General features: G+C 36.4%; 1 protein-coding gene across 3 annotated transcripts; it reads right to left on the minus strand.

Annotated features, from left to right (window-relative positions):
• Nucleotides 1-3,712: 3,712 nt before the first annotated feature.
• On the minus strand, nt 3,713-55,016 carry slc1a9 (solute carrier family 1 member 9). 3 transcript variants are annotated; one of them, XM_030141884.1, is made up of 11 exons: nt 54,855-55,016; nt 33,467-33,619; nt 30,805-30,957; nt 26,605-26,858; nt 22,123-22,228; nt 20,853-20,979; nt 16,001-16,234; nt 15,064-15,258; nt 8,653-8,787; nt 5,587-6,025; nt 3,713-4,202 (listed from the first exon to the last, which is right to left on the minus strand). In XM_030141884.1, exons 2-11 carry the CDS (start codon nt 33,612-33,614, stop codon nt 3,975-3,977), a joined length of 2,019 nt encoding a protein of 672 aa, XP_029997744.1. In that variant the 5' UTR covers nt 33,615-33,619; nt 54,855-55,016; the 3' UTR covers nt 3,713-3,974. The 3 variants fall into 3 exon arrangements, with proteins under 3 accessions (XP_029997744.1, XP_029997745.1, XP_029997746.1); XM_030141885.1 differs by lacking the exon at nt 54,855-55,016 and adding an exon at nt 37,777-37,910; XM_030141886.1 differs by lacking the exon at nt 54,855-55,016 and having other exon boundaries at nt 3,975-4,157; nt 33,467-33,614.
• Between the last annotated feature and the right edge of the window lie 15,622 nt (nt 55,017-70,638).

The following is a 70,638-nucleotide window of genomic DNA, read 5'->3' on the forward strand; positions in this document are numbered from 1 at the left end:
AAGTGAAAATTATCTTGGTAAGATTTCTTGAAATCAGATTTTCCAGATCTATTGTCTAAAAATCAGTTCTTATATCTCACTGAAAAGTTACTCTTTAGGTGATTCTGTCTTATTTTAAGTGTGATGAGATATTTGGACTAAAAATGAGAAAAATACACTTGGTAAGATTTAGATTTTTTCCAGTGTACAGTCAGTCCAGCTTGGATTTAAAAGGCTGACAATTAATACTGAACAAACAAGAACTGAAACTATGAATTATGAAAGAGCTGCAGCATCTGAAACTGACCACAGTGAACATCTGACACAGAAACAGAACCACAGTTCAGTTTCAGCTTCAGAGTTTGTCATGTTTTTTATGGATTGGGATTGTCTCTGTCAACTCACCACATATTTTCTATCAGTGATTTTTTTTTATTTTTTTTTAAATTTATTTAGTTATTTTTATTAATTACTAGAAATTTCAGGCGACCCCATCTGAATTCCAGGCGACTCCACACGGGGTCCCGACCCCAAGGTTGAAAAACACTGACTTAAGATTTCAAAGGGGGGGGATGCAGTTGATGAACTAGAATTACAAATAGAAGGCAGTTCAGTGGGAGAGAGGATCTTGAAGATGCTGCTTACATAAATTAAGAACTGAAATATAACTATTAAATTTTAACAAACAACTAACTTTCTGAGACACCTGTAACTCATCATTTCTGACACCAAACCACAACGAGAAAATACAAACCAAGGTAAACTGCGTTAATGACAATATTAACAATGCGACTGTCAAGGAACAAATAGGTAATGTGCAAGTAGAGCATTAAGGAAGAATGTAAGAGATGAAAAAGAAGGGAACGTCTTATAAAAAAAATAAAATACATTCAGTTCATTCATTCATACAGTTGGTTTTCATGAGGTTCTGTCATGTTTTAATTTTTTACATTTGAAAAATAAAAGAAAAACTAGGGAATGAAAGAAAAGACTAACAACTTAAAGTTGTCCGTTAAAAGACTCATATTTTTTCCATCACCAAAGACAAATCTGAGGAAGTTCACTCATACAGGAGCAATTTACATTCAGATATACAGTGATAAATCAGGACAATGATCAACTAAGGAGATGGGTTATTGTGTAAACTAGGAAAACTCTCAATCTGAGCTCCTTCACAAAGCAGAACACAATTTGTGACCTGGGTTTAAAGGTTCAGTGAGTAAGATACTAAGGGAATTTAATTACATAAATAAATGAAAGTTTAGAATTTTATTCAAATAAGAATTGTTGTTAAACGTAGAGGGAATGAGTCACCTCAAACTCAGTGACCAGTTTGCAACACCATGTTTCTAAAGTACACAACATATTTGTGCACTCATTATTAAAGTAGGTACAGAACATATTTCTTCTACTTCTTCTCTCATGGTGGCAGAATGGTGCATTATTACTGCCACCTACTATGTACCAGAATTAAAATCACTAAACTAAAAAGCTCTAAAATAGATAAACCTAACACTGGCTCTAATAGGAATCTTTTGCGTATTTTACATCAGGGCTCTCAAACTCATTTTCTTTCACGTTCCACATTCAGCCTAATTTGATTTCAAGTGGGCTGGACCAGTAATAATAATAGCATAATAACCTATGAATTATGACAACGCCAAATTTGTGTCTTTGTTGTAGTGCAAAAAAACCCCATTAAATTATGAAAACACTTACTTTTATAAACTATCCAAAAAAAAGGTGAATAACCTGAAAAAATGAAATTTAAATCAAAATACTTTTAAAAAAAATACGTACAATTTTTAACAATATTATCCCTGAACTTCTCATTTGTCCATGTGCGTTATGGATCAGATCTACAAAGACACTAAACACTGAGGAACAGGAAGAAAAGAGTTCAAACTGGACTGAATTTTCTTTAGACATTTCAGGTTGTTCATATTTGTTCAGGTTATTCACATTTTATTGTTACAGTATAGTTTGTAAATGTAAATATTTCCATAATTTAATGTTATTTTTTGCACTAAAACAAAGAAAAAAAATTGAAATTTGTATTATTTATAGGCATAATGGAATATTATTTTTGTCACATCAAACCCAGTAGTAAATCTGCAGTCATTCTTTTTTGTCGGTTCTTCTGCTGTTATTATTGGACTGTAGATCAGATTGGCCTGAACTAAAATGAGTTCCACAGCACTTTGCAAATTCATCCCAAGGACCGGATTGGAACCTTTGGCAGGACGCATTTGGCCCCCGGGACGCATGTTTGACACCCCTGATCTACATTTTTAGAGGCTGCGGTAATAGAGGGTTGGCTGCAGGCTACAACTTCAATCAATCAATAAAATTTTATTTATATAGTGTCAAATCATAACAAAAATTACCTTGTGGCACTTTACATTTTGTTAGCCTCATAGCTTAATTTCCTAACTCATTCACAAATGGACAGAAGTATTGGGAAACATTGAATTCAGGTGTTTCTTTTCTAACGTGGGCTACAAAACAGTGATAATAATAATAAATGTCATAATATAGATTTATACAGTGATAAATATCAAATTGATTATGAATATTGAAGTTTATATCTCAAATCAGCATGAACAGGACATCTTACAGCTGTAGACATGATGAGTCCCAATACTTTTGTCCATATAGTTCATAAACATCAATATTTTCTTGAAGTTTAGCCTGTTAAACCCTGACCATATTTTCAGGGGAAAAACGCCTAAACAGACAAACCCAAAGTAAATGAAGAATTCCTTCACAGTAATAAGGTTCATATGGATGTTCTTGGTGTCTGTGGACATTTACAGACCTCACAGAATCTATTCCCATTGTCTAAAATATTGTATCTATTACTATACCTGAGTAAACTGGAACAAACTAAAAGAGAAATTAGAATTTTTTATCCTCGCCTGTTTTTTTTCCGGCTGGATTGATGGATCGATTGGATGATATGCATAAATTAATTGTTCGTGTTGGAGATTTTTAATAGTGTATATTTCACCCCGCAAAGATTAAAAATCATGTTTGAACATTAAAGTTTGCACTAAAATATACTTTTGATGTACTTTTATTAACATTAGGGTCTAAACTTTGAGCAAAAGTTGAAAAAAAACATCCATTGTCCTGATTTATTATATTTTTACAGTAGATGAATATTAATATAATTTTTTAGGCCCGAGATTTTTCTTCCTAAGCAAGATGCGACGAAAGTAGATGGTTAAATGTAGTAGAAAATTATTTAGTCAGCATGAAAAATATTTGAGAAATTTAGAGGTAGAACATTTAAAATCATAGTCATGGATAAAAAAAAAAAAAAAAATCAGTGTTGAGATAAATTCAGTAAAAACCATCCCTGAGACATTTTGGAATCAAAGATAACAATTTAAATCAAACTAACCAATGTAATGATATTTATCCCAATATAAAACTGTATTATATCAGTACTGTTTGGTATCCCAGACCCCTGTTAAAAAAGAAACCCTTGAATTCAACATGTCCCAATACTTTTGTCCATATGTGTATGAGTTAGGCAATTATATTACGAGGCTAACGATTTAGAGCTGTTTTAGACCAGACTGTTTATAAACCAATTCACAGACACCAACAGAATCCTCCAGGAACCAACACTTGGTGACAGTGGTGAGGAAGAACTGCCTTTTACCGGCACAAACCTCCACACTTTGTGCTACAACATCTCACATGCTGAACCTTTAAGGGCTTGGACTGGAATGTTACAGGCGTTGCCATTGCGACATTTTAATAACTATGAATATTACGCTCATAGAACGCTTCACATATCCAACAGCGCTGTCGATCGAGAGCAGCAAATTCAATATACGTAAAATAAGCAGCAATGCAACCAGCCAGAAATCCACTGTGGACCTCCACTGGAGTCTTGCTAAGCAGTGGAGTGGTACACTAGAGTGGGGGAAGCGCTCATAAAACAGAAACAAAACGACTGGGGAAACTTTTGTGTCAGATTTCAATCACGGCAGGTCACCGGGTCCGATGGCATGCCGCCGATCGTAAGCGGTGTCGTCACTCTCCTCTCCATCGCTTACTTCGCCTAAAACCCTCTCTCTGTCCTCCTCCTCCTCTGTTTCACTCTCTCGCCTCAGACGCTCTCGTTCCCTGTCCCTCTCTCTGTAGGAACGAGGCAGTGTGGGAATCTGAGGAGGAAACGACACAAATATTACATCAGGATGACAAGTATCCTGATATAATAAATAAAAACATTTGCATTTGGACAAAAGGATCAGGTTTTTGTGAGAATGCATGTTTTTATATAGAACGAGTCACGAGTACCTGTCTTACATGTTCAATGTACAGGGGTTGGACAAAATAATGGAAACACCTTAAAAAATCAACAAAATATAATTTCATATGGTGTAGGTCCGCCTTTTGCGGCAATTACAGCCTCAATTCTCCGAGGTATTGATTCAAACAACGTGTGAATTGTTTCCCAAGGAATTTTCAGCCATTCTTCAGTTAGAATACCCTCCAACTCTTTTAGAGACGATGGCGGTGGAAATCGACGTCTTACTTGAATCTCTAAAACTGACCATAAATGCTCAATAATGTTGAGGTCTGGGGACTGTGCCGGCCATACGAGATGCTCAACTTCATTAGAATGTTCCTCATGCCATTCTTTAACAATTCTAGCTGTATGGATTGGGGCATTATCATCTTGAGGTGAAGGTGTTTCCATTATTTTGTCCAACCCCTGTATGACTTGTTGTAACATCAAAGCAATCACCTAGACTGCAAAACAAACCTACCTACAGGTACAAATAAAGGAACCTGGAACCTTCAACCTTATAGAAGAAGTCATGATAATTTTATAATAGTGAGCAAATATTACTGATGGATTATGGGTAAACTAAACAGAGGAGTCTGACATGTCACTGTTTCTAAAAGAACATTTTTCTGGACTTTAACCCTTCCATGCATAGTGGTCACTCCAGTGGACAGTTCTTCTCCAGCTGTTCTATTGTATATTTATGGATTTTGTTGTTTTAGTTCCATATCAGTTAACACAGTGGACGCCTATGCATCATCCCAAACACTGTAATTCATACCATTACTGTAAATTTGCTGTTCTAGATAAACCTGATCTGCACGAACATGTTTGATTGTAAAAAAGAAAAAAAAAAAAAAAAGCAAATTGTTATTAAACTGTAATTAACAGTTTTTTTTTTTTTTTTTTTGCATATAATTTCCATGCAGGTATTGTTGAAATGTGAGAAAACATCAAATTAGCAGCATTAAAAATGTTTTTATCTCATACTTTTCACACAGTATATCAGTAGATACATGTTTCTTTGCTTCTAAAATTAAATGCATGATTTTGTAACTCCATGTAAAATTGGTTCATAAAAAAAAAAAAATTCAATGACATTGGGTTTTTTTCATGCCTAAAGAGGAATAAAAATAGTTAGGAAAAAAAATCTTGATTAAGGTTCTCATAATTCATGCATGAAAGGGTTAAAAAAAAAAAAAAGAAGGAGCCAAAAATTGAGAGTGCACCCACTTCTCCAGGGAACACTACACCATGGTTTAATATTGTCATTATTAAAACAACAGGCCTTTGGGACCCACCTGGTTATCGTGGCTGGGCAGGGCGCAGTAGCCCGGCTCCGTCCTGCGTAGGAGATGTGGTGAATGAGTACGGAAAGGTCGAGGAGAATGGGAACAGACGGAGCGAGGGGAGGGAGAACGGATGGAGCGTGGGGACGGAGATCGGACGGAACGAGACGGGGAGTAAGTGATGGAGTGGGGCTGGGACGGAACGTGGCTGTGGTGGTTTAGTTTGGGAGGCCGAGGGGAACGGGGGGGCAGCTCGGGTGGTTTCAGGGGGTCCATCAGGTCCATTTCTGTGAGGATCGGTGGAGGAGGAATGAAATCCAGCTCCTCTTCTGGTGGGTGCAGTTCCATTTCCGCCGCATCGAGTTCAGCGAGCTCCGCCTTTGACAAGTGATCCACGATGCCGGCACCGAATGAGTCGCCCACCACATTGATGGACGTGCGCATTCTGTCACTGAGTGGACAAACGGTATCAGTGTCAGCTACTGAAATAACAGAGCTGCATGACAGGAGTACTTCTAACAAACCATTCTCGCAAGTGTTGTCCTGAAAAGGCTGAAGGAGAAACTTTGAAGCTCATGGTACGACCGGAGAAACTGACATTTTAGACGAACATTTTAGCAGGATACTGAAGGACAAGATGGTAGAGAATGCTGTTGGACTTAATGTCAGAACATACTGCAGTGTCTTACATATCATTAGCTTCATAGCATAATTACAAGGGATGGGAATCGTTAAGAATTTAACGATTCCGATTCCATTATCGATATTGCTTATTAATCCGATTCCTTATCGATTGTCATTGGGTGAGGGAATAAAAGAGTACAAACAGGTGTGTTTACATAAACTGTCTTTTATATTTCCACCTGCACAGAAAATAGAACATATACAGTATGAACAAATAAGAACAGATGACGCTGGGCCCGTTTCGGGGGGGGGGGTTTGGCTACAGTGAAAGTGAAACTACAGACTCTTTACTATTTCCTCTATTGCCACATTTCTACTGCGTGGAACCGGTTCGACTCGGCTCGGCTCGTCTCCCGTTGTTGTGCATCTCATTTCCTTTCCCTTCTTCCCTTCGGAAACTTCTATTTGAGGAGTTACGACGTTTTTTTGCCCGCACCGGAACTGGAACCGGCCTGGCGTTCACTCTGCTGCTACAGTCACAAGCGCCGCTAAGTAGAGAATCAAATACGTGACATTCCTGTAAATGATTCACATGCTGTGGACAAATGTTTGAGCAGATTGGAGGGATTCCAGCCTTTAGAAGACATGGAAGCTCTGACAGTGTTCAACTGGACCTGGTGTGGTCTGTTTAGACCTGGTGTGGTCTGTTTGGACCTGGTGTGGTCTGTTTAGACCTGGTGTGGTCTGTTTAGACCTGGTGTGGTCTGTTTGGACCTGGTGTGGTCTGTTTAGACCTGGTGTGGTCTGTTTAGACCTGGTGTGGTCTGTTTGGACCTGGTGTGGTCTGTTTGGACCTGGTGTGGTCTGTTTAGACCTGGTGTGGTCTGTTTGGACCTGGTGTGGTCTGTTTAGACCTGGTGTGGTCTGTTTGGACCTGGTGTGGTCTGTTTGGACCTGGTGTGGTCTGTTTGGACCTGGTGTGGTCTGTTTGGACCTGGTGTGGTCTGTTTAGACCGTTTCTGCCTCAACGCCATGTTGGCCACGTTCTGACCAAAACAATGCAGCATATGTGTGACATCATCGCGCATGCACAACGAAGGCGGAATCGATAAGCAGAATCGTTAAGCAGAATCGTTAAGCAGGCAGGCAAATGATTCCAAGGAGTCGAGCTACTGGGAACTGGTTCTCAAAAAGAACCGGTTCTTGATTCCCATCCCTAATAATTACCTTAGTCATAATTTTGGCTGAATTGTGATATCTATATAAAATGAATCAGCAGTGTCAGGAGAGTAAAGTTACGCATATATTTGGCCAAAATATTACTTGCAATTACGCTATGAGGCTAATGATATACTTTACACTAAAAAATGGACTGATTTGACACATTTTTGGAATCTTTTTTCAGCTACATGAACCCTGACACCTCAAATATGTTGTCACAGAGATTTTCCTGAATGTTTTTGGAACATACTATTGTAATTAGGGATGTAACGATTACCGGTATAACGATAAATCCGCAGGAAAATTACAGTTTAAATTCTAATTATCATGAAAACCATGTTTGATTGCTGCACTTTTAGGGGAGAAAACACCTATGTAAAGATCTGTTTTTATGTCAAATATTTGAGTATAGTTTTAATTTATTACAATTTTAATTTTCTATACCTAATATTTGGAACCAATATTCACTTTTAAAGTCTTTGAAAAGGTTCGTTAAGCATCTGTGTGTTATTTATGCAATAAATTATATACATTTTTCAAATCGGGTTTTATATATTTTTTTGTGTTTTTTGTCCTTTTATGTTTTTATAGTAGGTTAAAGTGAAAAAATAACAGACAGATGATATAGATGAAGTTGTGCTGAAAAACAGATCCCAAACATGGGTATAGTAAACATTTGTTTCTATAGTATATAAAGGCAAAATCTAAAGGACTGAAAAACAGACAGAATAGACTCAGACCACTAAGAGAAAGTGCATTGTGCCTATTATTTTATTTGTTTTATTTTTTTGTTGCTTTTTTTTTTTTTTCAAAATACAACTTGGTTAAATTATTTCAGTGTGTGTATGAGTCCTTTTTGAAAAATACCGTGATAATAATGGTAACCGTGACAATTTTGGTCACAATAACTGTGATATGGAATTTTCATATCGTTACATCCCTAATTGTAATATCTGGTGTTATTTGTATGTATCTGAGGTGGGGCCTGTTTTTTTTTTTTTTTTTTTTTTTTCAGGTAGTCTATTCTGTAAAGCTACTTAAGTCTTAGAAACGAGTTCCCACTATAAACTGTGACAGTAACTATGCTTTAACATTTAGTTCTCTGCTTGTTCTTTTTGTACGTATTCTTTTTGCACTGTCTTGTTTGTTTTTCTGTCATATATTTCATTATCGATTAAATGTGTCGTTAAGAGAAGAAAAAGCTGCTGAGCACTCCTCAGACACCTGACTCACAGCAGCCAGTCGACAGCGATGAGCAGACTGATGTCCTGGGTGGGTAGGCCGACAGCTGTCAGGATCAGCAGCATGGTCACCAGTCCAGCACTGGGAATACTGGCAGCGCCCACACTGGCCAAGGTGGCGGTCATACTGGGAAGAAGAAGAAGCCGTGCAAACAATGATTCTCAACGCTTCTCATTTAAGACATGATGAGATAAGATATACTTTATTTTCCACGGGGTGGGGGGGTGGGGGATGTTCGTTGTAGGCAATAGTGCACGGGGGCTGCAACGCCAAACTGAGAACACAGTACAAACAAGTGCAGACACATAATAATAACTTACACATGGCATACTGAAACACAGGACAGGATACAGCAGCAGTAGATAAATAAATAAAACTATCACACAATCCTAAATCCATCCCAAAATATGGAACAACATCACAAGAATTAAAGCCAGTGATTAAAAATATTAACAACTAGAAAAGCACTTGGAGAGCGCAGACCTCTGCCAAGGCAGGTCAGACCCCCCCCCCACCCATCACCACCAAAATTTAATTATTTGTTCCTTGTGCCAGTATCAACGTTTCCTGAAATTTTCATCCAAATCTGTCCATAACTTTTTGAGTTATCTTGCACACGGACAGACAGACAGACAGACAGACAGACAGACCAATGCCGGCAAAAACATAACCTCCTTGGTGGAGGTAATAAAGGATGAGACCACCACATCAATAAATATAAAATGTGGTAAATAAATAAATAAATAGTAACCAGCCATTTTCGCAGTTACAAAGTAAGTGGTCGAGATTTATTAAGAAGCTTCAGTTTGTCAAATAACTGCCTCTAAAACAGGGGAAAACATAAAACACTAGAAGCACTCAGAGAGCGCAGACCTCTGCCAAGGCAGATCAGTGCCCCCCCACCCACCCCCCATCACCACCAAAATGTAATCATTTGTTTCTTGTGCCAGTATCAATATTTCCTGAAATTTTCATCCAAATCTGTCCATAACTTTTTGAGTTATCTTGCACACGGACGGACGGACGGACGGACGGACGGACGGACGGACGGACGGACGGACAGACAGACAGACAGACAGACAGACAGACAGACAGACAGACAGACAGACAAACAGACAGACAGACAGACAGACAGACAGACAGACAGACAGACCGACCGACAGACCGACCGACAGACAGACAGACAGACAGACGCTGACAAAAACAGAACCTCCTTGGTGGAGGTCAAAATTAAAATATGAAGATTGGCTTAAAAGTTCATTTGATAAGAACAAATACACGTATGTAGAAAAACTGAGAACAGTGATCTCATGTACGTATCATAGTGTTTCTAGTGAATGCTAATTTGCAATATTTGTCCCTAGAGAACTTTTTAAAGAGTCAAATGACTTAAATATGACGTAATGCATTGAAACTGATTACAACAGGACACCAACAATACTCATTTACAGTACAGTAAAATAAGACGTTTCTGTTGCTCAATAAACCACAACTTAGTGACTCTCTTGAAAGTTTGAAGCAGATTTCACTTGTGAATTCCAGAGTTTGGCTCCTTTCTCAGAGTGATGTCAGAGTAAAATATGTTTTACAGAATTGAACTTTGCAGATTCCACATGAAGCTGCTCTGGTGGATCTGCTGGAGCTTCACAGTTTATTTATGTTGACTATGGAGGATGAATGCCAGATGCAAGTAACCTAGCGTGTGTTTAATTCAGTCCAGTGGATAACGGATTTTACCCTTTGTTTGGAGGGACAGTTGTTTTCCAGGCGAGGAGAAGACTTTAAATAGCTGATTGATATCTGCTGCTGCTTGCTAAAATAAAAGAAAAAGGCATTTGGCATGTGAAGGACCTGCAGAAGAAAGGTTTGGCTTCGAAGGAAATTTATGTTGATATGGTTTCCACATTAGGGCGAGCTGCTCCTGCTTTAAAAACATTTATCTAAGAAGAAATATCAAAGTGATGATGAAAATTTATACTGTGTATGGAAGACATTTCAGCAAAGCAGCACTGGTAGACGAAATGTGTGGACCACAAATGAGCCATTTATGGATTTACATAAGTACATCACTGTCAACATATGAAACTCAGAGACAAAATACAGGCGGATTAAGTAATCATGACTAAAAAAGAACGGAATGCAAATAAAAGGGTCTTCCAAATACACTCTAAGAAATAAAATGTTGGAATTTGTTGGATTTAATTAAAAATGTTATGCAACTTGTTCCATGAAATATGGTTATTTAAATATAAAAGAATGCTGTAGTTAATCACAAAAATAACTTGCTAATAAATCCAAAGTAATTGTGTCAGTAAATCTAAAATAAGGTGTTGCTTTAATGCTACAACTGAAGAATTATATTTTCTAATCAACAGTATTGGTTTGGATTTACACACATTTAGTTGTAAAAATAGTGATGGGAAGTCCGATTCTTTTAACTAGCTCGATTCTTTTGGTTCGTTCTTCTTTTGCGAATCGATTCCGAAACGATGCAGAATGTTTTTTTAAATTAATGAATCGATTTGGAATCGATTCGCAAAAGAAGAACGAACCGAAAGAATCGAGTTAGTTAAAAGAATCAGACTTCCCATCGCTAAATTTACAACTAAATGTGTGTAAATCCAAACCAATACTGTTGATTAGAAAATGTAATTCTTCAGTTGTAGCATTTTTAGATTTACTGACACAATTACTTTGGCTTTATTAGGAGGTTTTTTTTGCAATTAACTGCAACAATTTTTTACATTTAAATAACCATATTTTGTGGAACAAGATGCATAACATTTTTAATTAAATCCAACAAATTCCAGTGTTTTATTTCTTAGAGTGTATTAAAATAGGTGTCTTATGCTTATGCTTTGCCCCAATTTGTGAATAAGAAATTAAAATTAAAAAGTTTATTTTAAATTTGATTTTTTGATTTTTTATTTTTTTCAAAGGGACAATGCATATTAATAAACACAATATGTGTCAGTACACAAGATTATAGCCAAGGCTAATAATCTCAGGGATGTTTTGAGAATCTCTTAAATTTGCAACATAGAGCACTTATTATTAAACTTTTGTGACTAAAACAAATTCCAAATCTATGAAACTGAGACAAAACACAGGTAGATTGAGTAATCGTGACTAAAAAGAATGGATTTAAATAAAAGGCTCTTACAAATATTAAAATAAGTGTCTTATGCTTTGCCCCAATTTGTGAACAAGAAATTAAAATTAATAAGTTTATTTGAAATTTAATTTTTTTTTTTTTTTTTCAAAGGGACAATGCATAATAATAATAAACATAATATGTACCAATACACAAGATTATAGCCAAGGCTAATAATCTCAGGGATATTTTAAGAATCTCTTAAATTTGCAACATAAAGCACTTATTATTCAATTCTGGTAGCTAAAACAAGTACCAAATCTATGAAACTCTGAGACAAAACACAGGTGGACTGAGTAATTGTGACTAAAAAGAACAGATGTAAATAAAAGGGTCTTACAAATTTTAAAATAAGTGTCTTATGCTTATGTTTTGCCCCAATTTGTGAATAAGAAATTAAAATTAATATGTTTATTTGAAGTTTGAATGTTTTTTTTCAAAGGGACAATGCATATTAATATGTGCCAAGATTATAGCCCAGGCTAATAATCTCAGGGATGTTTCAAGAATCTCTTAAATTTTCAACATAGAGCACTTATTATTAAATTCTGGTAGCTAAAACAAATGCCGAATGACCATCATAAGTGGTAGCTGTTGCCGTCATTCATCACTAGTGTGTCTGAGCCATGAAATGTATATGATAGGCTTTGGTGGAGAAACACCAACTGCAACCTTCTGCATGCAGTACTTGTTCAGCTGCACCGTTTCCAAAGCATGAAAGCACACATTTATAGAAGCTGCTATTCTGTGTAAAGGCAGTGCATGAAGAATTACAGTTGAAGAAACATGTGGCAAAAACCTGGTATTACTGTATGAGAAAGGAAGAGTCATTTCAGAAAACAACTCTGACTTCTTGAATGTTTTTTGACCTACATCATTGATGCATGGAGGAATGCTGCATGTCATGACACGTCTGCAATTAAAACAATGATCAGTTCATTGTGGTCCCACATGTGACCGCAGGCCGGTCTGGACACTGGTTAGCTCCATCTGAGCTCTGACGTTCCATTTACATCTCAATCGTTTCTGACAAAGTGCAGCGCTAATTATCACATCGCTGTAACGCAGACATAATGAGGGACATTCATCAGATTTATACGCTACACATGGTTCTCATTTCTGCAAAAATGTCCCCGCAGATCATACAATAGTCATACAGCACTTTTAACATTAGATTTTGGAATTTGGTGGTAAACAGCTGCTGATGAAAGACATACAATAAACAACTTCAAAGTGAGGAGCATCATTTGTAACCCGCGGCCGCAAGAAGCAGAGTCTGATCCAACAAAACTGGTTCCAATCAGACTTAAATGTTTTGCTGAAACCACAGACATGGGAAGCAAATCTCATTACTTTCTTTGCTCATTTCAAACAGGCTGCATGTTACCATTCATCTGTGGGTATTATAGTACACTACCTAATGCTCATTGAAATCACATGAAAATTCAGAGCAAATGAGCGATAAAAGAATAATCTATAATTTGCAGCAAACTGTTCGAATCCATTTGCAGTTCAAAGGCACGACTTGAAGCGTGGACGCCACAGACTTAGAGATCCAGATGTAAAACAAAGCTGTGGTCTCCATGTTACCATTCTGTTCACTGAAACGCTGCAACACTGAATGTAGGAGCTCCAACGAGAGAAATTCTGTAACAGTCCTGTAGGAAGACATTTCAGAGGGGATGGGGCGGGTTGAACTGGATGATTGACAGACAAGCTGCTGATCCTGCCTGCTCTTTCAGTTTGCTGTTGCATCTGTAGTAAACAAATCGAACAGGATATTTTCTCTAATGGAAAGACAAATAACTGCGCTTAAGGCCTTAGTTCAGGGCTGTCAAACTCATTTCAGATCAGTTCCACATTCAGCTAAATTTGATCTGCAGTGGGCCGAACCTGTAAAAGAATAAAAAAATAATATAGAAATAATGTCAACTCCAAACTTTTCTCTATGTTTTAGAGTGAAAAAAAGTAAAAATTACATTATGTAAAGGTTTACATCTACAAACTATCCTTTCAAACGTGAATAACATGAAGAAACTGAAAAAATCAGTGTACATGTACATTATATAGAACTTACAGATCACAGTGGATCTACAAACACACAAAACATTTAGTAACAGGTGGAATATTGTTAAAATTGTACTTACTTCTTTTAAGACATTTCAGGTTGTCCACATTTTTTTTGGCGAAATAATACTTTGTTTTAGTGTAAATACATGAAAATATTTACATTTACAAAGAAAAAAATTTGGAGTTATAAGTATTTATAGGTTATTGGGTAGTATTTTACTGATCTGACCCACTTGAGATTGAATTGGTTTGAAGGTGGAACCTGAACCTGAACCTGACTGTTCACATCTTAGTGGAATTTTTGCATTCCACAAATTCATCCCAAGGGCCGGATTGGACCCTTTGGCGGGCCAGATTTGGCCCCTGGGCCACATGTTAGACACCATGTTTGTGCCTCAGTTGATAAGGAAGATCACATTAGGGTTTTTAGTTGTAGGTCTGTCCAGTTGTTTCCAGAGGCATGTTGGTTTGTGCAGCTGGTAACACCTCGGGAAATCGGAAATTAACTGAGAGGTTCCAGACCAAGTCTATTTTAATAATTGGTGCGGTGGTGCCAGGCTTCATCTATGCACCAAACAGGCACTTTTTGAGGTAAGGCTTCGGTACAAACTTAAGCACAACCCATTAGTTGTACTTGTCCCAAGTGGACCAGGCTCTCTGGCACAAACTTTAGCTTGAAGCCACATGACACGATAGCCAACTCATTGTTGTTGATGCCCTATTATTAGCTAATACTCACCCTGGCCACAAAAGTCTCCACATGGATTCAACTAAGTGAATACTTCAGATCCTTCCACTGGATAATTACTGCAGTGATTAATATGTTTCAGCTGCAACAAGTTCTTTAATCCTAACTGATGCAGTGAGTGTCTTCTCATTTCAGTTTGCGAGAAAGCATAAATATTAGATGAAGCCACCATTCATCAGAGTCCATCAGGTTGTGAAAGAACAGTTCAGAGAACATGAGACATCATTTTCACATGTGGTATTCATTGTGACATTGCACAAACCTTGTGTGGCATAAATAACCTTAGACATCAGTAAAATTAAACCATAAACCCCAACTCAGCTTCAACCAACACCTCCTGACAGAAACTCAAACTGTATAATTCCAGTAAAAAGGATTGTCGGTAAGCTGTATGATTTTATAACCTTTATGTGATGTTTCTAAGTCTTACCTGACAGTTACAATCTGTCCACCATCCAGTGTGATGTCATTCATCTGGGCGATAAAGATGGCTGCCACGGCTTCATACAGTGCAGTACCATCCATGTTGATGGTGGCTCCTATAGGCAGCACAAAACGAGTCACACGCTTATCAATCTTCAGATTTTCCTCCAGGCAGCGGAAGGTGACGGGCAACGTCCCTGCACTGAACCACGTCAGAGAGGGAAAGGTGTGGACGTACAAAGAACAGGCAGAGACAGCAGCGTTTGATGGGAGAACATAAAACAGGTAGACAGGTGGTGAAAGGCAAAAGTGCAGAGGTGAGGAAGGAGGTAAAGGGGGGAGAGAGAGAAAAAAAACAGAAATCTGAGTGGGGTGTCTACTCCTAACAGCTGGTGCCGGCCACTGTTGCAATCCAACATGTGAATTAAAGGAATTTGATTCCTGGCCCTGCTAAGCTTGGGTCATAATATAATTAGAGTAAATGTTGATAGGATTACCCATATTCACTAAAGCCGCAGTAATGTGCCAAAATGACAGTTGGTTTCAGCGGCAGTGCAGAATCCTGGCAGGCCGAGCCAAGCCGGGCCAGGCAGGATACAACGGGGCCAGTTTGGCTGGTGACAACTAATCCCATGGCTTAGACATTTACAACACAGGATCTGTCTGACATGGACTTTGTCTATGATAGCCTGTGCTCACACATTTGGCTCTGCTGTCCTGATTTATCAGTTCTGTTGCATAAAAACTGAATTTTGCCGTTAGCCTTTTCAGATTTAACCCAAATAGCTGAAAGCGAGTCGCAGGCTACGCCGATCAATCATAGTCACCACAGCAGCTGCTCAAGGAAAAGATGTTGTAAAGAGACATGTGACACACATGTGTTAACACATGCCCCCACAGAGAATGTCCATACACGCAAACACACTTCCTGTGGGCTGTCCTACCTGCTAGCAGTGCCCAACGCCGTGATCCAGGCCTGAAAGATCCCAGAGTAGAAAGCAAACGGGCTTTTTCTGGTGATAGCAAAGAATATGGCCGGTAGAATGAGGCCTCCGTGGATCACCAAACCCACTATCACTGTCACCATGTACATGCCCAGCTGACGGGCCACCACCTCCAAGTCTCCGATCGCTGCAATCTTCCCTGCAATCAGGGATGCAATGCCAATGGGAGAGTACCTGAGGACCAAGGAAGACAAACATTACAAGCACAATAACTGAGGGTCTATTTATCACCATTAGGGCTGTGTATTGGCAAGAATCTGGAGATACAATACAAATCACAATACTAGGATCGAAATACGATATACCGCGATATATCCCAATAATGTTAACAAGGTGATATTTTTTGTTTTGTTTCTGTTTTTAAATGATAATTTCCTGGAAAAACTTATAGTGCAGCATTTGGATAAATAAAGTTTTAACATGCGGCTTTACCAGTACAAAAAACAAAACAAAACACACAAATAAATAAATAAATAAATGTTTTACAGACATTACAGTTTAAGATCCTGCTTAAATGTTCGTATTCTATTGTGAAACGAATACATAGTGTTCAGTCCCTGAATCATCCAACATCAAAACATTATTTTTGTGCATTCCCAATAAAAAAAAAACCAAACATTTACCTCTTTCAGACAGTAAAAAGTGCTTTTAGGATGCTTGAATTATCCATTATTTAACAAAACAGCGTTATCAGTTTAAAAAAACTACATGTATGACCTGCAATATGGTAAATGGTAAATGGACTGAACTTATATGGCGCATTTTCAACACATTAATGGTGCCCAAAGTGCTTTACAATTCCTCACATTCACCCATTCACACACACATTCATACACCAATATCAATATCACAATACTGCTTTTGTAGTATACAAACAACAGAACAAAATACTCATGTGAATCTAGAAATAAAAGAGCTTGAAAAACAAAAATGAACCCTCACCATGTCTGCATTTGAATAAATACCTAAAAATACTGATACAGTACTTTTGAACCCTTTCATGCACAGTGGTCACTCCAGTGGTCAGTTCTTCTGCAGCTGTTCTCTTGTATATTCATGAGTTTTGTTGTTTTAGTTCCAGATCAGCCAACACAGTGGACTCTTACGCATCATCTCAAACTCTGCAGTTCATACAATTACTGGAACTTTGCTGTTCTTGATAAACCTGATCTGCACTAACATGTCTGAGTGTAAATCAATTGCTAATTGTTATTAGACTATCATTAACAGTTTTCTGAAACAAAAAGCTTTTTTTTTTTTTTTTGCATATCCTCCTGAGACCCAGCAATGCATTTTGTCCTCTGTAGGGGACAAGAGTTTGACGGTTTAACTTAAATGCAGTCCATTGCAAAGGACATTCCATTAAAAAAAATCAACAAATAAATAAAAATTATTTTAAACATGTATCCGAAAAAACTGTTGCATTATGCAGTTTCCAAACAAGATCATTTTTTTGTGTAAAAAAGCTAAAACTGTCAATTTCCTGGGTCTCAGGAGGATATTATCTTCATGAAATGAGTAATAACTAGTATTACAGTATGATTGAATGTGAGAAAACATCAGATTAGTGGCATTAAAAATGTTTTTATTTCATAGCTTTCACACAGTATATCACTTTTAAATACATGTTTCTTTGCTTCAAAAATTAAACATATGATGTCCAGCTGAGTGGACATTTTTGTAACTCCATGAAAAATAGGTTCATAAAAAAAAAAATTTCAATTGCGTTGCTTTTTTCATGCCTAAAGGGGAAAAACAAAACACTCAAGAAAAAAATATTGTCTAAGGCTCTCATAATTCATGCATGAAAGGGTTAATATCAATACAGTATCGTGAAGTGAAGTGAAATATTGTAATATATTGCGATACTGATATTTTCTTACACTCCTGATTACCATTATATTAAATCTATCTGTATCTATTAAAGGGTCTATTTTTGATATTGTATATTCTGACTGAAACCTGACAACCTAATGCTGACTTTCCTTGCTCTTCTTTTGTCCAGAACATCGTGTTTTCCTCTCTGCTGCTGCTAACTATGTTGCAACATCCTCATAATTCCCTAACTGTATATTTTAACATTTAATAATTATTTATATTTGAATAAATATTTACCCAAGACAGTTCATTTCATCATGTCAGGAAAACAACACATCATTCACAGAGGACCGATTCCTAGATGTGAGGACATGACACATTCTTGAGCTTGTGTTTCTAGTGCAGTTGTTTCATTTCATGAATACAGAGCGCTGTGTGATGGAGGAATTAAAGCAGCCTTTAAGCCCTTTTCAGTCCTAGTCAAAGCAGGACTCATCACAACCTGCTCTCTCAAGTCAGTTGGGGTTAAAGATGGCATTCAGTGACAGTTGTTTGGCGCAGTATGCCTTGTATAGGATTTGATGGATGTGTTCTCTGTATGATACGTGTTTTTGTATACACAGGGCTCTATGTTTGGCTCCTTCCATAGGCTCATGAGTAATCTGTTTATACTGTGTGAGTGATACGAACAAGGACACAATTCCTTTGGTGTCCAGCTGCACATGTAGATGGCCTAGGAGAGCTACAACACAAGCATCCTGCTGTTTTTCTTCCAGCCCCCCCCCCCCCCCCTTCCTTCCTCTGCTTCCCATCCCTGCTCTGAGTGCCACTACACCAGTGGTTCCAACCTTTTTTCATCTGCTGCACGTCTGCTCTGTGTTCCAAAAGTCACAACTAAACATGGAGAATCAGCGTTCAGTTTCTATGCTCCGTATATCTGGAACAAACTACCAGAAAATATCAGGTCTGCTGAGAGTCTGAGTTCTTTTAAGTCAAGGTTAAAGACTCACCTGTTCACTGCTGCCTTTGACTTAAAAGGCTTTGGACTTTTTAAATTTTATATTCTCTTTTGAAACTCTGCACTGCAACTCTTACTTCAATATGTGTGTGCTTTTATTTTTTTTTTTGGATTCTATGTGTTGTTTTCTTACTTGCTGTTTTTAATCACCTTTTACATGTTTCTTTTATAATGTTTTAAATGTGTTTCTTTTTATTTCTATATGTTGTGTGAAGCACCTTGAATTGCCTTGTTGCTGAAATGTGCTATATAAATAAACTTGCCTTGCCTTTTTTGGTTCGTGACCCCATTTTAACATCACAAATTTCTGGCGACCCCAGACATTCAAAACAGAGACATTTTTTTGCTAAAATTAATTTCTTTTTGATCATGTAATAGTTTGCTATACTATGATGCAAATAAATGTTAACTTTAGAGGACATTTAGTCTATATAATGTATATTATTATAGACGGAGGCAGTAAATCCAGGTGTAGATTACTGCACAAAGTGAGAATTGTATTTTCCTTGGACAGGATATGTACAGTCAGTTCAGCTTGTACTTACAAGGTTGCAATGAATTACCAAACAATTAAAGAATTTTGAATCAATAAGTACATACTGGCCCGATGAACACTGGAAAGATAAACAGAACCACAGTGCTTCAGTTTCAGCTTCAGAGTTTGTCATGTCTTATACAGGGTGGGGAAGCAAAATGTACAATATTTTGAGGCAGGGATTGAAAGACAGTGTATGACCAATTAGTTTATTGAAAGTCATGAGAATTTATTTGCCACAAGAAAATGTCCATAATAGAAAATGTTTTTATTCTATGTGTCCTCCTTCTTTCTCAATAACTGCCTTCACACGCTTCCTGAAACTTGCACAAGTGTTCCTCAAATATTGGGGTGACAACTTCTCCCATTCTTCTTTAATAGTATCTTCCAGACTTTCTGGTAATAGTTTTGCTCATAGTCATTCTCTTCTTTCCATTATAAACAGTCTTTATGGACACTCCAACTATTTTTGAAATCTCCTTTGGTGTGACGAGTGCATTCAGCAAATCACACACTCTTTGACGTTTGCTTTCCTGATTACTCATATGGGCAAAAGTTTCTGAAAAGGTATGGATAATAGTGTTAGGTATGATTATGACATCAGTATATGTTTGGGTTCAAAACAACTGACGTAGTGCCTGCTGAGAAAAAACAACTAAATGTTCATTGTACATTTGGCTTCCCCACCTTGTATGTATTGTGATTGTCTCCGTCAACTCAACATATATTTTATTAGGAAGTTTTTTTTTGTATTTTTATCAATTATTAGAAATTTCAGGCGACCCCATTTGAATTCCAGGCGACCCCATGTGAGGTCCCGACCCCAAGGTTGAAAAACGCTGCACTACACTCTTTTTCGGAGCGCCTACTCGGGGTCCTGCGAAGCCTCAAAGTGAGCACCGCACTCTGAAGACATGCTCTTACACGCATCTTTCCACGTCCCACTATCCCTTCCTCCCCTCCTCCCTCCCGCATCTGCTTTCCGCACTGCTGCCAAGTGACTCCTCTATCGTCGGTGGATCCATTACATTTTGGAGACCGTCCACCCCGGCTCCCCTGGGAACCTACAACATTGTTCCGGGCCCCGGCTCCTGCTACTCCCCGGCATACCACAGACTCCAGCTTGTCCCAGGGAATCCCTTTTGCTCACTTTCCATCTGTCCATGTCCTTCACTAACACACTAACTACTTCTTCTTCTTCATCTCTCTTCATTTCAGTGTTTGCCGTCCGTTTCTGTTTCTCCCTCTCACAATTTGCCTCATGCGCACACACCTCGCCTTATCCATCACTGTCATTGGCCGCCGTGTGTGGTATCTCCAGAATGTCAAAGCAACGTGGCCGTTGGCCCACATGAGCAAAAACAGACACATGGTGCACAGATAGACACAAAAAACACCGACAGTGAAAACAAGACACTGACCACATGATCATGGAAACCATCGTCATGATAATTTCATTGAGAATGTTGAAGAAATCACACATGATCTTCCCTCGCTCACCCATCCGGCCCATACAGATTCCAAAGGTGATGAAGAAGCCGATCAAGCCTTGAGAACAAAAAAAAAAACAAAAAAACACAAAATGCAAAACAGATTTCAACATGCAAAGCAGAGCACGGTAAATTAAATAAAATGGCAAAATGGGATGATATGAGAAGAAAAAGCTTAAAAATAAAAATGTTTTGGATGTTTTTTTAAATAGAAATTGCAAGTAAAGTCAGCTTTGGTTTAATTTTCCCCTAATTTTAACCCTTAAAGACCTAGAAATGCTTCTCTGGTGACTTCCACGTGTTTTTTTTCTCAAGCTCTAACCTTTTTTTTAAAGTGATTTATCACAATCTTTTAGGTTATCCTCTGCATTTTCAGTGAAAATTAGGTATTTTCCTATATTTAATTTACTGATCATGTAGAAGTTCATAGAAGTTCAGGATATATTTAAAGGATATTATATCACAGCAAAGAAAACTGAAGCAACAGTAGCTTTTTCAACCAAATATAATTAACTGAATATTAAAAAACAAAGTGTCTACTGTCATTTATCAAACGACATGGGTTTTACTGGTGAATCGATGTTGCCAAGTCAATGTTGTGTCTTTCAACATTTGCTACTGTCTTATCTGATGCTGCTGAAAAGCTGAGAAACTGTATTTTACGTGAATTATTTCAATGTATTGATATGATTAGTTTATGAAAATTTTTATATCAGTAGATGCTTTTGGTCACTAGCAACTTTTTTAAGTCTTTAATAAGATATGTCTTTATTTTATTTGTCCCACAAGGTGAAATTTGAGGGTTTGTATTTATTTATTTAGTTACAGGACAGTGTGTATAGGCATTAGTTACAAAGAACAAGATGCATGCATCAGATTTAGCAGAGAAGCTAATTTCCATCTGTTGTCCTGGACAAACGACTAACATAACAAACATCACTTAGATTACAAAGTCATAATATACTGGAAGAAAACCGTTAAACATGACAGATAGGTCAATGGTTCATAGTGCACAGTCATTCTGCACACGGGAACCTTCAACAAACAATGCTTCTGTAAATAATATTTGATATCTTTCTAACTTCTTGTAACTGAATCTAAAATTAGCCAAAATAACCAGAAATCAAAAACCCAAATGAAAGACTAAATAAAAATAAAACCAAATGAAAATTTCAAAACTATATCTTTGTTATCAACTCACCAAGGACATTCATGCCCCATTTATATTCCAGTTTCTTCTTGTTGACTAAAATGGGCTCTGTTTGGTTTGATGCTGCAACTGGCACCTTTTTTAGCACCGTCTGAACCTGGAGGGAGGACAGAATGACACTCAGATTGATCTGTGGTTCAAACAGATGCTGGAATTCATATTGTGGTTGTGAATCAACAAAAGCTTGGCAGTGGCACAGTGAACACAGCGCTGTATGTGGAGAAAAAGCAAAACAGGGAGATTTTCATAAAGAAACAACAAAGGCACGAGAAGAGAGACGGAGAGGGTGAAAGGCGAAGGACGAAATCTGTTCTGCGAAAGCAATTATGTCTTTTATGACTACAGTGAATCCCTGATGAGTGCAAAACAAAAGAAGCAGCAAGAGCAGAGATGCAGACAGATAAAAGCAAGATGTGGAGAAGGATGGAGAGAAAAGGGCGCCGAGCAGAAATAAAAGCAGAGAATACTCCAGGGAGAAAGACGAGAAAACACAGGTCACTGTAAGCTCAGCGGCGTGGCATGTTCACGAGCAGATGCCCGACTGTGGTGCACAAGGATGCAGCAGGACAGATGTAAAGAGATTAACAGTAACAGAAGGGCTCACCCTCACAACACAGTCAACTTCTTCTAATCATGCAGACACACACAGGACTGGAAGAAGAGGAGGCGGGGCAGGATTTGGACACAAGAAGGCAACTGTTGCATCGTGATTGAGACTTGGATTATGGTTCAGAAATGATCCGATTGGACAAACAGTGGCTGTTTCCTGACTCTACTGTAACTCAGCACACAGATGGAAACTCCAGGGTTACAATAGAGCATGGATATGTCTTTACTTCTACATTATTTTATTAATCTTTGATTTAATTTTGGAGTGACCCCCTAAAACTCTTTTTATGACTTAACTTTCTACCAAGTATTGATCTGGTTCAGTGGAGGAGGAAGAAGTCAGATGTTTTACTTGAGTACAAGTTTTACTGTGAAAAAATTCACAGTCTGGCAAACATAAACCTCTGAGCAAGTTTTGAAAGGATGTATGCATGTAAATCACATCACAATAGTCCAACACAGACAATAAACTGCAGCAACAGATCTCTTTTTAGTCTCAAATGAAAGACAGGATCTGATTCTGAAATAAAAACCTAGTTTCAGTTGAATCTGGGACATGAATGAGAGAAAGAGTTATTCAGTAAAATAAGCAGATATCTGTAATGAGATAAAGATTCAATCTAAGAGCTGTGTAAAGTGGTGTTCAGAGAATTTTATTTGCATTTGAAAGCAAATGTCATGCATTTAAAACCAGTTTTAATTCAACCTAATTTTGGTTAAAACTGCGAGAGCATCACTTTGGGCATGAATGCTGAGCTATATATTACTGTATCATCAGCATAATAATTATCGCAATTACAACTAGAAAAGCACTCGGAGAGCGCAGACCTCTGCCAAGGTAGATCACCCCCCCCTCCCCCAAATGTAATCATTTGTTTCTTGTGCCAGTATTAACATTTCCTGAAAATTGAATCCAAATCCGTCCATAACCTTTTGAATTATCTTGCTAACAGACAGACGAAACAACAAAAAAATCTGCCCCCCTCCCGGATCACAACCAGTATTTAATAATTTGTTCCTTGTACCAGTGTCAACATTTCCTGAAAATTTTCACAAAAATCCATCCATACCTTTTTTTATCTTGCTAACAGACAAACAAACAAACAAACAGACAGACAGACAAACCCTGATGAAAACATAACCTCCGCCATTACACTTGCTGGGGGTAATAAATATTTATCGGATCTTATCTTATCTTTTCTTAAAAGTCACATCAGAAAGTAAACCAGTAACTGGTAAATAGTTAATTAAGTCGCTTGTAATAAGTGTAGTGGTGAAAAGACTGATATTTGTATTACTTAAGTTACATAAAATGGAAACACGGAAGAAAAGCGTGACCGAATCTGCACTGGAGCACAGTCATTGAAGAACTGTTCTTTTTTATATTCTACCGCTGATTCTGTTCATGTAATGTATGGTATTTAACATGGCAGAGGGAATATATGCAAAACACATAGGCTATCTAAAATGAAAAATGAATGAAAAAGCAGCTAACCGAAAAAAAAAAAAAAAAAACACAACTGGCTTTACCTGCAAATAAGACAACACTGATAACATTCATTCACTCCTGTTACATGACAGTGGATTTCACTCTTTCAACAGTTGATCGTGTTTGTATAAAAAGAGTCTCCTCGAAACAGCATATAATTTATACACATACATATACGTCTGTGCTTCCTGTTGCACTTCACTTTGTAACTAACAGTGGTTCACACACTCATTACTGTACAGTTTAGATAAACCTGTAGGATGATCCTCTTTAAATCAGAGGAGAAAACTGTATGTTGCTTTAGGCAGTGTTAGGTGAACTACCTACTTACATCTCCAGCCTCTTTTCATATCATACTAGCAGCTACAGCACTAGATCTACTGAACCCTCCAAAGATGAAGTCAGAACTTGGTAAAACTGCTTTTTCTTTTCATGCTCCATGGATGGAATGAAGAGTTAAACACCATCCTATTTGAAACACTTTAAATACTTGCAAGCAATTCTGAAAGAATCTTGTTGATGCTTAACATGATCTATTGTAGATGGTGTGAGTCACAGACATCCATTTTCCTTTGTTTTTTCTTTACTATTCTTTACTTTTTATCTTTTCTAAATTGCTTTTATGTTTTTATTGTGTTTAATGTGTTTTAATATGAAACTGTTAGTTGCAACTATTTTAACCAGAACTCACTGGAAGAAGAGATCTTGTGTTTCAATGGGACCTTCCTGAAGAAATATGGGATGAATAAATACACAAAATGACAGTTGAATAATTTCCTATCTTTAGGAGCTTTGTTTAAAGCCCTATTATGTTCCACATAGCTACACTCTAAGGATCAGCCTTGGCCTTTTGAGCCTTGGAGTCAATTCCTGCCTTCACTCAGTCCTGCTGACACATGTAAAGACCATTGTAAATGGAATACGGAGGATGTTCAGTATCTCTAGAGAATCCCCAGTCCATAAAAACCTCCTTCATTCTGTCCGCCTGCTCACTAATACTTTGGACAGACATGCTTATGACCTGATCTTTGGCCTTTGGTTAACCGTAAAGGGGAGTTCCCAACATTTTATGAAGTGTCATAGCTCCAAATCTAGACAAAAGGGTTCAGAATCATCATTTAGCATTTCTCATAACAAATGAGAATGTTTCCCGGTTAAACAGATGACAACAGGTGGTTTACCATCTCCTTGAAGTAAATTGATGCAGGCTTTAGATGAATAGCAACATCACCTGGCCATTTTCATGTTCATATTTTAACCTTTACATGCATAAATGGGTCAAAATGACCCGTGAAGTTGTTTTCTTGCAACAGCTTTGTAAAGTTGTTAGCATTTCATATTCCAGGTATTCCTCAAAGAACATGTTACTGACATCATGCAATTTAAATTATAGTTTTTGTATTATTACCCCAAGCTTCCACAGGTGGGTCAAAATGAGTCGCAGTGGAATTTCATCTGAACCTTTGGTTCATCCTCCAGCAAAACCACTAAACCACTCACTCATTAAATGGATGTTGACATTGTCCTATTGCTGTTATATACCATATAGCCAATTATATCCTACAGAGGGATGTAACGATATGAACATTTCACATCATAGTTATTGTGACCAAAATTATCACAGTTATCATTATTATCGCGGTATTATTGAAATTGTGCTCAAAATGTTCAAAAAGTACTAATTCACACACTGAAATAATTTAACCAAGTTGTATTTTGGAAAAAAACCCAAAAAACAAATAAATCAAATAATAAACACAATGTCCCTTCTGTTGCAGAAACATTCAAATATTAACCCTTAGTGGTCTGAGTCTAGTTTGTCTGTTTTTCAGTCCTTTTGATTTTGCCTTTATATACTATAGAAACAAATGTTTACCATACCCATGTTTGGAATCTGTTTTTTCAGCACAACTTCATCTATATCATCTGTCTATTATTTTTTCACTTTAACCTACTATAAAAACATAAAAGGACAGAAAACACAAAAAATATATAAAATCCGATTTGAAAAATTTATATAATTTATTGCATAAATAACACACAGATGCTTAATGGACCTTTTCAAAGACTTTAAAAGTGAATATTGGTTCCAAATAGTAGGTATAAATGGATAAAATGTTAAAAAAAAAATGAAAAATTTAAAAAACTTCAAACATGAAATCATTCTTTTGTGGACCCAACCCCAATACAAATGATTATTTTTAATATGACAAAATGGCAAAAGTGGCATAAAAACACACTGATTTTAACACAGGCCATTTTTGACCCATTTATGGAAGAGTGGAGGGTCCAGACACTTGTGCATTGAAGGGTTGAGAATCCTGCTTTACAGACAGCAAACAGTGTCAGAGTAATATTCCAGATGCTGACGGTACCTGTTGGAAGCAGGCCTGCACCAGATTCTCAGGGAACAGGTTTCTGATCAGGTCCAGGAATGCGTCTAAGCTGCTGACTTCCTGGTTCTTGGTGGCTGTGGTTGTCGTGCTTCCCCTGAGTTTGGGGTTCCCTGGGTGGATCCCCAGCACCAGGATGACCCCGAGGATGGCAGCGATGACAGTGGTGGACATGTAGTAGACCATGGCTCTGCTCCCCATCCTGCCACTGGAGCGAGCATCTAAACCAGCCAGCCCTGGAAAACACACACAACGATCAGTGTCTGCCCAGACAGCAAAACCACTATGGCTTAAATCTGGCCCAAAACTGGCATGCCATTTTGGCAAAGTTCTGGGTGGATGTATAAATGGCCCAAAATAGGCAAGCCAAAATCAAACCAGAAGGAAGCCAAAATTCACCCAAAAGTAATTGCGGACTTCCAAAGTATAGCCATAATTGTCCCAGAAAAGCCCCAAATCCCCATAATCCAGCCAAAAAGTAGCCAAAACTGCCCCAAAGGGAGGCCAAAAGGAGGACAAAATTCACCCCAAATTTGTGTTGATCATGCCCCTTTAGCCCTATCAAAAAATTATATTAATATTCATCTACTATAAAAATATAATAAATCAGGACAATGGATGTTTTTTTCAACTATTGCTCAAAGTTTAGACCCTGATGTTAATAAAAGTACATCAAAAGTGTATTTTAGTGCAAACTTTAATGTTCAAACATGATTTTTAATCTTTGTGGGGTGAAATATACACTATTAAAAATTTCTGACACAAACAATTAATTTATACATATCATCGTCAATCCAGCCGAAAAAAAACAGGCGAGGATAAAAAATTCTAATTTCTCTTTTAGTTTGTTCCAGTTTACTCAGGCAGAGTAATAGATACAATATTTTAGACAATGGGAATAGATTCTGTGAGCTCTGTAAATGTCCACAGACACCAAGAACATCCATATGAACCTTATGATTGTGAAAGAATTCTTCATGTACTTTGGGTATGTCTGTTTAGGCGGTTTTCCCCTGAAAGTATGGTCAGGGTTCAACAGGTTAAAATGAAGTGGGTTTTCTTCTGGATAGAAATTCCCACACTTTGCGCAGTGTTTTGGCTTCACAGAAATATGCCAAAACACAACCAAAACACATCCATATATGGAATAAGATGTTGCTGCTCTTTAGTCAGTCTTCTGTCTTGCCATAACCATGCCATACCATCCCTATACTTGATCCCACTCTTTGCCCAGTCTTTTGGTTCACCACACATATGCCAGAACTCAGACATATACTGCTGGTGCCTCCAGATCTATTATGGAGAACCGTAGTCATACCACAGTTAAACCTAAAGGTTTTCATAACGCCAAAAAACCCCCAAAAGTTCCAAATGTATGCCATAATACTGCCAGAATATTTACTATCTAGGTGCAGTTAATGACAGTCAGACAGACAAACGAGGCCTTTTAATTTTAGTTTTTTTCTTTTTCCACCAGTGCTATAAACCTTGAAGCCACACAGTATTATTTCCTAAAAGGACAAAAACAGTTACTACTATTGTTTGGTTTACTTTACAGTGCATATTTTTCTGCCAAACCCCATCAGCCCCATAGTCATTTATTCCTTCATTGTGTTTCTACTGAATGTGTAGGCGGCCTAATGTTTGTTTGTTTGTTTGTCGTCATGTTAAACAATTCTTTTGCTACAGAACTTAAAATTAATTTGTATGTTCAGATTGATGTAAGTTCTTGTGGCCTTGTCGATTGTGTGTTTGATTTTTGTTAACTGTAATCTTTGAAATAAAGGTAAAAAAAAAATTCAGTTTCAGCTCAAAGTGACTTCATATATAGGAGACATTCTTTCTGTCAGATTTTTTCGTCTTACTGTACTCATGTCCCTTAAATCAGGGGTGTCAAACTCATTTTAGTTCACAGGCCAGATTCAGTTAAATTTGATCTGCAGTGTGCCGAACCAGTAAAATAATAACACAATAATATATAAATAATGTCAACTCCAAACTTTTCTCAGTGTTTTAGAGTGAAAAAAGTTAATTTACATTATTAAAACGTTTACATCTACAAACTGTCCTTTCAAAAGATGTGAATAACATGAACAAACTGAAAAAAATCAGTGTAATTTTAACAGTATTCTGCCTCAGTTTATCATTTCCACATGTACATTATAACTTACACATCACAGTGGATCTACAAAGACACAAAACATTGAATAACAAGTGGAATTTTGTTAAAATTGTACTTACTTCTCTTAAGACATTTCAGGTTGTTCACATTTTTTGCAAAATTATACTTTGTTTCACTGTAAATACATGAAAATAAAGAGAAACATTTGAAGTTGTCATTATTTCTATGTTATTATGAAAGTATTTGACTGAATCCTGCCCACTTGAGATTAAATTGTTCTGATGTGGAACCTGAACTAAAAGGATTGTTCATATTTTAGTGTAATTTTTGCATTTCACAAAGTCATCCCAAGGGCCAGACTGGACCCTTTGGCGGGCCGGATTTGGGCCCCGGGCCGGATGTTTGACACCTGTGCCTTAAATTGAGCAGATGTCATGACATGACAATCGTCAGCTTCAACTGCTATTGCTAACTGCTAAAGTTAGCTAACTGCTAACTGGAAAAATTATTTTCTCGCTAAAATGATCACTTTCATCGGCCATTGTCGACATGTTGGTGCTGTAATGAGTAATGAATGTGGCTAAATCAAGCACTTTAACAATGTTTAGTACATGACGGTAACATGGTAAGAGTTTATTTTTGTTTTTCTATATGGGTATTATTGTTATGCAATGGACAGAGTTTACTTTTTATTTATTTTTTTTATATGGGCATTACCCAGATAGCAAATATTTTGGCAGTATTATAGCATACGTTTGGCATTTTTGTCTTTTTTTTGGCGTTATGAAAACCTTCAGGCTTAACTGTGGTATGGCTAAGGTTATCCATAATAGATGTGGTGGTACCAGCAGTATATGTCTGAGTTCTGGCATATGTGTGGTGAACCAAAAGACTGGACAAAGAGCGGGATCAAATATAGGGATGGTACGGCATGTTTATGGCAAGACAGAAGACTGACTAAAGAGCGGCAACATCTTATTGCATATATGGATGTGTTTTGGTTGTGTTTTGGCAGATTTCTGTAAAGCCAAAACACTGCACAAAGAGCAGGAATTTCTACCCAGAAGAAAACCCACTTCATTTTAAAAACATGATCAACACAAATTTGGGGTGAATTTTGGCCTCCTTTTGGCCTGTCTTTGGGGCAGTTTTGGCAACTTTTTGGCTGGATTATAGGGATTTGGGGCTTTTCTGGGACAATTATGGCTATATTTTGGAAGTCCGCAATTAGTTTTGGGTAAATTTTGGCTTCCTATTGGTTAGATTTTGGCTTGCCTATTTTGGGCCATTTACATCCGCCCAGAACTTTGCCAAAATAGGATGCCAGTTTTGGGCCAGATTTAAGCCATAATGATTTTGCTATCTGGGTAGTGTTATGAAAAGGACAGAGTTCATTTTGGGTTTTTTTTTTTTAATGTAAGTAATATTGTCAAGAAATGGACAGAGTATAGTTTTGTTTTTTTATATGGGTATTGTTATGAATTGGACATAGTTTATTTTTGATAAGTATATTACTGCTAAGAAATGGACAGTTTTTGTTGGTTTTTTGTGCATTATTGTTATGGAACAGATATTTCATTTTTGTTTTTGGTATGTGTATTACTGTCATGAAAAGGACTTTTTTTTTGTGCACGATTACTGCTACGAAAAAAAAAGGACAGAGTTTACTTTAATGTGAAATGCTGCTGCAAAAAGGACAATATCTACTTGATATCTATAGCAGTTTTGTGTTTTGTGTAGGAATTTAGGGTGGGTTGAAAGATGGGGTAAGGGGGTGGGAGATTATAAGTTAAACTTCATCCTGCTCATTTTCAAATGTTGGACTTTCTTTTATATAATCGTTTTATTGTTTGGTTTTAATGCAAATTCAAATAAATAAATAAATAAACAAACAAACAAACAAACATGTTAAGACCATGACAGCATTTAGCATTGCTGGCAGAAGAATTAGCATGAACCAACATGTCAAAATTATTAGCATTCAGAGAAGAAAATACCTGTACGCCCACACTAACGTATGCTGTAAATCATGTGTATTGCATGTGTGTTTACTGACACACCTGTAATGAGGCTGGAGATGATTAGAGGCAGGATGAGCATCTTGAGCATCCTCATGAGGATTTCTCCAGGGAAGGAAACCATGGTGAGGATAGCGCTGTCTGTCACCATCATGTACCGCAGTAACATCCCAAACACCACCCCCATAACCACACCTGAGAGAGAAGAGAGACGCCTCATACGTCACAAATTCACTAAAACATTTGTTTCAGTAAAAAATTGAAAATATGTTCAAATAAATGTCTTTTACAATAAAATCCATCCCTTGCCTCACAGACGACCCTACATACATACATATTAGGGATGTAAAGATTAACGGTGTAACGATAAATCGCCGCAAAATTGCCAACGGTTAGTATTACCATTTAAATTCTAATTCTCATGATTAACGCACTTTTAGGGGAGAAAACCCTACGTAAAGATCTGCTTTTATGTCAAATATTTGAGTATAGTTTTAATTTATTATAATTTTAATTTTTTATACCTAATATTTGGAAACAATATTCACTTTTAAAGTCTTTGAAAAGGTTCGTTAAGTATCTTTGCGTTATTTATGCAATAAAGTAAATACATTTTGCAAATTGGATTTTATGTATTTTTATGTTGATATAGTCGATTAGAGTGAAAAAATAATAGATGATATAAATGAAGTTGTGCTGAGAAAACAGATCCCAAACATGGGTATAGTAAACATTTGTTTATATAGTATATAAAGGCAAAATCAAAAGGACTGAAAAACGGACAAAATAGACTCAGACCACTAAGGGTTGATACTTGAATGTTTCTGCCAAGAGAAAGTGCATTGTGCCAATTATTATTATTATTTATTTATTATTATTTTTTTAATTTTTTTTTTTTTCAAAATACAACTTGTTTAAATTATTTCAGTGTGTGAATCAGTACTTTTTGAACATTTTGAGCACAATTTCAGTAATACCGTGATAATAATGATAACCGTGATAATTTTGGTCACAATAAACGTGATATGAAATTTTCATATCGTTACATTCCTAATACATATACATGAATCTGAAAATGTTGTATATGATGTAAATATGATTAGCACTTCCATCTGTGTGCTGGTTTAGACTTGAGATGACAGATTCTAGGTCATTGCACTTTGGTGGACTTTCTGGCCCGATTCTTTTCTCCCTAAAATGTTTTCTTTGCATCTGACATGAAAGAGACCTCTGACTAATGATGACCGTCTACTGTAATATAAACAGGTTTAAATTGAGATTTAGATCTGGCTGACAAATAGCAGGCAAAAATAACACACTTTGTGACTTTGCAAGGCTTTTTGACAGGAAACACAGCCATTGTAGAAACATACCAAAGTGTTTACACAGACACACAACAACAAGATGTCTCATGAGAAAATTATGGTGTCTTTATAGTTAGGATTTTGCGTGTTTATATTTGCACAAATGGCTGTTTTTTTTTTAACAATAGAACTAACCTCAAGAAGCATTTCAGTCAAAACTTTGGGTTTTTCATGTGAAATTATTTCGAAATTAACCAAACCACCCTTGTTTTCTGAGGTATTGCTTAACCCTCTGGTATCCCGTCCACCAAGGCCCTTACTAAACACCAAGTGTGCCTTTTTGGCACACTTGTGGAATAATGTCAAAAATTTTTCATACAGTTTGTTTTTAATACTTTTACACTTTTATCTATTTCATCAACTTGAGCCGAAAATAAAAATACCAAATACTGAATAATTGTCACATTTTTTAACCCTTTAAATGCCATGTTTGTAATGTAAACAAACCATTTTTTGGATACAAAAAACACAAAAAATTAATTTTTTTCAATATCCTACATAAAAAGTGGATCACATTATTTGATTTTTTTCATCCTGGCATATGTCAGTGATTAACTCCAACACTGGTTAATTTGCATTATTATTTTTGGTGCTAGGTCAAATGTTAAAAAATACTAGCATCTGTCACCAAGTGTGCCAAAAAGGCACACCTATGAATCAAACTATTAAATATTATATATTGATTTATTTTTCTGCTCTAATTTTATTTTATTTTTGTAAATCAAAGTCAGCCCTTAATCATCATACATATCAAATAATCATTCATTTTAGATTTTTTTTTAACCCTTTAAACAATCTCTTTTCAATTTTTTGATGCAAAAAACTAATTTTTTTTTTTTTTTTTCCCCAAAATACTACAAAAAATTGGATTACATATTATTTGATTTTTGCAGCCTGGCATATGTCAGTGATTAACAGCAACATTAACAACATTGATAAATTAATTTAGACCCTCACCTCTCAAATGAAGCCCAGATATCAGTAAAAGCAGGATTTATGCCTTAATGGCGTTGGATCAAAAACGGTGGTTCTAATGGAAGAAATAGTGCGTTTTAGGCACACTTGGTGACAGATGCTAGTCTTGTAATTTTCTTTTGTTTACAATGTGCAAATTTTAGTTGGTGGCCAGAATTTTAAAGATCATGCAAAAATGAACAACTTTTGAATTCTAACCTTATTTAAATTGTGAAAAATAATATGAAGTTTTTTAACACAAAGTGCAAAGTGTGCCTAAAAAGCGCACCCGGATGCCGGAGGGTTAACTAAACTGCAGTGTTAACTTGCATTTCGTTTTGGACAATAGCTGCCAGCACAAAGGTAAACACAACATGAGTGCGTACCCATGACAGTGAGTCCCAGCAGTAGGTTGTGGGTGTTGCGACTGCAGTGACCCGCATCTTTATATGCAACGTCTGTGTTGTCATCTCGCTGGTTTTCCTCTTTTTCGTTCTTTGCGCCGAACTGGTTCGCTGTCGCCTGGTTCGTCATCCTGCCTGTGGAAACAGTGAGCGATACGACAATACATGCATCAACCCCATTTAGCACAGGCTGGCCTGCACGTTCACCAGTTAATGAAACACTCTGAGCTCTTTAATTGATGCGTCCAGTGTGAAGACTCTGGATTGTTTATAGACTATCTTAACAAAGCATTCTTTTCCTGTGGCCAGTGAGGATCCACATCGTTGCCATCCTGGGTGGCTGACTCAACTTTTAAAGTGCGACTGGGGGCAACCGAGGCCACCTACTGCTAATACAACAGGAATGTCCTCTCAGTATTTGGTTTTGGATTCGCAAGGGAAGTCAAGAAGTATGGCTGCAGGCAACCCAAACACAGCAGGCGATGGCTAAACACAACACGAAGAAACAACTCCAGAGATGTAATCTGTACATCATCATCTAAATGGAAAAGAGAGGATGGGCCAGGGTCTAAATAAAACACTATATGGAGTTGGTGATAAACTCAGGGACATTGCTGATGAGTACAGTGAAGAATTAGTCAGATAGGAGCCGTGACATTCAGCCTTTAGAGAAATAAGATAGAGGAAAAGAACAAGAAAGAAGAGGTAACGATAAAATGGAACGGAACTCAATAGTATGAAAAAGAAGTGAAAGAAAGACTACATTGATAATAATAATAATAATAATAAGGACATAAAAGAACAGTCAAAAACAGTAAAAAAAAAAAAAAGAACAATATTTACAGTAATACTGAAGACAGATTACAGAGAGTTATGCAGACCAATAAAACATATGTTCATTATCATTATAATATGAATATTTGTGATAAATACATCAAATGAAGACTGAAACTTGATGAGTGTGAACAGTTTTTTACAGTGGTAACATGCATTCTGCTTCTGAATATGAACAGCAGATACAGGAGTCATGCGTTCACAGCATTTGTCTGGTCAGATGAAGCTACAGCTGACCATTAGTTGCTCAGGTTCATTCAGTTTGGTGGTCACAAAAGTGGTGGCACAGTTGTTTTAAAGTCACAGCCTCATGGTCAAACCTTGTATGTTGTTCTGGTGTGACTGACATTAAGCTACGCTAATAAGAAAGTAGCAACTACGCTGAACAGTTTAATGCTCATCACAGCTGTAGCGGGCTGATGGCTGATGAGAACTGTCACAACAGAGGGAACGCACATCCGTCACAGGCCACGCCCCTCTCAGTCAGACTGAGCGGCAAAAACAAACCGGCTCAACATGGTGGAGTACAGCAGTAACTCCAGCCAGAGCAGAAAACTGTGGAATAGAAGATGAAATTAAAGACAACTGGACTGGACATGGATCCATCCAAGCTACCAAACAACCAGTGTTCTACCAACACTGATCTGGGACAGAAATCACCCATCCTGACATTTACATGAACCTGAGTTCAACGCCGGGAAAATCCCCAATGCAAAGGCTGAAAGCATCCAACAGACCCAGAGTTGTGTCCATCCTGGTCCTGGTTCATTAGAGGATTCCAGCTGGTGAGTGCTTTCATTCAACATACTATTGTTTTGGAGGTTTTGTGTCAGTGCAGACGGATTCTGTTGGCGGTGATTTGGGCGGTAAAGGCCCAGCAGTAGTGTTCACAGTTCACTACTGATTTACTGGAGTTGAACCCTTAGTACTGACCCAAGTGAGTGGATGATCTACTGGTACTGTGGAGATTTAAGGAGAGTTCACATCAAATACTGGATCCAACACCGATCCAACAGCTGTGTGCTAGAGGAGCCCCTGATCTGGAAAACTAGGTTAGCCTCAGTTTAAGCTAGTTTACAAATCATGTAGAGCACAAGGTTCATAATCACACAACTGAAGACACAAACGATTCAGTTCTGAAATCTAGAACTAAATGACAGATGCTAACATTAAGAGCTTTACTAAGAAGGAACGTTAGCCAAAGCTATTATGATAATATTTGACTGGTCTGACCCACTGGAGACTGAATTGGGCTGAATGTGGAACCTGAACTAAAAGGGCTGGATTTGGATCGGACCCTTTTGTGGGCCAGTTTGGGTCTAATTTGGTCAAATGCTTCAACAGTTTTACAACAAACTGTGACTTTCTTAACCAGTGAAATAATCTTTTAATTATACAAACATTATGTGTGTGATAAAAATAAGTCAATCAATCAATCAATCAATCAATCAATCAATTAGCCTGCCTGTCTCCAGCCATAGACTATGATGGATCAAGTTCATACTTCTTCCTACTCCTTTTTGACCATGCAATATTCAGACTTGTATGTGCTGAAGATACAGGGGTTGGACAAAATAATGGAAACACCTTAAAAAATCAACAAAATATAATTTAATATGGTGTAGGTCCTCCTTTTGCGGCAATTACAGCCTCAATTCTCCGAGGTATTGATTCATACAACTTGTGAATTGTTTCCAAAGGAGTTTTAAGCCATTCTTCAGTTAGAATACCCTCCAACTCTTTTAGAGACGATGGCGGTGGAAATCGACGTCTTACTTGAATCTCTAAAGCTGACCATAAATGCTCAATAATGTTGAGGTCTGGGGACTGTGCCGGCCATACGAGATGCTCAACTTCATTAGAATGTTCCTCATGCCATTCTTTAACAGTTCTAGCTGTATGGATTGGGGCATTATCATCTTGAGGTGAAGGTGTTTCCATTATTTTGTCCAACCCCTGTAGATTCTGTCCATTTAAATGTTTTATTTTGTTATGTTGTTTTATTTTTTTTATCTTTGAATGTTCAAAATAAATGAATAAATCAAATCAAATTAAATCAAATTAAATCAAATCAAATGGATTTTTTTTTTTTCTGAAATAAGGTCCCATGGGACACAAAGAAAAGGGGTGTGACTTTAGCTTTGTGGCTCCTCCTCTCATATCTCGTAGCCAATCAGTTTTCATTATAATTCCCTTAAAGCACAGACAAACAAGAGGCTTTCTTAAAACTAATGAAGTATAGAATAAACCAGGAGCAGCAGACGCTCTTCTGTTCTGGAAGTGCTGTCAGAAAAGTATATTCTGTTCTAAAAAAAACAGACATGCACACTTTTAATATTTATTTAACAAATGTTACAGCTGTATCTGACATAATGCATGGAAATAAGAATATGCTGAATACTCAGTGCCCTTAAAACCTATCTTAAAGGGATGTTGTTTCACCAAAGATAACAATAAATCCTGTATAATGATCAGTAAAAGTCCAATCAACCTCCTGTGCATCAACTCTGGATTACACTGGGTTACAAAAAATGTTTTTTGCAAGTTGTCTAGGTTTTTTCAACTGAATTCGGACCATTTTGCACCACTAAATCCAAAAATGACATCTGTTCTTCTCAATCAGGTCAGGTTTTTTTTGCTAATTTGATTTGGAAAAATTTGATCTTCTCACAAAATTGATGACATTTTTGTGGCTTTATCAGTTGATTTTTTATACAGTTCTCACCCAAAACAGGTTTTAAGAGAAAAAAAATCCTTTTCTAACAGGATTCCTGTTAGGTACAATGGTGTATTCACCACAGATGTAGCAGAATACGTCAGGTTTATTTTTGCCAGATCTTCTAGTCGAAGCCATTTCATTCACCTGTAATATTAAAAAAAACATTAATCATAAATTGGCAAAAGTAAAATCTTCAGAACTCGTTTATTGCAAGAAATATGAAAGAATTTTGTATCATATGATGTGAAAATGCCCATAAATGTAAGCAAAAATGTTCAAAAGCCAATATGTAGCATAGTTCAGAAAGTTGACCTGATTGAGCAAAATGAATGTGATTTTTGGATTCAGCACCAAAATGATCCTAAATCAGCTCCAAAAACTGAAACAATACATTTGTTGTTGACCAGTGTTATTCATGAAGCCATCCATCCCACCACCGTCAACATGAGACAGAAACTCTGAATAAGAATATGTGCACCCTCACACATTCTAGTCCTGAGAAAAATGTCAGACATACCACCATCTGTGAGCATGAATCGTATATAAACACATCTGGAGCGCCGTGCAGCCATGCCAAGTCCTTGTCAGATGCATGAATGTCACATTTACAAACAGTCGGACTCCGTGGGACAATTGCAATCAGACGTGATTATAATCCATCAGATCAGTGGATGGCATTTTCTGCAACGGAGGAGTAAGGATGTGGTGGAATATAGTCACCAAAAGACAAAAGTGTTACCTCCTACTTTGGGTGCCCTCCTTTTATCTTCTGCTTCCTCTGGCCATATCACCGATCCCCAGCAGTCAACTCAAACATCCACGCATCAGTCGCCAGCCCAAAGTCAGAATGCCAGTGGGATCTGAAATGGTATATTTTTGGGGGCGGAGAATATCCTGCCAAGTTTCAATTGCAGAAATAATCCTCAGTGAACTCAGAGTCCGCAACAGAGGAGGGGGGAGGGGGGAGGGGGTTCCACCGTTATAGTCTTCACAAATCCTCTTTTCAATCCTTATGTCATTCTTCGGCTGAACATTGTTTGTTGGTAAACCACGTTTAGTTGAATGACAGCAGGAATGACATGGACTGTCTCGTCCTTTTTCACGGGCACGGATAAAAAAGCTCCAACGATTTATCGAACAAAACTAGCTGATGTTTTACCACCGTCGTGGCTCGATCAGAACAGATGTAGACGGTTCAGATGTAGAAACGATGAAAGCTGGTAACATTTAAGAGGCGGAGGTCATTCTGTGATCACATCCTTCACAACAGACACTCGTCTGCAGATGGAACCACATGAAAATTTCATATCACCGTTATTTTGACCAAAATTATCACGGTTCTCATTATTATCGCGGTATTGTTGAAATTGTGCTCAAAATGTTCAAGAAGTACTGATACACACACTGAAAGAATTTAAGCAAGTTGTATTAAAAAAAAACAAAAAAAAAATAAAAATTAAATAATCAGCACAATGTCCCTTCTGTGTCAGAAACATTCCAATATTAACCCTTAGTGGTCTGAGTCTATTTTGTCCGTTTTTCAGTCCTTTTGATTTGGCCTTTATATACTATAGAAACAAATGTTTACTATACCCATGTTTGGGATCTGTTTTTTCAGCACAACTTTATTTATATCATCTGTCTATTATTTTTTTCACTTTAACCTACTATAAAAACACAACAGGACAAAAAACACACAAAAAATATATAAAATCCAATTTCAAACATGTATATAATTTATTGCATAAATAATACACAGATGTTTAACGAACCTTTTCAAAGACTTTAAAAGTGAATATTGGTTCCAAATATTAGGTATAGAAAATTAAAATTGTAATAAATTAAAACTATACTCAAATATTTGAAATAAAAGCAGATCTTTCCATAGGGTTTTTTCCCTGAAAACTGCAGTAATCAAACACAGTTATCATGATAATTAGAATTTAAATGGTAATACTAACGTCTGCAGTTTTACAGCAGTTTATCGTTATACCGGTAACTGTTACATCCCTACATTTGTACCAATACGATATTTTACAAACTATTTTAATTCCAGGTTTTTTTTCTGCTAGTTTGAAAAAGTGGTCTTATTCTTCACAAAACTGTTGTGTATTAAAGTCTCCATATCCACCCTTATTTTAGGCTTTTTTTAGTTTTATTTGTTTATTTATTTTTACTATAATAACCCTCAGTCACTCAGTCCACCTTTACATCAGGACAAATTAAGTGAAGTTCCAAAACCTTTTTTTTGATGTTTAATTCAAGATTTTTTTTTTTTTTTTTTTTTTTGCTTAATTCAAGATTTTTTTTCTTTTTTTCTTTTTTTTTTGCTTAATTCAAGATTTTATTTTATTTTTTTTGCTTAATTCAACAATTTTTTTGCTTACTTAAATTTTTTTTTTGCTTAATTCAAGATTATTATTATTTTTTTTTTTAAATTTGCTTAATTATTTTCAAACTGTCACTGCATTCATCAGAGTTATTACTAGTGCTGAATTTTATTTTTTTTTATGAGTTTTCATTTTTCTTAAAATCTTTCAGTTTGGTTTTTAATTCCAGGTTTGTTTGTTTTTTTGCTAGTTTGAAAAAGTGGTTTTATTATTTACATAACTGTTGTTTATTAAAGTCTCCATATCCACCCCTGTTTTTGTTTTTCTTTAAGTTTAATTTATTTTATTTTTTTTTACCATAATAACCCTCAGTCACTCAGTCAACCTCGTCACTCGTCCACTTCATCAGGACGGTGAAGTGAAGTTCCCAAACCTTTTTAAAACAATGCTTTAAATTCCTCTCATACGTGTTGGAGAATAATCCATTTGGAATAAACACAACTGTCGTCTTCTGTGACATTGAAAGCCGGAGGTTAAACCTTTATTTCCTGAGCAGGTCAGATGGAGGCCCTGAAGTAATGAAGCAACAGCATGTGTCCTCAGAGGAGGGCGGCGCTGGGGAGTCTAAGCTCCAAGGATGTACTCAAGGACCTGAGGCCGGACTGCAAATCTGTCATCCTTCCGCAAAAGACAGATTATGTTCCTGCTCCAGGAAATGTCAGAGCTGCCTCGAGACCAAACGTAGCTGGCTTCGAGTAACCGGCTCATCCTGGGGTCTTCTGTCCGTCTGGGGCGAACGGACGGTCCTCAAAACCTGGTTGAATATGACTCCGACTTTCATGGCTTTAGTTCATGAAAAGAAACAATTACATTCAGGAAAAACAGATGCACTGCAGGAATGCAAATCTCAGTGAGTGTATTTTTATCATTTCTAGTCAAAATATCTCATCATACTTAAAATAAGACAAAATCACCTAAAGAGGAACTTGTAAGTGAGATATAAGAACTGATTTTTAGGCAATTGATCTAGAAAATCTGATTTCAAGAAATCTTACTAAGAAAATTTTCACTTGTTCCATTGGCAGATTTTTATTTATTAATTTATTTTTGTTTAATTCAATATTTTTTTTTTGTTTGCTTAATTTGGGATTTTTTGTTATTGTTGTTTAATTCAAGATTTTTTTTCTTGCTTCATTCAACATTTTTTTGCTTAATTCAAGATTTTTTTCTTGCTTAATTCAAGATTTTTTTTTTTTTTTTTTTTTTAGCTTAATTCAAGCAAAAAATCTGCCAGTGGAACAAGTGAAAATTATCTTGTTAAGATTTCTTGAAATAAGCTTTTAAGTGAGATATAAGAACTTATTTTTAGACAATAGATCTTGAAAAATCGTATTTCCAAAAATCTTACCAAGATAATTTTCCCTTGTTCCATTGGCAGATTTTTTACTTGAATTAAGATTTTAAAAAAAATCTTGAATTGAGCAAAAAAATCTGCCAGTGGAACAAGTGAAAATAATCTTGGTAAGATTTCTTGAAATCAGATTTTCCAGATCTGTTGTCTAAAACTCAGTTCTTATATCTCACTGAAAAGTTCCTCCGTAGGTGATTCTGTCTTATTTTATCCTCCTCAGACCCAGGAAATGTCAGCAAAGTACCAGCTTTTTTTGTTTTTATTAAATCAGTGCCTATATTGGAAACATCATGATGCAACAGTTTTTTCAGATGCAGTTTTTACATTTTTTATGGAATGTCCTTTGTGGTGGACAGTTTTCTTTTCTTTTCTTTTCTTTTTTTTTTATAAAGTTGTGAAACTCTCGTGCACAAATGTGGACAGAAAACCCATAGCTGGGTCTGAGGACGTTATGTGTGATGAGATATTTTAACTAAAAATGAGAAAAATACACTGGGTAAGATTTAGATTGTTGCAGCGTGCTGATTGGAGGATCAGAGTCACAACTCGTCGGAGTCATGCCTGTTACATCATACGACAGCTTAGCATCCCTAATAAAATGCAGCGAGTCCAGACGGTTTGGTCAGGCAGCTTACACTAAATGCTGGGTTGGAGTACAGCAGGACACAGGTATTAAGAGTCTGCAGTACAGGAGGTCTCCCCTCTGAACCACAGAAGCAGAGGCCTGTGTTCTGTGAGAAAGCTTGGGAAACACATGTTAGTGATGAGCGTCAGAGCATGGGGGGGGGGCTGAAGATGGAGAGGCTTCAAAGTCAAACTGAGCTCATAAGAGAAAACCAATAAGGAGGTTAACCCAGCTGGTCCAGAAGCACTGGGCTTCTGTTTACATGCCCTCGCTGACCAAATTCAACCACAACGCAGACAGTCGCACAGAACAACACCATGGTACTGCACGGGAACGTTAAGAACAGACCAGCTCACCTCATACGAAATATGTACGTGGTTTTACAAAGACTCAAAGCACTAAGCACCATTACTTTGTGTAGAATAGAACACAATAGAATAGAATAGAATAGAATAGAATAGCCTTCATTGTCATTGCACAAAAGTTACAACGAAATTGTTGTGCACCACATGATAATAATAAAAAAGATACAAGACAATAATATTATATACATATATATATATATATATATATATATATATATATATGAATAAATAACACCTGTACACCTGTTCTATGATGATATCTGTTTGTCTGGTTGTGTTATGAGGTAGAGTAGAAGATTTAAGATGTGTTAGTGCAGTGGCTCCAACCTGTTTTGGTTCGTGACCCCATTTTAACATCACAAATTTCTGCAGACCTCAGACATTCAAAACAGAGACTTTTTTTTTTCTGGCTAAAATTATTATTATTTTTGATCATGTAATAGTTTGCTATACTATGTTGCAATTAAACGTTAATGTTAGAGGACATTTAGTCTATATAGTGTATATTATTGTGGACAGAGGCAGTAAATCCAGGTGTGGATTACGGCACAAAGGGAGAATGTTATTTTCCTTGGTCAGGATCTGTACAGTCAGTCCAGCTGTGATTTTGCTTAATTCAAGATTTGTTTGTTTTTTTGCTTAATTCAAGAATTTTTTTTTGCTTAATTAAATTTATTTTGCTTGATTCAAGATTTTTTTTTTTTTTTTAGCTTAATTCAACAAAAAAAATCTGCCAATGGAACAAGTGAAAATTATCTTGGTAAGATTTCTTGAAATAAGATTTTAAGTAAGATATAAGAACTTACTTTTAGACAATGGATCTTGAAAAATCTTATTTCAAGAAATCTTACCAAGATAATTTTCACTTGTTCCATTGGCAGATTGTTTTTTTTTTTTTTTTTTGCTTAATTCAAGATTTTGTTGTTGAATTCAAAATTTTTTTTTTTTTTTTTACTTAATTCAAGATTTTTTTAAATTATGTTTTATTTATTTATTTTTTTGTTTAATTCAAGGTGTTTTTTTTTTTTTTGCTTAATTCAAGATTTGTTTTGCTTAATTCAGGATTTTTTTTTTTTGCTTAATTCAAGATTTTTTTTGCTTAATTCACAGTCAGTCAGCACAGTCAGTCCAGCTTGGATTTACAAGGCTGTGAATTAATACTGAACAAACAAGAACTCAAACTATGAATTATGAAAGAGCTGCAGCATCTGAAACTGACCACAGTGAACATTTGACACAGAAACAGAACCACAGTGCTGCAGTTTCACAACCACAGTTTGTCTTTTATGGATTGGTATTATGTCTGTCAACTCACCATATAGTTTTTATTAGTAAGTTTTTTTTTTTTAATTTTTTTTATCAATTACTAGAAATTTCAGGTGACCCCATTTGAATTCCAGGCGACCCTGTGTGGGGTCCCGACCCCAAGGTTGAAAAACACTGTGTTGTATGTGTATAGCAGCATGAATGTGCAAAAGAGCTGCTGCTATCTGAAAGCTAATGGGGATCTTAATAATAATAACAACAACAACAATAATAATAATAATAATAATAATAATAATAATAATAATAACGATGATAATAATAATAATCCATCACACATATATAGCACTTTTTTTGGACACTCAAAGACGCTTTAGTAAACAAGTAAATAAAACAACAACACAGTTTGCATCAACATGTAGCCATGTACTTACAACACATCTTCGTAATCGTCATGGTTTCCAGGATAACGTCAAACCACGATGACAGAATGAATTAATCTCTCCAAAGAGCAGACTTTGATTACTGTAATTAAGACAAGGACGTACTACAGACACCGTCAGAGCAGGACACGTCAAACCATGTCGTGTTTGATTCAACCACGTCAATGCTCTTATAGCCTTCAACTTGATCTGGTCAGCTTCCCAGCCAATCACTGTTGTTTATTCAAGAGATCAAATCGATGTACGTTGGCTATATATACAGATATAAGTCCCCCCCCTCCCCTCCCCTCCCCTCCTTATGGGTCTGCCTTCACTTAAGATTTAATAGCTGTGCTGCGTCTGTAATTCCTCTGTATGATAGTATTTATCTTCTTTGTGCTCATAGACCCAGAAACTGGAGGATAAATATACATTTGGCAGTCTGATGTTTACTTCAGCTTGGATAAATATTATTGCATGTGTCAAGATAATAAATCTACTTTTTTATCTAAAGTGCATACAGTTTTGTCCACTATAAGAGGACATGTCTTACAAGTACGAAAAGAAAAAACATCTGCGTGTAATTGTAAAGCAGTAGAATCCACCTCCACCCAAATGATGAAGCTGATTTCTTTATGTGTAAATGTACGGACAGACATGAGGATGGATTTAATGAACATGCATAGTAGGGCTGTAAGAAAATATCGGTTCTGCAATATATTGCAATATTTCATTTCACAAACTTGTATTGATATTATAAAGTGCTGTATCAGTATTTTTAGGTATTTATTCAAATAAAATATTGCGAAGGTTCATTTTTGTTGTTCTTTTTTGTTTATATTTTATTTATTATTATTTAACACTGTTTATTCAATAATGTTAGTTCCTTTACTGGGATTGAACTAAAATAACGTTCTGATGTTAGTTCTGAACTAATAGAATCTGAACATTTGAACAGGATCTGAAACTGGAAGATTTTGTGATTTAACATTAGATCCTGTTGGGATCAAATAAAAATGTCTTTACTATTTGTGCAGATTTCTGGACTAATTATGTTCTTCCAGGAAAAAAAATCTTAAAAATATATAAAAACCTTAAAAATATATATGAATAAATGAATGTAAAATGAATAAATGATAATAAAAAATAATAATAAAAAAAATCTTAAAAATACATAAAAATCGTAATATATATGAATAAATGAATGCAAAATGAATAAATGATAATAAAAAATAATAAAAATAATCTTAAAAATCTATTTTAAAAAATCTTAACAATATATATGAATAAATGAATGTAAAATGAATAAATGATAATAAAAAATAATACAAAAAATCTTAAAAATATATAAAAAATCTTTAAAATATATATGAATAAATGAATGTAAAATGAATAAATGATAATAAAAATGATTAAAAAAAAAATCTTTAAATATATAAAAATCTTATATATATATATATATATATATATATATGTATATGAACAAATGAATGTAAAATGAATAAATGATAATAAAAATAATTAAAAATCTTAAATCTTAAAAATCTTAAAAATATATAAAAATCTTCAAAAATATATATGAATCAATGAATGCAAAATGAATCAATGATAATAAAAATAATTTTAAAAAATCTTACAAATCTTTAAAAAAAAAATAAAAATGGCCTTTTTAACAGTATCGTGATGTATCCTGATATATCGTATTGTGATCGTTGTGATTTGTATCGTGTGGCCAGATTCTTGCCAGTACACATAGTGGTGTGGTGTTTGGGATGCAGCCGTATTTGTGTGTGTGTGTGTGTGTGTGTGTGTGTGTGTGTGTCCCAGAGGATTACTTCCACTGGTTGATTGTTTAGTGTGAGCTTTGCAAAGGGATCGAGTTATAATCCCACCCCCATCCCTCCATCCTCCCCCTGCTGCAACAATACACCACAACACACACCTCACAGATCAACACTGGCATGGAACACACATGTGGAAAAGGATGAATGAAAAAGAGACGGGTGTGAGTATGGAGGCGGAGACCAAACTGATGAGGAACATGATTACAATAATGTACAGAACTGTAGAACGACAGATAGAACGATAGAACGATAGAACGATAGATAGATAGATAGATAGATAGATAGATAGATAGAACGATAGATAGAACGATAGATAGATAGATAGATAGATAGATAGATAGATAGATAGATAGATAGATAGATAGATAGATAGATAGATAGAACAATAGATAGAATGATAGAACGATAGATAGAACGATAGATAGATAGAATGATAGATAGAACGATCGATAGAACGATCGATAGATAGATCGATAGATAGATAGATAGATAGATAGATAGATAGATAGATAGATAGATAGATAGATAGATAGATAGATAGATAGATAGATAGATAGATAGATAGAACGATCGATAGATAGATAGATAGATAGATAGATAGATAGATAGATAGATAGATAGATAGATAGATAGATAGATAGATAGATAGATAGATAGATAGATAGATAGATAGATAGATAGATGGACAAACATGTGTTAGTTCTGAATAAACAAAGACAAAACAGATGTTTATCAGGATCTGCATCTGACCTCAGTTTTAGAGGCAAATATAACGACAATAGTTTGAAGGAGGAAAAAGCATTAGCTGACTTATCAGCAGAAAACTATTGATATTTTTGATGGAAAAACACAAAGTGTAGTGAGTGTTTCACACATGTACGTATGTTAATAATTGCATATGTTTGTTTGACAGAAGTCTGAAGGCCAAAGGGAACACAAGCTGCTGCTTTCTTGGTATCCCACACTTCCAGTAGAAGTCTGTTTCTGACCCAGCTCCCTTTGGTTTGTCATGTTTGAGTTCGCTGTAATATATAATAAAACCCTAAACTGAAGATTCAAGAATGTTCATTGTCTTTATGTGTACACGTACTGACATTTTGACAGGTAGTTCTCAGTTAAGAAGGTGCAAACTTAAATACTCAGATATAATCACCTCCTAGGACCCACTGTCCACATCTGTGGACAAGAGTTTCACAACTTTATACAAAAAAAAAAAAAAAAAAAAGAAAGAAAGAAAACTGTCCACCACAAAGGACATTTCATAAAAATGTTAAAAACTGCATCTGAAAAAACTGTTGCATCATGATGTTTCCACTATAGGCACTGGTTTAATAAAAAACAAAAAAGCTGGTACTTTGCTGACATGTCCTGGGTCTGAGGAGGTTAAATGAAAAACAGTATAAACACAACATGAGCACATAATATAAAACACACTATAAGAAGCATGACATATGTAAAAATAAATAAATAAATAAAATATTAAAATTATTTTTAAAAAGTAGACAGTATGTGCATAAGGGAATATTCTATTACGTTTTCAGACTTTCATATTCATAACTAAACATGTTTATCATCAAAGGCGTTAATAATTGGACTTAATTATAAAATTAATCATTCTAGCACTGTAAGCCCGGAATTTGTATTTACTAAAAAATGCTTTAATTACAGTGCACTTAAATGATTTAAGTTTTATGATGTTACTATAAAATGTTCAGTATATTCTACTGATTTGTAGACATAGTTGAAAGTACGAAAAAGTTAAAGTTGAATGGAATTAAATCACTCAGTTTTAGTCCTGACCACACCTTTTTATCCGTGCATTGCATTGTGGGTATTGGGCATGTTGTTGAAAATGTGTTCTTTTTCTGTGCAGGGGTTCAGCGGGGTTGTGGTGTTAGTGTTAATTTGGATTTAATGTGTGTATGTCAGTGTTTCTTGGCCTTTTTGTGTTTGTTTTTGTATTTTTGTAGAGCTGCACCATGAGTCAGAGCCAGAGGAAGAACTATGGATTTACTGTTCATCTAAGACTGTAGCTGCACAATGAAAATCTGAGGGTCTAGTCAAATTAAATGCACTCCCTGAACTGATAAATAACGTTGAGCTAACTTCTGTTCATGCTACGATGTATTAACTTGAATAATTTCATAAATATCATGGACAAGAATAGGAGTTTGAGTTTGAGTATCATAAAAAATGTTGTTTAATCAATGATAAATTAATCTGGCTGCAATTGAGAAATTTAGTCAGTGTCAGCTAAAATGCAGAGTTGAATGGTTGGATAGTGGGGTTGATTTTACAACAGATTTAAAGTACAAATAACTTGTCTTTGAGTGTTTTCTACTTAATAGTTTAAGTTCAATACTTTTAGCATTAAAGTTGAACCTACTTAAACCAATTGATTAGTCGACCATTACTCAAATCATTTAAGTGCAATCACTCGCCTCACATTTTTGGAGTAAACTCTACTTATCTGGACTTACAGTGTGAGGTGTCAAAGGTCGTCCACTTGGATTTGCTGACGTGTCCAGCGACAAACAGAAAATCCAAGCAGTCAGTATCTTCTAAACAGATTCAGAACTCTGCAGCTAGGTTATTAATCAAAACCAAGAAGAGAGAGCACGTTACTCCAGTGTTGGTTTCCCTGCACTGGCTACCGGTAACCTACAGAAGTGATTTTCAGATACTACTCCTCACGTATAAAGCTCTAAATGGAACCGGACCAAGTTACATTGCAAACTCACTGATCAATTATGTACAAACTAGAACACTGAGGTCATCAAACGCAGGGTTACTAGCGACTCCCAGAAATATTACAAAGAAAATGGGGGACGCAGCCTTTACTAACTATGCACCAAAGTTATGGAATACAATTCCAAAAGACATTAGAGAAGCCAGTTCACTGAATATATTTAAAACCAAATTAAAAACATTTTTATTCTCATTAGCCTTTGAAAGGACATAAAAATGGGGTCACAATTCAGGAACCAGGAATGTGCGGTTTTTATTTTTAGTTTATTTTATTTCTGTTTTTATTTTTTATTTTATTGTATTTCAAATTTCATCTTATTTCTTGCACATCAAAAATTCTATGTATAATCAAATATTTTAATGTGCGCTGTTTTTATATTTATTTTTATTTTATTGTATTTCTCTCAAATTTCATTTTATGTCTTGACGTATAATCAAATCTTAATGTATTTTAATATTTTATTTTTTCAATCAATGTGAAGCACTTTGGGCTACAATTTCTGTATGAAAGGTGCTATACAAATAAAGTTTATTATTACTATTATTATTATTATTATTACAAACAGATTAGAGCAGGGCTGTCAAACTCATTTCAGTTCAGTTCCACATTCAGTTAAATTTGATCTGCAGTGGGTCGAACCAGTAAAAGAATAACAGAAGAATATAGAAATAATGTCAACTCCAAACTTTTCTCTGTGTTTTAGAGCGAAAAACGCAAATTACATTATGAACAGGTTTACATCTACAAACTAGCCTTTCAAAAGATGTGAATAACATGAACAAACTGAATAAATAAGTGTAATTTTTAACAATATTCTGCCTCAGTTTATCATTTCCACATGTACATTATAACTTACAGATCACACTGGATCTACAAACACACAAAACATTTAATAACAGACAGAATATTGTTAAAATTGTACTGACTTCTCTCTTTAGCCCAATCAGCCTGTTGGCCGAAATAATTAAAATATTCATCTACTATAAAAATATAATAAATCAGGACAATGGATGTTTTTTTTTTTCAACTTTTGCTCAAAGTTTAGACCCTAATGTTAATAAAAGTGCATCAAAAGTGTATTTTAGTGCAAACTTTAATGTTCAAACATGATTTTTAATCTTTGTGGGGTGAAATATACGCTATTAAAAATCTCCGACATGAACAGTTAATTTATGCATATCATCGTCAATCCAGCCGAAAAAAAACAGGCGAGGATAAAAAATTCTACTTTCTCTTTTAGTTAGTTCCTGTTTACTCAGGCAGAGTAATAGATACAATATTTTAGACAATGGGAATAGATTCTGTGAGGTCTGTAAATGTCCACAGACACCAAGAACATCCATATGAACCTTATTATTGTGAAGGAATTCTTCATTTCATTCATTTGCACTACATTCATATCAAACCATATTTGCACTCTCCTTTTAAACACGTTTTTACTCAAATTTATATGACTGTTTTATGTGTATGTTTATGTTTATGTTTTTTTTCTGCTGACAACACTGTGAATTTCCCCATTGGGGGATCAATAAAGGAATATCTTATCTTATCTTATCTTATCTTAGCTTAGCTTAGCTTAGCTTAGCTTAGCTTAGCTTAGCTTAGCTTACCTTACCTTACCTTACCTTACCTTACCTTACCTTACCTTACCTTACCTTACCTTACCTTACCTTACCTTACCTACTTTGGGTTTGTCTGTTTAGGCGTTTTTCCCCTGAAAATATGGTCAGGGTTAAACAGGTTAAGACATTTCAGGTTGTTCATATTTGTTCAGGTTGATCCGCATGTTTTGCAAAATTATACTTTTAGTGTAAATACATAAAAATATTTACATTTACAAAGAGAAAAATTTGGAGTTGTCATTATTTCCATGTTATTATGATAGTATTTGACTGGTCCTGCCCACTTCAGATTGAATTGTTCTGAATGTGGAACCTGAACTAAAAGGATTGTTCATATTTTTGTGTAATTTTTGTATTTCACACATTCATCCCAGGGGTCGGACTGGACTTTGTTCATGTTACGTTCAAGTACGGTTCGTAGATGTAAACATTTTAGTTACGGAATTTTCCTTTTTTCACTCAAAAACATAGAGAAAACTTTAGAGTTGATGTTATATTATATTTCTAAGTTCTTATCCTATTTTTTACATTATTTATTTTACTGATCCGGCCCACTTTATTTCATATGAGGCTGTATGTGGAACGGAACTAAAATGAGTTTGACAGCCCTGTTTTAGAGCGAAAAAGTTAAATTACATTATGAAAAGGTTTCCATTTACAAAACTATCTTTTCAGACAATGTGAATAACATGAACAAACTGAAAAAATTAGTGTCATTTTAACAATATTCTGCCTCAGTTTGTCATTTACACATGTGCATTATAACTTACAGATCACAGTCCACAATACACGAAACATTTAGTAACAGGCAGAATATTGTTAAAATTGCACTTAATTCTCAAGTTATTCACATTTTTTTGTGAAATAATACTTTGTTTTAGTGTAAACCCATGAAAATATTTACATTTACAAAGAGAACAATTTGCAGTTGTCATTATTTCTATGTTCTAATGATAGTATTTGACTGGTCCTGCCCACTTCAGATTGAATTGGTCTGAATGTGGAACCTGAACTAAAAGGATTGCACTGGTCAACAGCAAATTTATTGTTTAAGTTTTTTGAGCTGATTTAGGATCATTTTGGTGCTGAATCCAAAAATCACATTCATTTTGCTCAATCAGGTCAACTTTCTGAACTATGCTACATATTGGCTTTTTAACATTTGTGCTTACATTTATGGGCATTTTCACATCATATGATACAAAATTCTTTCATATTTCTTGCAATAAACGAGTTCTGAAGATTTTACTTTTGCCAATTTATGTTTAATGTTTTTTTTAATATTACAGGTGAATGAAATGGCTTCGACTAGAAGATCTTGCAAAAATAAGCCTGACGTATTCTGCTACACCTGTGGTGAATACACCATTGTACCTAACAGGAATCCTGTTAGAAAATGATTTTTTTTCTCTTAAAACCTATTTTGGGTGAGAACTATATAAAAAAATCAACTGATAAAGTCACAAAAACATAATCAATTTTGTGAGAAGATCACATTTTTCAAAATCAAATTAGCAAAAAACCTGACCTGATTGAGAAAAACAGATGTCATTTTTGGATTTAGCGGTGCAAAATGGTCCTAGTTCAGTTGAAAAAACCTAGACAACTTGCAAAAAACATTTTTTTTGTAACCCGGTGTTGTTAACATCTCAGTGTAATTTTTGCATTTCACACATTCATCCCAGGGCCGGACTGGACCCTTTGGTGGGCCGGATTTGGGCCCCGGGCCACATGTTTGACACCTGTGTGTTAGAGGAAGTCTCCGTCTCCCTACAGGAACACCGTCTGTCTCCTGAATCCCACCAGCCTCACATCAACCAGAGCATCCTCACACTTCAAAGCTGAGCAGTACCTAATTCCTTCGACATATGTATGACTGTCATCCAACACGTGTCTGTGTGGACAGGACGTATTAACCCTCGCAGTGAAGGTCAGCATTCAACAGATGTGGACTGTCCATCAGTGTTTGTAACCACACATGGGTTAATATGTGTCCTTAGTTGGCATGTTTTAACGCCGTCTGAGGCAGAGGTGGCAAATATATGTTTAGGTTCCAGTCCAGCCCAAGGATGAATTTGGAAAGTGCAAAAATGACACTGAAGATATGAACAGTCAGTGGTGTCGAACTGATTTTAGTGCAGGTTTTACATACAGACCCATGTGATCTCAAGTTAAATAATAGTATAATAACCCATAAATAGTGAAAACTAATTTACAAATGGTCTTCATGGTTTGATCCTTTCATGCACAGTGGTCACTCCAGTGGACAGTTCTTCTCCAGCTGTTCTCTTGTATATTCATAGGTTTGGTTGTTTATAGGGATGTCCGATAATATCAGCCCACCGATATTATCGGACCGATATTGGCATAAAAATGTAATATCGGTGAATATCGTTATTGGTTTTTTTGCCTATCATTAAAACCGATAAAATAATGCCATGATTTCACCAGCATTTACCGACACGTAAATGAAGCATTGTTTGTAGCTGAAAGAAATGTGCAGTTTTCAAAACTGTACAGTAGAGTTGCCACACTGTAATAGACTCATGGAGGGAGGGAGAGAAAATAAATAAATACGGCATTTTTTCCACAACTTCAGTTGAAGTATGTATTCTTTGCACAGACGGTGTTTACATTTTGAAAGCCTTGTTGCATTTGAGAATGCATCCAATGGGGCATCACAATAAAATTAGGCATGATGTGTTAATTCCATGACAGGAGATATGTGATGGCACCTAAAATTAGTTTAATATCCCACATATATCGGCAGCGGTATCGGTAGATATCGGAATCGGAAATTAAGCATTGGACAATATCGGCATATCGGTTTTTGGCAAAAAAGCCAATATCGGACATCCCTAGTTGTTTTAGTTCCATATCACCCAACACCGTGGACACTTATTCATGCACTTTGCTTCATTTATTCTTAGGTAATAGATGCACAGAAATCTAAAATATCTCAATAATTCAGTATACCTACCAACTTTCAATGCTTCAAAGATCAGTGCATGCATTTGTGGTCATACACACACAGGCTAAAACAGTGTTTTTCAACCTTGGGGTCGGGACCCCACGTGGGGTCACCTGGAATTCAAATGGGGTTGCCTGAAATTTCCAGTAATTGATAAAAATGTAAAAAAAACAAACAAAAAAACCCAAAAAACTTACTAATAAAAAATATATGGTGAGTTGACAGAGATAATCCCAATCCATAACACACATGACAAACTTGGTTGTGAAACTGCAGCTCTGTGGTTCTGTTTCTGTGTCAGATGTTCATTGTGGTCAGTTTCAGATGCTGCAGCTCTTTCAGAATTCATAGTTTCAGTTCTTGTTTGTTCAGTATTAATTGTCAGCCTTGGAAATAACAGCTGGACTGACTGTACACTGGAAAAAATCTAAATCTTACCAAGTGTATTTTTCTCATTTCTAGTCCAAATATCTCATCACACTTAAAATACGACAGAATCACCTAAAGAGGAACTTTTCAGTGAGATATAAGAACTGATTTTTAGACAATAGATCTGGAAAATCTGATTTCAAGAAATCTTACCAAGATAATTTTCATTTGTTCCACTGGCAGATTTTTTGCTTGAATTAAGAAAAAAAAAAATTAAAAATAAAAATCTTGAATTGAGCAAAAAATCTTGAAACAAGCCCAAAAAAATGTTGAACTAAGCAAAAATAAATAAATAAATAAATAAATAAAAAAGTTGAATTGAACAAAAAAAAAAAATCTCAAACTCATATTTCAAGATAATTTTCACTTGTTCTATTGGCAGATTTTTATTTATTTTTTTGCTTAATTCAAGCTAAAATATCTTGTATTAAATATTTTTTTATTTGTTTTTAGAGGGCATTTTTTTTCCAGTGTACATATCCTGACCAAGAAAAATCCAATTCTCACTTTGTGCAGTAATCTACACCTGGATTTACTGCCTCTGTCCTTATATATAGACTAAATGTCCTCTAAAATTAACCTTTATTTGTTAAAATGGGGTCAGGAGACAAAAAAGGTTGGGAACCACTGGGCTAAAGTGTCAAACTGATTCAGATGTGTATGTTTTTACCTCAGTTTTTCAGTAGATATTTATGTGTGAGTGAGAAAAAATGTGATTTTCTTTATAAAAAAAAAAAGTTTTGCTCATTTTGTCTGACTCCAGGATATTGTAATACTTGATGATAACTAAATGGTGGACCAAACTGCTGCCAAATAAGAACAATAACACAATCAATAAGTGAATCACAAAAATGGACTTGTTTGGGAAATAACTGGATTTTCTGGAAACAGTAAAAAGGAGAAAACGAGCATAAACTCGTTCCTTGTGTGTGAACGTCAGCATGTGCGACTGGTTGAATATGAAGTGTGAGTGAGAGAAAACACTTGTATCTGTGTCGAGTCAGTTCCACATGTGTTGGTGTGATTTATCCTGCATCTGCGTGTGTGTGTCCACATGTCAAGCACACGCCCCCCCCCCCCCCCCCTCTTTCTCTCGGACGATAATCTGAGTGTATTAATCTGTTGTTTGAACTCCTTAAGCACAGACTGTCTATCACATCTGCTCTCTTCACCCTTGCAAAGCTCTGCTATTTATAAACTCCCTTTTTCTCCTGCTGCTCCCCTTCTTTCTCCCCTCTTTTCTCTTTTTGATCTGTCCTCTCCATTCCTCCATCGCTCCTCATTCCAGCAGGACTGAATTTTGCACAGCTCATTCGCTCCGTACAGTAAATCCATCTCCTCATTTGGCCGACAGACGCCTCGGAAACTCCTTATTCCAGTCTTAAATCTCTCTGATCCCCTTCGCTGTGACAGCAGACATCACACTAAAACAATGCTGATGACAGATATGAAATACAGGTCCCACATGTTCAAGCAGAACAGTGTGAAACTCAACACTTCAGGTAACTTTTAAACCAAAGATAATTCAATGTAACCGCTGCAAATATGAATGAGACAGATGGAAAACAGCACAATCTATTTTTGCAATAATTACAGGAGACAAAAAAACAAAGCAATCAGTGAATAATGAGTCTTTTCTAGAAGCCAAACGAACAGAAAACAACCTTGTCGAAAGTGATAAATGGTCCGAGCCCAGCTGGACGTGTCAGCTGTGAATGAACGCAAACACAGTGAGGTGGGAAAAAAAAAAAAAAAAAAAAGACAACAAGGAAATAACAAAACGTACCTGCTGAGTGTCGCTGTCTCCCATCCGACAAGAGCGAGGCATCGGGAGAGAGACACGGAGAGAGGCGGGATGTGGAGATGAAGAAGCAGAGGGGACGGGAGGCAAAGTCACAGTCTTTGCGTCATCTGAGAAAATTTGCAGATTAATAGAACAGCTTGGTGCTCTGAGCCCACTCACCCCATCTCATCCTCACTCTCCTCCTCTCTCTCCTCATTTTGCCTCATTCACTTAGTACAAGGGTGTCAGACTCATTTTAGTTCAGGGGCCACGTTCACCCCAATATGATCTGCAGTGGGCCGGACCAGCAAAAAAAACACAAGTGGAAAAAGTAAAATTACATTATGATAATGTTTATATCTACATCGTTTCCTTAAAAATCTGAATAACAGGAACAACTTGAAATGTCTTAAGAAAAACAAGTGCAGTTTTAACAATATTCTGCATCAGTTTATCAGTTTATCATTTACACATGTGCATTACAACTTACATTACAATTACAAATACACATAATATTGATAAAATTGCATTTATTTTTTTCCAAGACATTTCACGTTCATATTTTTTTAGGGTTTTTCACATTTTTTGTAAAAGGATGGTTTGTTAATGTAAACATTTTCATGTAATTTTACTTTTTTTTTAACACTAAAACAAAGATAAAATCTGCAGTTGTCATTATTTATAGGTTATTATGATAATATTTTTCTGGTCTGACCCAATTGAGATCTGATTGGTTAAATGTGTATGTAAATTGATTTTTACACTGTTGATTGTTAATATCTTCAGTGTAATTTTTGCATTTCACAAATTCATCCTACGGGCCAGATTGGACCCTTTGGTGGGCTGGATTTGGCCCCCGGGCCGCATGTTTGACACCTGTGACTTAGTAAGTAAGTAAATTTTATTTATAGAGCACTTTTCACAGACAGGGTCACAAAGTGCTTTAGCAAATCAAATCCAGTTTACAGAAACCCAACAGAATCCTCCAGGAGCAAACACTTGTGACTGGTGACAGTGGAAGGAAAAAGTACCTTTAACAGCAGAAACCTGGAGCAGAGCCAGACTGAGGAGGATGGACGAGTGACAGGACCAGGAGGGGTTAAAGAGAGAGAGTAAAGGAGGAGAAAAGAGAGAGAGATAGAGATATAGAGAGACTGAGGGAGAGGGGAAGAGGGGGGAGATAGGGGGAGACACATGGAGTACATGTGACACTGTGAACTAGCAACTTTACACTGCGAAAAACAAATAAAACAGTGTAAGTAGAATACAATAAGAATACCTGTAAAACCCAATAAAGTACCATTAAGACAGTTTAAAATATGATGAATACATAAAGTGTAACACTGGTCTACAAGGAAAATGCTTCCAGAATAAAAGTTATGAAATTTTACCACATGAGAGTCACTGATAAAGAAAAATCCAGTCAAAAATGTTGGTTGGCTGAACTTTCCCAGATACAGCCTTGGGTCAAAATGTGAAATTCAAGAATTAATGAGAGAATGGGTTTGACTCCAAAGGAATATTTGTCTCAGAGCTACAAGATCTACTTCAAAACACTGTCTGCACATTAGAATACATTCACTTTACAGGTTCTATTTAGTGGAAGATTTATAAAACTATTATATAAATGTACATAAACCAATATATATGTGGAATAACACTTAATCATATACCTTGAAAACATCAGCAAACCGGCACTTTTGTCATTTATTTTCCAATTAATCTTATTAAAATATGTAACATTTCGCACATTTAATGTCTGAAGCAAATCATTTCTAAAAAAATGTAGACCAGTGTAATCAGTCTGTGGTGGTCCTGGGTCAGGTGGGAAACTGAAAAGCCTGTTTGAACAGGAGGGTTTGAGGTGTTTCTTAAAGCTCTCTCCAGAGTCCATGGACCGTAGGTGCAGAGGCAGGTCATTCCATAGACGTGGTCCACAGCTTTAACAGACCTGTCAGCCCGTGTGCTAGAACAGGTGTGTGGAACCATCAGCAGGTGCTGTCCTGAAGACCTCAGGCTACGAGTCCAGCTGTAGGGCTGGATCAGGGAAGCGATGTATGCAGGGGCCTGGCCATGTAGGGCCCGGAAAGGTAGCACCAGAATTTTGAGATGAAAACGATATAAAACAGGAGCCAGTGGAGAGATTTAAGAATGGAAGGGATGTGGGTTCTCCTGTTTGTGCGGGTCAGAAGCCTTCAGCAGAGTTCTGGACAAACTGTGGACGGGCCAGCTCCTTCTGTTTCAGCATGTGGACAGGCTGTTCCAGTAGTCTAAACCAGAAGACACAAAAGCATGAACGATCATCTCGAGCTCATTGATGGACACCATACACCTGAGTTTGGAGATGAGGCTTCCTTCCTCTTTGTCACTGGTCCTCAAAGTCATATCAGGAGAGGAGGGAACATGAGGGTCACATGTTAAAGGCAGAATTAGATACTCTTTAGTTCAATTTATTAGAAACATCCTAATTCCACAAACACCTGAACTTCTTTACAGTAAACTGACTTCCTTCAGTGACGTCCATCAACATTCCACATGTCAGTCAGAGGACAGACGTTGCCTGTTTTCTGCCTGTACGACCAATCAAATACAGGGTAGTGTGCAATACAGGGCAATGGTGGCATGGAATGCACTGGCACAATTTGTAATTTCAGAAATTCAAGCAGTTAGTTTTTCTAAAAGGTTGAGAATTTTCATATTTACCCAAGAATAACTGTCTGAGCTATTGCACATCCTGTAGTGACATCATCTTGACGGTTTGTTTTTTTGTTTGTTGTCAAGCTGTTTTTATTAGGCCCGAGCCCAGGCATACATGTCGGCGAGGGCCTATTAAAATCGCATGGTTACGTTATTTATTTATTTTTTTTATTATTATTATTTTACTTTCGCCACTTTGAACGCAAATTTGACCCCCTGAACATTAACGAAAAGTCAATTTTATTTGACCAAAAATTCAAGTCCGGTGAAAATTGTTTTTATTTGAAGTCGCCAAAATTTTTTTTTCGCAAAATGACTCAGTAGCGCCCCCTGAAAAATCAAAATACATTACGCAAATGGGAGCCCTCCCCAAGTTTTTTTCATCGTACAAACATGAAACTTGGTCCAGACATAGCCCATGGTAGGACAAGTAAAAAAATACATTATGGCCCCGCCCTAAACCCGACAGGAAGTCAGCCATATTGGGTGGAAGTGTGGACCTGTAAAATCCCACCCCTCATACTTTCATCATCTCCTCCTGGGGTTTACATCCAATTTGGACCAAACTGGGTAAAAATCACCTCCACACATGTGATCAAAAGTTACCACCTACATTTTTGATCAAATGTTGGGCGTGGCTGTTACAAGCCTGTGATGAAGCGGTCGTTTTCAAAAGAATAAAACTGCTTATCTCACAGAATGTCAGAAAGAGGCCACGATTCGGTGACCTCGGTGATCCCGTGGGGAGGCGGTCGCGCGGTAGGGCGAGGGCCTTAACACCACTTGTGGTTTTAATTTGTTTTTATTTTTATTTTATGTTTTTATTTTTTGTTTCTGATTTTTGGTTTAATTATTCTTTTTTTCTGTTGTTGGTGGTATTATTATTGTTCTTGTAATTGTTTTGTATTGTGTGCTGTTGTTGATTTTTGGCCTTTGTGTTGTTGTGTTGAGTGTATGTACATCCTGTTTGTTGAGTGAGTTGTGGGAAATTGTGGTGTTTTGTTTGTGTTGTTGATGACCCCAGGAAGAGGAGCTGCTGTGGTGTGCAGCAGCGAATGGGGATCAGACTAATAAACTGAACTAAACTGTTAGTGGTAACCAGCAAAAAGGGCAGACGGGTTGAAATTTATTGAAATCAGTCACATAGATGAAATATATTTGGGGTTCAAACATATGCCATAAATCAGCACCTGTAAACAATTAATAATTAATTGCAAAACATAATATTGCAATAGTCAAGTGTGTCCATATTTTCTTACACCCCTGAAGACTCGTACTCCAGCAGCTGTAATAGTTCAGGTCTGTGTGGGACCACAAAGAGAGAGCGAACATCTGTTGTAAATTTTATTATTTAACTTCAAGAAAATAATCCAATCCAACTTTATTTGTAAAGCACTTTAACTTTAACCCTCTGGTATCCGGATGCGCTTTTTAGGCACACTTTGCACTTCGTGTTAAAAAACTTCATATTATTTTTCACAATTTAAATAAGGTTAGAATTCAGAAGTTGTTCATTTTTGGATGATCTTTAAAATTCTGTCCACCAACTCAAATGTGCACATTGTAAACAAAAGAAAATGACCAGACTAGCATCTGTCTGCCAAGTGTGCATAAAACGCACTGTTTCTAACATTTGATCTGTATGATTAGGACTGACCTGGATTTACAAAAATAAAATCAGAGTAGAAAAATAAATCAATATATAATATTTAATAGTTTTATTCATAGGTGTGCATTTTACGCACACTTGGTGACAGATGCTAGTATTTTTGAACATTTGACCTAGCGCCAAAAATAATAATACAAATTAACCAGTGTTGGAGTTAATCACTGACATATGCCAGGATGAAAAAATCTAATAATGTGTGATCCACTTTTTATGTAGTATATTGAAAAAAAATAATTTTTTGTGTTTTTTGCATCCAAAAAATGGTTTGTTTACATTACAAACACAGCATTTAAAGGGTTAAAAAATGTGACAATTATTGAGTATTTGGTATTTTTATTTATGGCTCAAGTTGATGAAATAGAAAAAAGTGTAAAAGAATTAAAAACAAACTATGAAAATTTTTTTTGACATTATTCCACAAGTGTGCCAAAAAGGCACACTTGGTGCTTAGTAAGGGCCTTGGTGGACGGGATACCAGAGGGTTAATAATAAAGTTAAATGCTATATTTTTCAGATCCAGATGCTTGTTACTAAATGTTTTGTACCTTTGTAGATCCACTGTGATCTGTAAGTTGTGATGCACATGTGTAAATGATAAACTGAGTGATAATATTGATAAAATCACACTTAATTTTCTCAAGAAATGTCTGGTTCATGATTTTTCTTTTTATTCACATTTTTTGTGATGGGATAGTTTGTCAGTTCAAACTTCTCATATGGTAATTTTACTCTTTTTGTACTAAAACAAAGAAAATTCTGTTGTCATTTTTTATAAATTATACTATTTAAATGGTCCGGCCTCGAGTGTTTAGTATTTTTAGTTAAGGCTCAAGTTGATGAAATAGAAAAAAAGTGTAAAAGAATTAAAAACAAACTGTATGAAAATTTTTTTGACATTATTCCACAAGTGTGCGAAAAAGGCACACTTGGTGTTTAGTCAGGGCCTTGCTGGACGGGATACCAGAGGGTTAAAACAACCACAGTGGACCAAAGTGCTGTACAGAAAAATACATAAAAATCAAAATAACAGAGTAAAATACAAGAATAGATTAAAAGACATAGAACAACTGTAAACAATAAAATAAATAAAAATACAGAAGAACAGATAAAACCTAAATAAAAGAATAAAATACAAGAATAATAGCGTGAACATTTTTATTAATGGCACACATTTCTGAAAGCTGCATCACGGCAATTTTGTTAAATTCTGTTTTAAAAGCTTTTCTGTCACAAGGTAAACTAATTTAACCCTTTATAGTTCACTCATAGAAATACTCTGACATTCAAAACTTCAACCTTAGTGTGTTATTGGAGGACCGAACAAGACTTTATTACTTTTGTGAAATTTTGCAAAATTTTGTTGTCATGTAGAAAATCAAGGTCAATGAAGTTACTGTATTTGGTTCCTTGCTCATATGTGGGCAAAAAAAAATTAAAATCCAAGAAGTAAATATAAAAAATGCAAGAAAAACACAAGTAAGGTGAAAGGAACATGACAACAATCCAATCCATTTTTATTTATAAAGCACAAATTTAAACCAACACAAAGGTTTCCACAGTAACACTAAGGTGTGTGTGTACTGGTATTGGATCGATACTAGTGTGATGAGATCAATACTTTTGTTGCAGTTTCTCTTCTATACGTCCAACTAGGGATGTAACGATATGAAAATTTCATATCGCAGTTATTGTGACTAAAATTATCACGGTTATTATTATTGCGGTATTACTGAAATTGTGCTCAAAATGTTCAAAACGTACTAATGCACACACTGAAATAATTTAACCAAGCTGTATTTTCAAAACAAAACAAAACAAAACAAAACAAATAAAATAATTGGTACAATGTCCCTTCTGTGTCAGAAACATTCCAATATTAACCCTTAGAGGTCTGAGTCTATTTTGTCTGTTTTTCAGTCCTTTTGATTTGGCCTTTATATACTATATAAACAAATGTTTACTAAACCCATGTTTGGGATCTGTTTTTTCAGCACAACTTCATCTATCTCATCTGTCTATTATGTTTTTCACTTTAACCTACTATAAAAACACAAAAGGACAAAAAACACAAAATAATATATAAAATCCCATTTGAAAAATGTATATAATTTATTGCATAAATAACACACAGATGCTTAATGAACCTTTTCAAAGACTTTAAAAATGAATATTGGTTCCAAATATTAGGTATAGAAAATTAAAATTGCAATAAATTAAAACTATATTCAAATATTTGACATAAAAACTTATCTTTACATTGGTGTTTTCTCCGGAAAAGTGCGGTAATCAAACACGGTTATCATGAGAATTAGAATTTAAACGGTAATACCGTCTGCGATTTTATTGCGGTTTATGGTTATACCGGTAATTGTTACATCCCTTCATCAAACAAATTACTCAAATTTCCTTAAACAAATAGGTCGACTCTAACCAGTCCGAACAGATTTCACTGGCTAAATATTACTGTTGATTAAAATGGACCTGATTTCCATAGTTTGTATTTACCAACCCCCTAAACCCTTTTTCACAGTGCATTCTCTTTTGGACTTCCAGTTTATGTCATGGGGGGTCATGAGGACTGGGCTGATCTGGGGGGTTTTACCCTCCCTTCCACAGGAGGGCACTATGACTCTGCACTGAGTGGAGAAACCTGCACAGTAGCCTCCCTCTGAGGATCCTTTGACAGATATCAGTGTCAGTCAGCGAGGGCCCAGAAGTCCGTGGAGGCCCAGGGGTAGAGGTGCCACATACTGAACATACAAGCATGGAACTTTTTTCCCCTGTAAACTACAACTGTTACCACATCCTTACACACGTTTATATTAAAAACTGATAAAGATGAGGAGTTTCAAGCCTGTCAAACTTCAGACAGCACCGAGAATGTAGACATATGACTGGACTTTATGAGGAGTGCAGGATTGATTTATGAGCCGTACTTCTCAGCTATCAAACAGATTGTTATATGACGACATGACTTTGCAGATATTTATATGCAAACACTCCTTCTGATGGTATGAAACCTGTACAGCTTCATCGTTACAAACACGCAATCAAATATTCATAAACTGCAGCTGAGCAACGTGATATAAATTGAGCCAGTCGTGATAAAAACTCCCAATGGTAACGAGGAAACAACAAAGATAGCTGTAGAAAGCTGTATTCCACCTGTTGCACGCAGTGTTTGTAAGTGTCAAATCTAAGTTTAAGTTCCAGTAGGCCTAAATGCACAGCAGCTCCTCTTCCTGGGGTCATTAATAACCCCTTTAGCCCGATCAGCCCGCCTGTGGGCCAAAAAAATTATATTAATATTCATCTACTATAAAAATATAATAAATCAGGACAATGGATGTTTTTTTCAACTTTTGCTCAAAGTTTAGACGCTAATGTTAATAAAAGTACATCAAAAGTGTATTTTAGTGCAAACTTTAATGTTCAAACATGATTTTTAATCTTTGTGGGGTGAAATATACGCTATTAAAAATCTCCGACACGAACAATTAATTTATGCATATCATCGTCAATCCAGCCAAAAAAAAAAACAGGCGAGGATAAAAAATTCCAATTTCTCTTTTAGTTTGTTCCAGTTTACTCAGGCAGAGTAATAGATACAATATTTTAGACAATGGGAATAGATTCTGTGAGGTCTGTAAATGTCCACAGACACCAAGAACATCCATATGAACCTTATTACTGTGAAGGAATTCTTCATTTACTTTGGGTATGTCTGTTTAGGCGTTTTTCCCCTGAAAATATGGTCAGGGTTTAACAGGTTAACAACATAAAAACAAAGCACCACAGTTATCCCACAACTCACTCAACAAACAGGATGTACATACACTCAACACAACAGCACAAAAACCAAAAATCAACAACAGCACACAATACAAAACAATTACAATAACAATAACAATACCAAAAACAGAAAAAAAGAATAAATAAACCAAAAAACAGGAACAAAAAATAAAAAAATAAAATAAAAGCAGGTCCACATGTGTTTATATTTACAAGTGTATGTGTGTATATAAAAAAGGTGTTAATAAATATATTGTCAAAAATAAATAAATAAATAAAAACAGCTCCACAACAAACAAAAAAACAAACTGTCTAGATGATGTCACTACAGGATGTGCAAAAGCTCAGACAGTTATTCTTGGGTAAATATGAAAATTCTCAACCTTTTAGAAAAACTGCTTGAATTTCTGAAATTAAAAATTGTGCCAGTGTATTCCACGCCACAGTTGCCCTATGTTGCACACTACCCTGTATTTGATTGGTCCTACAGGCAGGCAACAGGCAACGTTGTAGTCATGATGTCTGGAGTAAAACATGATGTATTTGCTTTGTTGTAGAGATTTGCTATGAAAAAGCATATGAGACAAACAGCCGTTTGTCACTTAAGCATGAATACAGGCACCTTTTTTCACTTAAGCACTTTAACTTGCACATGCAATGGGACATCACAGCACTTTAAACAAACATATTTGCATAAACAGAATAATTGCACATGATTGGTTTTTAAAGTAGTTTATTTTCCTTTTCAGTTTTTACATCCAGTGGTACGTGTATTTTAATTGATGACTATTTGGCCCAGGAGAAAAGGGAGACACAAATTAGATCACAGAAAGATGGAGTGCAATGGAAATGTGCAATAAGTAAGTTGAGCTTTGTTTAGTGTCTGTGTGATAGTGGATTTTAAAGTGTTTAGTGAATGGTGTGTTAGTGTGTTTGTACTTACCCTGTCCTTGTGTCCAGGTCCGTCAGCAAAAAGAGCCCCATCATAAACAACAGTATTAAGAAGGTTCCGGCCTGGACCAAGGCGGGAAAATGTGTGGGGGAGCCAGGAGGTGTATTTTATTGGTTTATGGGTTTTTGTTATCTTTGGTGTCTAGATTTAGAGTTTTTAGGTATATAGCTTGGGTTTTAGATAGGTTATGGTTGTGGATTTATAGTTATGGAGGTTTTAGATTAGTTTTAATAATGTATGTAGATTTGTAACTCCCCTGTGGAGCTGTAGTGGTTTTATCCAGTTAGCAAAACAATATAAAAGGGCGCCCATTTCCATCACTTGTGGTTCTGCTGCTGGAGAAGACAGTGCTACTCCAACCTCCATATGCACTTGCACTTTTTTTTGGTGTTTGCACTTTGTTTGAAATAAGGGATTATTGAAAGTATAAAAAAAATAAATAAAAATTGTGGACCACGCCATCTCCTGCCTCTTCCTCATCTCCTTCCTCATTTCACTGACCTCCAACCGCTAAACGGCCAGCCTATGTCACAAGATGCAGGACAAATTTAATAAAAAGTGATATCAAATCATACAAATCCACACTAACAAGCAAGAGAGAGAAGTCATATGTGGATGTGAGCGTGCAGAGCCACACACCCGACTCAGTCCCACAGGAGTGACAGATGGAGAGGGGCAGGACGGGAACAGGGGCTTGTACAGCTGGGCCGGTGCCTCCATTGTGCAGTAGGTGCGCTGTAAGTCTATCCTCTACTAATTGCCAGGGCAGTTCAAACACAAAGTCTGCCTCTGAAATACAATCCAACAGGGTGTTGTACAGTGAGTAAAGTTTACAATGTGTAACATTTTTCCTCTGGCAAGAAAAGAGACAAAAACAGGGAAGAGGAGGTGAGGGGTTGTGGAGGACGCGAGAGGGGATGGAGTGCAAAAAAAAAAATCCCAAAGCTGAGGAAGGTGGAGGGCCGTGGAGGCTGGAAGGAAAAGAAGGAAGACGTAACTGTAAATAGATCATTCACTATTTAGGCTGCATGTCTAATCCGGGGGCACCCAGACTGCAACGAATCTGTGTCAAGTGAATGAAAGTGTAGCCTCTGTAGGTGGATTGAGCCCTGTAACATGACACTGAGGAGGCACAGATAAGGAGACGAGGAGGAGTGATTGAGAGGTGATCCGGGGAGAGAGAGAGAGAGCGAGGTGCTGTAAGAGGAGAGGGATCAGACGATGTAAACAAGACGGGCAGAGTGTGTGCATACGGCGACGGCTGCACGCTGGCGTCTAAAGCCATTTCATAAACTGACAATGACCCAGCTTCTGCACAAACACTACACATAACACTGAATCTAAACACAGACTCGGAGTGGCCGGGGCAGACTGCCAGGTAATGCACGGCAGCAGCGCCAGGCTGCACGTTGCACCCATTCAAACCTGTTTCTCATTAAGCATTAAACAGAATCACCAAATGAAGTCCTCCACTCCTCTAATGAGGGCTTTGCAGCTCTGATGCTCTCATATTCCCTCTCCCTCCCGAGCCGTTTTCCCAAAGGTGAACATTCCATACGCTAATTTCAGTTTCACGCAGGAAAGACTTGTAGGCGCATGTGTTGTTTGTTTGTCAGAGCAGTAGTTGTGTTGGTACGTGTGTGTGTGTGCATACTTGTCTCAGTGTGTGTTGTTTGTGTGTTTATGTGTGGTCTGGCTCCAGACCCTGTCACTCATTCTCTTTGACCTTTAGTAAGCTGTGAAATTTAATTTCAAGCTCGGGTTGCTTTTTGTGTAGAATCCTACACCTGTGCCAAATATGTCCATGGGGAAGTTGGACAGCAGCTAAAGTGCAGCAGCCAAGGATGTCAGACAGACGGACGGACGGACGGACGGACGGACGGACAGACAGACAGACAGACAGACAGACAGACAGACAAGAGGTGACGCCTTCATCAGAGAGTCTGACCCAACCTTTGACCCTTTACCTCTTTGCCACCACGGCAGGCGACTGGGGCATTTCCAGGAGGCTTTGGCTAATTGGGTCAGATTGTGGAGAGAGAGGCATTAGGCCTAAAATTGGAAACATATGCAGCTATACCCCAGTGTGTGTATGTGTGTGGTAACGGTGGTGATGGTGGTGCGCTCCCACTAGAGACTAAATCTGAATTAAGGACCAGAGGAGGTCGGAGTGTGGTTCATTAGATGAAGTGAAAGAAACCGCGAAGAGAATTGAAAATGCAAAAACTATATCAGATGAAGAAGATGGAATCAAAGTGTGTGAAGATGGAAGAGATGATTAGGAACTGACAGTGTGTACCTCTGGGAGGACGAGGATTTATAATTGAGGTCTGACTGTGGTGGACAGACTGTTAGCCTCACCCCGACAGCTCAGCTCAGCTATTTGCAATAATTGCCATAATAGCGACTTTCCAATTACACTCAGATCTGAGTTTCAAAAGCAGGAGGATGTCCAACGCCAAAGCAACAAGCTGATGTGTGATGGAGCTGCTGCGGGTGGGAAAGACTTCATCAGAGTTGAGAGGAGAGTAAAAGTGACATCTGGAAATGTCCGAACTCTTCAGTGTGTTTTTCATAATCAGGTGATGATGTCAGGTTCCACTGAATGAAATCAGGCCCAACAGATTATACTGTAACATCAGTTATGAGCTCTGGTGCAACATGGTTCTAAATCCTTTGCAAGTGTCTCATGCACCAGGCAGGAAAGTACCGTAACCATAACCATACTTTGGTTTTATGGGGTGTAATGAATGAAAATCTGTTTGGGTCATGAAAATATGTTTGTTGAAATGACTAATCCCTAAAGCAGTGTTTTTCAACCTTGGGGTTGGGACCCCATGTGGGGTCACCTGGAATTCAAATGGGGTCGCCTGAAATTTCTAGTAATTGATAAAAATGTAAAAACAAACAAACAAACAAACAAAAACTTACTAATAAAAAATATATGGTGGGTTGAGAGAGACAATCCCAATCCATAATCCATTCTGTTTCTGTGTCAAATGTTCATTGTGGTCAGTTTCAGATGCTGCAGCTCTTTCATAATTCATAGTTTCAGTTCTTGTTCGTTCGACATTAATTGTCAGCCTTTTAAATCCAAGGTGGACTGACTGTACACTGGAAAAATCTAAATCTTACCATGTGTATTTTATCTCATTTCTAGTCCAAATATCTCATCACACTTAAAATAAGACAGAATCACTTAAAGAATAACTTTTCAGTGAGATATAAGAACTGATTGTTAGACAATAGAGCTTGAAATTCTTATTTCATGAAATCTTACCAGGATAATTTTTTACTTGTTCCACTGGCAGATTTTTTTGCTTGAATTAAGCAAAAAAAAAAAAAAATAAAATAAAATCTTGAATTGAGAAAAAAAAAAAAAAAAAGTCTTGAATTAAGCAAAAAAAAAAAAAGTCTTGAATTACGCAAAAAAATGTTGAATTAAGCAAAAAAAAAAAAAAAGTTGAACTGAACAAAAAAAAGTCTTGAATTAAGCAAAAAAAAAAAATCTTGAATTAAGCAAACAAAAAAAAAGTCTTGAATTAAGCAAAAAAATGTTGAATTAAGCAAAAAAAAAAAAAAAGTTGAACTGAACGAAAAAAAGTCTTGAATTAAGCCAAAAAAAAAAAAAAAATCTCAAATTGAAATTTCAAGATAATTTTCACTTGTTCTATTGGCAGATTTTTTTTTTTTATTTTTTTTTTTGCTTAATTCAAGCTACAATATCTTGTATTAAATCTTTTTTTATTTGTTTTTGGAGGGGTATTTTTTCCAGTGTACATACCCTGACCAAGGAAAATAAAGTTCTCCCTTTGTGCAGTAATCTACACCTGGATTTACTGCCTCTGTCCACAATAATATACATTATATAGACTAAATGTCATCCAAAATTAATGTTTTTTGCAACATAGTATAGCAAACTATTAGATGACCAAAACAAATTGATTTTAGCAAAAAAAGATGTCTCTGTTTTGAATGTCTGGGGTCACCAGAAATTGGTGATGTTAAAATGGAGTCATGAATGAATGAATGAATATTTCATTTCAGTTATGTACAAAACACATACATATTAAAAACCAAACATAGAATTAACACAATTGTTAACTGAAAAAGGAAGAAGCTGAAGCCAGAGGGTTATTTCTGCTTCTCCTATTCCCATCCTTACTCCAACTCCACACCTGGAGTTACAGCCGATAAAACATTAACACAAATTATTCTACATTCGGTTTCTTAAGTCACTTTGAAATCCTATGACTTTCAAAGCCCTGGAGAATTTGACAATTAAAGCTTTTTTGAAACTCGACAGCGAACTACACAATTTCACTTCATCCTTCAATTTGTTCCATAATTTGACCCCAATAACAGAAACACAGTGATATTTAATGTTTGTTCTTCCTTTACATGTTTCATACATAAACATCCCTCTTAAATTATAATTCTTTTCTCTTAACTTAAAAATTTTCTGAATACAAACAGGAAGATTTTTACTTTTAGCACGAAACATAAATTCCACTGCTTTTAAAGATACAATATCAAAAGATTTTAGTAAACCAGATTCTACAAAAAGTGGATTACTTGATTGGAGACAAAAAAGGTTGGAAACCACTGCCCTAAAGTCAAAAACCAAAAACCCCAGTGTGGTACCGTGTTATTTTGCTTTAATAAACTGTGCGTTGACTTCAAAGGCTTTCGGGGAATTAAGAACCCTTTTAATGTGACTGAAAAGTTGCCCTGAGAATTAATGGATGTCAACCTCCACATCCTGTAAAAATGTGTTTGTGTGAGCTATCAGCACAGAGGGGGGAAAAGAGCAAAAGGGCAAGAGCCGAAGAAAGCCACATTTGTGCGCCCCTGCCCTTTCACTCATCATCTTTGTCTGACCGTCACTCCTGTCCACACTTAGCTAACAACTTTCTCTATCGCTCTCTCGCTCTCTCCGACTCTCACTGATGCAGCCAGGGGCGGAAATATCTAAGTGCACGCAGGGCAAGTTCAGACAAAGAGGGAGATAGAGAGAATGGTGGGAGGGTAGCGAAGATTTCAAATGACTGACACTAAAGAGGGAGGAATGCCGCGAGGGAGACACCAGGGAGTGTGTATATGTGTGTGTAGGTACAGTAAGTGGCAAATTATAGCTAAAGTCAACCTGAAGTATGAAGTGAGGGAACCTCTGAAAGCTAATTTTAGCAGTGCTATTGTGCACTGTGAATGGTTCGGGGGCAAAAGAGACAATTGTACAGAGTGTGTGTGCGACAGAGTGTGTTTGTGCAATCAGTCAATGAGTGCAAGTATATCAACGCTCCTTCCATCGGAGGGTATTGACAGTGTTAAATGTCTCCGTCCCTGAGTGAAGACTGCACTTTAGTCTGCCTCTCTTTACAGAAGTGACCCGTTTTAGCGGCTTGAAGTTTTGAAAAACCTCTTTTCATGATCCGCTTCTCTTTCTCTGTCTCCTCTCCGGTCCCTATCTCTCCCATCCCCAAACTCTTTCATGAGCGGTCTCTCAGGGGCAGGGTTGTAACACAACCCTCCCCTCTTTTGTCTCCATTCTTTTCCTTATCCTTTCATCTTTTTAAACATTCAGGGGGAAAGGGGTTTGGTGGAGATGGAAACCACTACTTGGTAAAGGAAAGAAAGAGATAGCATGTGAGAGAGCAAGTGAGAGGGGGAGGCAGGGGAAAAGGGTTCGGCAGAGTCTCCCCCTCTGCTCATCCGCCAGTTTTATGCTTCTCCTTTTCAACGAGGCCATTCAAGGTGGGGAGGCTCAGTGGACGCGCTGTTCTGGAGGGTCAATAGCGCCGAACTCTCGTCTGGTCTGTATGGGGACGACTTATCAGCTCCGAGGACCCTCTGAACTGTCTGCCGGCCTGTGCGTCCCCCATAGACCTCCATTGTGTCTCATCTGAGCCTCGGCAGAGTTTCCCCCACAGACCTGTGAGTGGACAGGGCAGCCAGTCACCAGCTCCTGTTTCCATCCTTTCAGCTTTTTTTTGAAGAGTTTTGAACCGCCTGCACTCACAGCAAACATGTGTGTGTTTGTTTGAATCCAACTCCAGGACAAAGCAGAGCTGAACCATAAACATACATAAAGGTTTATCTGAGTGCGTGCAGGGCAAGTTCAGACATGGAGTACAAAACCTACATTTACAACGAGAAACAATTTCTGCACAAGTCAAGCCTCTACCAAGGTTCCTGTGAAGAATCCTTCAACCTGTTAAACCCTGACCATATTTTCAGGGGAAAAACGCCTAAACAGACAAACCCAAAGTAAATGAAGAATTCCTTCACAATAATCAGGTTCATATGGATGTTCTTGGTGTCTGTGGACATTTACAGAGCTCACAGAATCTATTCCCATTGTCTAAAATATTGTATCTATTACTATCCCTGAGTAAACTGGAACAAACTAAAAGACAAATTAGAATTTTTTATCCTCGCCTGTTTTTTTTTCCACTGGATTGACGATGACATGCATAAATTAATTGTTCGTGTCGGAGATTTTTAATAGCGTATATTTCACCCCACAAAGATTAAAAATCATGTTTGAACATTAAAGTTTGCACTAAAATACACTTTTGATGTACTTTTATTAACATCAGGGTCTAAACTTTGAGCAAAAGTTGAAAAAAAAAACATCCATTGTCCTGATTTATTATATTTTTATAGTAGATGAATAT

The sequence above is a fragment of the Sphaeramia orbicularis genome, chromosome 8 (genome assembly GCF_902148855.1).
Source record: "Sphaeramia orbicularis chromosome 8, fSphaOr1.1, whole genome shotgun sequence".
Lineage (NCBI taxonomy): Eukaryota > Metazoa > Chordata > Actinopteri > Kurtiformes > Apogonidae > Sphaeramia > Sphaeramia orbicularis.

What these genes read in the sequence shown, in the direction of transcription:
- slc1a9 (XM_030141884.1), bottom strand. Translation starts at nt 33,614, where the DNA reads ATGACGAACCAGGCGACAGCGAACCAGTTCGGCGCAAAGAACGAAAAA. An exon ending in TGCAGGCCTGCTTCCAACAG is followed by an intron (nt 22,229 to 26,604) that starts GTACCGTCAGCA and finishes TCCTCCCTCCAG; the next exon opens with GTTCAGACGGTGCTAAAAAA. An exon ending in GGACAGATTGTAACTGTCAG is followed by an intron (nt 8,788 to 15,063) that starts GTAAGACTTAGA and finishes TCTTCTTCCCAG; the next exon opens with TATGACCGCCACCTTGGCCA.